Raw genomic sequence first — 72,089 nt, 5'->3', positions numbered from 1 at the left:
GTGTTTGGCACCTTTGGGATGGGCCTAGGACACCAGATGTTATCCCTCTAGCTTGTCCACACCAAGATCACTAATGGCAGTCCCTTTGTCACACCCTACCCCTCTGTAAGGCATAACATGATCCCGTAGTATACCTAATGAATTACCAACTCCGTCTACTAATAATCCATTAAATACACTACAAGGGATTTTAAAAACTTTTCTTCTTTTACAGTGGTGAGCACTATTTACAGGTGTGAAAGACTTTGGTGAACTGAAGTGAAACAACTAACTCATTTGATTTATTTGGAGTATCTGTAAAAATTTTGGCAAGGTGCCATTTGTATTTTGGACAAAACAGTTCTTGTAAAACTCAGAAAAGCACTTCAATATATTTTCAAATCTCAACTCCAACATTTTTATCAACACAACACATTTCTCAAGTCAAATCCACAGTGATTTTCAAAGACTAAGATACAAAAATATAACACAATTTTTACAAGCCAAATAACTCATAATTATTTTACAACTTTATTGTACAACTTAAATTTACAACTGCTCAAAACCAAGAACAAAATATACATACAGTGAATATACATTACAGTACAAAATGCCACATATGGTATACTCACTATACCCAAAATCTCTGTTGGCGTACTAGCGACCTAGTCTCACGCCTGCCTATCTCTCTACTGCGACAAAGAATAAAGCTATCGCTGAGACAATGTCTCAGTGGTGCACAACATTAACCAAATACAATTTTAAATCACAATTCATAAATCATATCATTAGTGGATACTTAAAACCATAGTTGATTTCAAGACAATGAATGTCATAAGGAATTTAAACTCCAATTCACAAATTATCAAAATTCATAATAACACAATTTAGTCAAATCGCTTAAGAATACCAGATTGCCAATTCATACACAATTTGATCAAATTCTTGAATAACACAATTTTTTCCAATCAATGACACAATTTGATCAAATAAGCTGAATAATATCGCTTTTGCAAATCAATAACACAATTCGATCAAATAATTGAATAATATCGCTTTTGCAAATCAATAACACCATTCGATCAAATAACTGGAGAATACAGTGTTGCCAATCAATATCACAATTTAAGTCATGACACAATTTTTCCATATATGCCGTGTTGTACACCACGACAAGACATACTCACCCCAATAATCGAAATCAATGAGGGAGGAAGCTAGCTATCTAATGAGAACTCATCCATACTCACCTCAGACTGGGAAGTCAAAGAGGGAGGAACATAATCATACTCACCCCAGACTAATAAGTCAAAGAGGGAGGAATAATCACACTCACCCCATTAATGGAGGAGGAACATATTATCAGTGTCATGCCAATTGTGAGTCAAAACAATTCCAAACATTTTATTCAAATGATCCATAAGAATCCAATAAATTTTCAAAGTTATAATTTCATTCACAAAATGGCAACACAATTCGTAATTCACTTCAATTTCCACAAAACCATTTACGTGCTTTTCAATCAATAAGTATCCATCAAATACCATTCAAACAATTTTTCACAGCTTTCAAACCATTCACAATGTTTTTCAATCAATAAGTGTCCACCAAACACATTTCCACAATTTAAAACAATGATATGCAAATAGTCAATATTTATTTCCATTGAAAATAATTCAAAAGAAACAGCTTGTTGTGCACAAACCTCGATGATTGTCCCCGATCCGACTCAGTGTTTCCTTCCCTTTTCCTGAGTCTTTGGTAACTGAGAAACACAATTTGAAGTGTTTCAGTACTAATTTAAACTGTCTCTATCGATGGTGTTTGGTAAATAATGCACTGAACTCAATTATTCACTTAATCACCTAATATACCGACCCTCGCTATGCTTTTAGGTAAATTAGGTTTTAGTATCGTTAATATGTCACATTTGATAGGGTTTTAGGTTTGGTATGTTTTACCAAAGTCATTTCCTTGCTTAGTGCATTTTAATGCAAATTCTTTGGATTCGAACATCGGTTTGACCTAACCGGACGATCTAGTTCCCTCGGTTTTCGGGTCTCGGTCGAAACTACAAACTTGTAGATCTAGGTCCTATTGCACGCGGTGCAAAATTTCAGGTCAATCCGAGTTAGGTAGACCAAGTTATGGTCATTACACTATTGCTGGTCAAGTGGTACCATTTTAGGTCAATTTTAGGTCAAATTGGTCAATTCTGGTTCGGCCAGTTTTTGGACCCGAACTTGTGCAAGCTTTTTGACTTGCTTATGGTCATTTCTGGGCTTTGGTATCTTCATAAGACTTGTAGGTATGGGTCTTAACTATTCATGGTTAAAATTTCAGGTCAATTGGACCTGTTTTGAGTGAGTTATGGCCTAAACACTCACTGCTGCCCAAATGGTCAATTTTTAGGTCTCAAGTGTACCTAATCCGAATTGGTCATTTTTCACATCACCTTGCAAGCAGAATTTTGGTATGTTCTCTCAATGAAAGTTGGCACATTTTGTGCCTAGTTTCACCTCCAATTGGTCTCATACCAATTGAGGTTACACATTTAAAGTTATAGGTCTATTTGCACACTGTCCTCTATGTGTCTTTCAAACCCCAATTCAAACACACATTTAACTTGCTCTACCTTAAATCCCCATACCCAATTCTGATGTTATACCATTCCATATTCATTTATCACTTCTTACTATGGTCAATTTGGACAGAATACAAACATTCTCAATACATCAATTACAACCCTAAACCACAAAGTCCAAATTTAGCAATATATGTACATAATTACACCTAATCATTACATATAATTTCCACTACTAATTTACATACACATTCATCAATTCTTCTATGTCAACATTCTGCCAATACTTCCATCAATACATACAATTATTCAAGGGTCCCCAAGCTGCCGAAAACCTTCTTCAACATCAAAGTGCCCTACAATTTACCAATTCCCATCCAAGTGCATAAATCACCATATATATGTGAAATAATCCTCTAGGATATTAAATCACCATGATCAACATTATTTCTCATCAATTATATGCATAAATATCTCATCAAAAACGTGACTCCATGGCTGTCCAAAATGAAAACAACAATAACTCTTCAAACTCAAAATTTTCCTTCACAAAACCAACACCCATAACATGCACACAAAACTTAACAAAGCTATCTTCAAAATTATGGACTTACCTTATGCTTGGAGCTTGTTAAACCTTGCTTAAACTTCTCAAATTTAGTATCAAACTCTTCCTTGTGATGAGTAGACAAAGTTTCATGAAGGAACCCAAGTGAATGGAGTTGAAATGGAGGGATGGATCAAGCTTGCATGAAAATGTCCATGGAGTTTCCTCTCCCTTCATTCACGGCAACTTTGGTACAATGGAGAAGATGAAGTTTCTGCCTTGGATAATGGATGTACACCTGCCCCACTATGTCTTTAGTTTATTCCTTTAGTGGCCCACTCACATTATTTAACCATATTATAAGTTTAATGTGTTATTTACACCATTTCCACTCCATTTTGGCTATTTATTTTAGGTACCACTAAACAAATTTTTCATTTCATTTTCTAAGTGTAATATTATTTATTTTTAATGGAAATTTAGGTCAAAAGACAATTCGGGATGTCAAATGACCATAATGCCCCTGTTCGGGTGGCATTCCCAATTTTTCGGTAACACCGTATTTTGTCTGTTTTTCGATTTCTCACCTTTCTTTGTACTAATTATTTAATTTTTCTTTGATCTTTCTAATGATATTTATTCTTCAATAAGGGTCTATTTAAGTCTTAAAAATGTTTTCCAGGGTTCCCCGCAGTCCAGGGCTAGTCAACGGTCCACTCCGTGACTTCCCTGTGCGGTCACCCATCGCTAGGTTTCCCGGCTCACTTATTCGGTTACATTTCTTTGCTATGATTTTTCCTTTGTTTTTCTTGTATTTTCTTTTTTTGTATTTCATTATTTATGTCTCCTCTCTCATAACAAGGTGTGGTTCTAGGCATCCTAGCTGTCCGGACAGCACTGGTCACCGGAACAGCAGAACGCACTACCGAACTTAGGGGTGTTACACCCTTGAACAGCTTCTCAACCTTTCTAATTAATTAGAAAATCAGGTTTTACCGTTTGAGAGATTAGAGATGTATACAGGACACTAGAAAAGATTTCTAGTATTTTTAATTCAAGAGATTATTGGCTAATATCTTTGAATTGATGAGAGATGAAGAAGAAGAGAGGGAGAGGCTCCTTTGGGTGGCAGCACCAAAGAAGAACAGCAACTTATGTTTTTATTTTTTCATAATAACACATTACATAGCTAGGTCACCATTTAAAACCCTTGCCACATGTCACCTTCTGATTGGCTCTAGGTTTAATTGACACAATCACATTGTGCCAAGTGTCAAATCTATATTTAATCTTGACTTTAATCATCTTACATGATTAAAAGATATATGGCAAGCTTATGTGTAGTGCCATGTGTCACCCTGTGAAATGACCAAAATACCCCTATGTCTTAATTTTGAGTTCTTAACCCAAAATAATTATTTCTTTTCTTATAATCAATTCATATCAAATATAAATTAATTAATTTTTATTAATTAATTTCCCATAATTAAATTTATATTTAAACACTTTAAATATAAATTTAACTTATACTATACATCCAATAACCTAGATTTGGTTTCAAACCATGCTAGGGACTTTACAATCTAATTACAAACCAAACCTATTTAATTAATCAATTAAACTCTTTAATTAATTAATTAAATCATATTTAATTTAGTGATTACTTGTGTATGTGTGTGACTTACTAGGCTCATCACTAATTGGCAATGAGACATGATATCAACTCTTGATATGATTAGAACTCCTTCTTACCATAAATGATTTCTCTAAATCATTTTATGCACCTCATAGACCATGGTTAACACCTAGCATAGCATGCCATGGCCATCCAATTAGTAATAAGGTTTACCTTAAATGAACCTATAATCATATGTTACCATGCACTAGAATCTCTCTATTACAAAATCCCAATTCAAGCTGGAGTCATGGTTTATGTCAAACCCCATTTGCTATGAATATTATGTTCTCTTTTAATTCCAGTGCTTGATTAAAAAGATTTTCTCATCAGAAACTCTTTTCTGAATAAATCTATCTGTCCTGGTCAGGAACTTGAAACATCAAGAACAATTAAATGAACATAGGATTTTATCCCTATTTACTTAGGGTAACAGATTTCATCTTGATCAACACCTACCTCCATATATAACTAGTAGAAGCCAACACATGCCCATATATGCATACACAGTACAAGTATGAAAGTAGTATCAAACTCAAATCACTTATATATAAGATAACTGTGCTATCTCAGGTCTAAAGATTATATGCACTGATATGATTTATGACAAAGCATTGATAAGAGTAAACTCCATGTGCTTGTCATAAATGTCACTAGTTCGACCTACTTATCATGTATAAGTACCTATCATGTTTGTTATATGGCATGAGACTCACCATTCCATCTTATTTACATCTCATATAAATAACTTGGGAACAAACGTGATTACAATCTTTCTGGATAAGTCATGTCCTTATTGTGAAGTATCCTCGATTGTGAACCAATTTATGATACTTTGTGCTAGAAATACTATCACCCATATTCTTAACAACTTAATAATAGAATTTCTAATAAAATATCAATGGACCTTTTCTATTACACATAAATATATTATATAAACAAAAAAGTGAAAATGCCTTTTATTAATAAAATATATACAAGATACATACTAAATGATATGCTCTAGGGCATACTACTAACAGTTTACATGGGTCAAATTACATGGTTCATTAAGTGTGTTGATTTCTTTTACCATTTCAAGCCTTCATGACAGAGAGTTACATGGGTAACTGGATGGTTATACAGGTAAGATTACACGGCCCGTGTACTGAGGTTTTTTTAGGGCTCCTTTAAGTATTGCCAGGTAGAAGGTTACACAAGTCTTTGGCTATGATTACACGACCCGTGTAAGGTGTATCAACAGCTTACCTTTTTTTTAAGTCCTCTCGAGCTTCCTTCTTTACTCCTATGCCTTGTATTTCCTTTAGAATACCTAAAAAAGTACAGAAAACATACATTTTAATGAAGATTAACGGAATTAATAAAAGTTAATGAAACTAACCAATATATATGCAATTATCCATCTAAATACCATGAAATATTATACAATTGTGTTTAAATATATCAATATAATACAAGTATATCAATTAAGTATGTTTATTGTATCAAGAGTGTGCTAGAGCATTAAGTTGCTCTTGTGAGAAAAGGATTTGTAAAAGAGCAAGGGTTTGGTCTTGTGGTTATTATAAGGGTTTATTCTTCACCTAGAGAAGATATATAGTGGAGTCAACTCTCAAGGAGAGCCTTGAGGAGAGGATGTAGGCTTGGGATATTCGAGCTTTTATAAATTATTGTGTTCATTTTTCTTTTCTCTCTTCTTTATGTTTATTCTCAAAAAGACTTTTTAGCCTTCAAAATTTTAATTAGTACGTAACTCATCCCACCTTCCCCTTCTTAGGTTGCTTAAGGGATAACAAGTGGTAGCAGAGCTAGTCTCCATTCAATAAAGATTTAACCATCTTGGAGCAAAGATCAAATGGTAACCCTTAATGCATAAGAAGGCTAATTGGAGGTAAGACCTTCTTTCTTCGATTGTACTGATTTTTTATTAGAAAAATATGATTATTACTTCCTCAAATCGAAAGGAGTAAACTTATGGGATGTTGTTGAAAATGGTCCATTCACCCTAACCAAAGTTATAAAAGGTGTACATTTGGAGAAACTAAAGGGTGAATGGAGTGAGCAAGAAAAGAGAAGGGTAGCTCTAAATGAAAAAGCAATCCATGTTTTGTTTTATGCTCTTAATAGAAGTGCATACAACAAAATGAGTATGAAGTCTACCACAAAAGAGATTTAGGATGCTTAACAACATAGATTCCCTAATCTATCAATATGAGCGATTCAAGATGAAATTGAATGAGACAATTTATCAAATGTACGATAGGTTTGTGGAAATCATTGGTGGAATAAAATCTCTTAGGAAGACATTCACTAATGAAGAGCTAGTAAAAAAGATACTAAGAAGTGGCTACCAAAGGTGACTTCACCTAAGGATGCCGAGGATTTGAGCAAAGTACAATTTGATGAATTATTAGAAAATCTCATTGACTATGAGATGACACTAAAAAGAGAGCAAGTTTAGGAACCAAGCAAAGCCAAGAAAAATACTGCTTTTAAGGTATCTTCCAAAAGTTCAAGTGATGAAGAAGAAGAGTTTGATGAGGCAAAGTTGGCCTTGGTAATAAGAAGAATAAGGAAGATGCTCTTCCACAACAAACAAATTCATTCCAAAGAGGTCCTATCATATGCTATGAATGCAACAATGTTTGCTGGTTTTTACAACCCCGCAAGTGCACGGATCGCTAACAAGTAATAAAGTAGTGAGTAGAGTATCGTCCCATGAGGAATTTAATTAGTAAGTACCAAACTACACAGTAATTTTGACTGTTTAGGCTATTGAATAATGAGGGAATGAAAGTTGTTTATTTTAAACACTAGAAGGATAAACTTAAAATGAAATAATATATTTTGAAACAATTTCGGAATTAAGATGTCACACTTGAATCTTACTATGGATGTTATCATGTTTATTTATTGGATTGAGAATCATTTGCCTTGATGGAAATTAATCCTAAGGTATCCTAAGTCCTCTCTCAAGGCACCTAGGGTGTATTTTAATTAACTTAAACCCAACTTTCATGACAATCAAATTAATTAAAACTCTTTAAGGTCTTTGACCAATTTTGAAATTCCACAAAGGTAATTAGCCTATGTCTAGGTCAAAATTTTTAGGTTCAAAATCTTGATTTTCTAATATTAATCTTCACCTTTCAGTCCTTCAATTAACATCTATAATTAATACTAAGTGGGTACCAACACATAGCATGCATTAAGATCACAAGAAATTAAATCAAGGAACAAATCTCAAATCCAATAAATAAAACTTAATGTTTATCCATAATAATGATTACAAGCATTACTCTCCCAATTCCAGAATATGAAAGTTAATCACTCATGGTGAGTTCAGCAAACATAATAGAAATTAAGTGAGGAGTAATAAAAATCCATTAAAGGAAATGGAATGAAAGAACCGAAGAGGGTTTGCAGCTTTGATTTTGTGGAACTTCATCTGAAAAAGCTCCTCCTTGATACTGATATTCTTCTCCTTAAGAAGGCTGAAGAGAGTGCAAAAGTGAGCACTCTTTGAAACTCCTAAAAAACTCTGTAAAAAGATTGATCCCCATTTCTTGATATTTTCTGCTTCTATTTATAATAGCTATTCTAGGATTAGATCATTTTGAGTCCAAATAGCCTCTGGAGTCTGTTTTGAATGTGTAAATAAGAGTGGGAATTCGGAATAGGAAACTGTCTGCCACATGATACATGGATTGTGTATTACTACATGGCCCTAGGCTATGTAACTTATTAGAGCGGAATGGCAGAGTCTTGCATTGGTGTAGAGACTTACACGGGTCTGCGTTGGTTACACGGGCCTGGTTACACGACTCGTATACTTTTGTTCTTAGAAAATTCTTCAAGCTTGTGCCTGGCAAAGACTTACACGGGTCCCTACAGATTACACGGGTCCAATTACATGACCCGTGTACTTTTATTCCTCCATTGGCTTTCTGGCATTCATTTGGTAAAAGGTTACACGGGTCTGTGGCTTTGCTTACACGACTCGTGTACTTTGTATCAGCAACAATTCTCAGTCTTTTGGCCTTTCCAAGTTTCCTTCTAGACTCCTATGCCCTGGGGCTTCACCCAAACACCTGAAATAATGCAGAAAACATATAATTAAGAGCTTGACAATAGAAATTACAAAAACTAATGAAATCAACTACTATGCATGAGATTACTTACCTAAATGCTATGAGATAGTATAAAAATGTGCTTAAAAACATCTATACAATTCAAGTGTATCAAATGCCCTCAAACTCAAACTTTTGCTTGTCCTCAAGCAAAACAAGACTTTGTTTTACAACGCACTTTGGGGGAAAACTCAGGAAGATAACCAACAATTCAATAAGCGCATAATTGAACTCCTCTAATCCTTCATACCATTTACCCTCTTTCAAGACATAAGGGTTCTAATAGCTGCTTGTTTGGAACTTCACCTCCTTTCCTGGTATTTCGACTAGTTATTCCTCTGTGTAAGGCTATTAATAAGTCACAAATAACTTGTTTTATCAGGATAAATTTGAGAAACACTTACTCCCCTGAATTTGCCTCTATTATGGATAATTATAGTGAGTTTAATTTAATTCCAACTCCATAGGCATATCTCGATTCTCTATCTCCACTAATGTAGCATACACTTTTCAAAAGATCAGAAGGTCTTTAAAAGGGTTGTAATGGGGCTAAAGGGATAATGACTTGGTTGTCAATGAAAGATTTTTAGGGAATGCAAATATGAGGGTAGCATGTGTGCATAAAATATTAAGTATACTAAGTTTATTCTATTAATTTTGTACGGAGAGGAAGGCCTTTTGGTTTCTTATAGTGCCAAGCGTGCTTCCATGATACTTATCTTGGGACTCTTTTTCCCTTTTGCTCTTTTTTCTCTCTTTATATATATATATATATATATATGTGTGTGTGTGTGTGTGTGTGTGTGTATATCCCTTTGTCCTCTCCCCCAAACTCATTGCTTTTGCTGGGTTAGGAAGGCAGATTTTTCTTTGGTTTTAATTTCGCACTTGCACTCTCTCATGAGTTCTTCATCCTCTCTCCATTTTCCTTTTTGCACTTAATATACTTTTTACTTATGCATTTAGCTTCCTCAAAAGGATGGGTATGTGTTTAGGCTAAGGGCTAGGTCAATAATTATGGGTAAACAAGGAAAATCATATAGGTAAAAATATTGGCTCAAGTTGGGTGCAAGAGACATATTGTGACTAAGGGTGGCTAAGGCTTAATTAGGCTCTATCAAAGAATGCCTTAATCATTTCTTTATCAAGCATATGCTAGGATTTGACCTTGATAGGTCCAAGAGATATGTTCTAAAACTAGTGAGGCATTTTTAGGTTTTTTTACATTTTAAGAAATTTCTCCTAACTTCACAAGTTCGATGTGACAAATTAATAGTCATAAAGGAGTTTAACTAGTCTAGTTCCACTAAAGAGATTAGGTTTTTCACAAAAAACATGTTATATCCCTTTTTGCCTATCCAGATACGTTCATTCCTCTATCCCGTGGAGTCCAATTATTAGCTTACTAGAAATGGGTTATAGTTCTAAGTTTCACAATTCAAAGTACAAATTTTTCTAAAATTTTTCAATATTTTTATGGAATTTTGATACACAAGCATAACATAGCTAAAATTAAGCAATGTAATGATATGCAACACATGAAATGCACTTGTACCCCCCCCCCCCCCTTTCCCCCAAACTCGAATCGGATATTGTCCTTAATGTCAACATAATATGAAAAATTAGAGAAAACCATACAAAAATAATAAGAAAGCGTATTATGTATTAAGCATGGAAAGGTTGGACAAAAAGCAAATAAAAGAGACCTATGATTGCAGTTTAGGACTAAGGTATGTAAGATTTTATAATAAAGAACCTATCCTATAGTCCTAGCTCTAAAAGGTCTCTGATGGTGATGATGGCGACGATGGCTCCTCTTCATCGAGCCTCTCCATTAGCATGTCCAGCTTGTTGTGGGCTTCCTGCAGGCTGTCCTCGATTGCTTGCATCCTGTTGTTGATGGTGGTCTCTATATGATGTAGGTATGCGAGGACCGGGTCTGTGGGTGGTGTTGGAGGCACTCGAGTGGGGGACTCATGAAATAATAGCTCTTAGGCTTCCGCCTATGGCTGTAAGGTCTTGCCAGGTCCTTCTTATGCTTTGTCTCTCCGACGGATGGTATTCCCTTCGACATCAAGCAGGCAGTAGGTGTTACCGACCTTCTTACATATCCCCATATATATGCAGATGGTTTGAACGATTCTTGATGTTTCGCTGATGGAGCGCAGCCTGTGATATCTTGGGACAAATTTGAAGTGGAGGTTGATGGTTGTGATGAGGCTACCAAGCACAATGTGCCCGGTAGGCTGATGATAGAGACAGTTGATAGTTGAGGTGGTTGCACAAAAAGAAGCCGGTGCTGCAGCACTACCCGGTGACCATACACCACAGGAAAAAGAGCTCGCTGGCAGTTACCATGCCAAGGCTGTCACCACAGCCCATGATGGTGTGGGCGGCTAACCGATGCATGTAACGCAAGGCTGGACTGGTGATACCCAAGGATTTTGACTTGTTGGAGTTATACGGCTCTGTGTTCGGGGCTATGGAACTCCAAAAGTTAATGTTATTATAGAGCATGTAGTTTCGAGGGATCTCTTGGTGGCCGGTGCTATCAAAGCTGAAGATGACATTAAACTCATCTACATTTATTATTAGGTCGACACCAAGGAGGCGAAATTCAATTCTACCTCTATCTTTCCTGTCGGTAGGCCATAAGGTGACCTTGAAACTACTAAAAAACTCTAGTGTGGTGTCCTGGTATGTGGGGAATTAGAGTTGGGCAAACCTTGTTTATCCGATGCTGTCGAGGAGTCTGTTTGTAACACCCCTATTTGCATAGCCTGGTATATGTTATTATTCTGGTGATCGGTATTGGTCCAAACAATTAAGAGGATTAGAACTGTGTTTAAGACACCTAGTTAAGAACTGAACAAAAATAATTAGTAATTGTCAATTAGTTGTATAAATAAGAAAAACAGAACATAAGAAGTTAAATGAGCCAAGAGTCACAGCGATGGGTGACCTTTCTGAAGGATCATGAGGTCGATTTAAACTCAAATTTCGAATCGTAAAATGTGACGCTGCAGTCCTTAGGACTATTGTGAACGTAATGGAAAAGTGAAAAATACGAAAAAGAATTTTTAAGAAAGTCAAATAATTAGGCCAGGGATCCAAAAGAAATATTAAATTATTTATGAACCAGATCGAACCAGTAAAGGGCAATTTGGTCAATTTACCCCTAGAGCTGACCCCTGACCTAACTGTCCAATAAAATTAGAGAAAAGAAAGTTTAGGAATCAGGAATTAAATTAAAGAAATAATAGAAAAATAAATGCAAAAGAAAAAAAAAAAAGAAAACTTTATTTATATCATGCTTAATCATTAGGTGACATCATGAACGATGTCAAAATTAAAATTATTTTACCCAAATTTTTGACTAAGTCAATTATGGCATAAATGAAGATAAAAAAAAATTAAAAGGACAAAATTTTTGCTTCTTCTTCTCAAAATTCCTGTAGCTCTCTCTATGCCATTTCTTCTCTCACCAAAAACCTCTGTTAAAGCATGCTTTAAGCTTTCTTCCAACCACTTAACCCACTTTGACCCCAAACTAGTCCGTAAGAACTTGTTAGATCAGCTTGAAGAAGCTTTAGAGGAAGAAAAGAAAGGAAGAAAAGAGAGGAAATTGAAGAGGTGGAAATCAAAGAAAGGTTAGTAATAAACTCTAATTTATTTCTTTAAATTTCATGCAAATATGCTTTAATAAACTTAGAAATTGAAACAAATCAAAGGAAAACATGGTTGAAGGACCAAACATGAATTTTGGCCAGCCTTAGTTAGGGTTTGAAATGGGTGAATTTGATGCATTTGAATGGTTGCTTAAGTTGAATTAAGTATGTAAACTATGGATAGATGTTTAGAATGCATTAGGTTTGAATTTCATGAGTTAGGGTTTTTGGCACCTAGGGTTTGGGAGGCAAAAATGTGAGAATTGGTCAAATGGTGTGTTTGACCTTGTTTGAGATGAAAAATGGTCATTTGTGACCAATTGAGATGTGTTGGAAGTGTTAGAAGTGAGTTTAAATTCGGATTGAAAATGGTCATTCTGCAGGCAGTAGGACCAAGGTCACTTTCAGGGACCAAAACTGAAAATTTAGAAGTCCAATTGGTGTTACGCAATTTGGGAATGAAAATAGACACAAAATGGAACATTTTTCATTAAGGAATCATGCCCAAAAAGTGACAAAAACCTAGTGAATAAATTGACTAAATCTGCATTTATGCAGACACACGAGAACAAAAATGACCAAATTCTAACAGCAACATGACCAATGGAATAGTGCAACATATGACACTAAAACTAAAAATTTGCAATTTTGCCTAAAAGACTTAAAATTTGAGAAAACAACCAAAACCAACAAATTAGATAATCAAAATGTGGTATTTGGGTGAAATTAGAATTCCCATACCTATTAAGCATTAGAAAGTCAACATATTAACTTGAATAGTATCATGAATAGTAATGCCGAAATACAAATTTTAAAGAACTTCAAGTTTAGCATATTAAAGCTAGGTATAAGCAGATTTGAATTTATTTTTGGAGTTATGATAAATGGTGATACTGAAACACTGTGAAACTGTGTGTTTCAGTGAAAAAGAATACTGGGAAAGAACCCGAGACATCGAGTCAAGGCCAAGAGGGGACTCGTATAAGGTTTGTGCACAACTATTTTGTTACTTTTCACTTCTAAATTGATTTGAGCAAGTTTATTTTATGATTTATAATTTTGTTGTGTTGAGGATTTTAATTTATTGAATGAAATTGTATAAATTAAATGTAAATTTTCTTATGCATTTAAGGATTTATTGCATAGTTTTGAGGATTGTAAATTTTAAGTTTGATGTGTTGCCAACCTTGAGCATGAATTTGTGATGATAAAATATGTTGATGATTTGTAAACACTTTGTAAATAGAAATTGTTTTGAATATGATTTGAAACCGCAGTTGACATGGCAAAATATGTTGTGAATTCTCATTAGCTTGTCTAGTGAGATATCTCCTCCACTAGATGGGGCGAGTTCCTTCCTCTCTGGCTTGCCTGTTGGGGAAGAGTTTGAATGAGTACTCATATATTCTAACTAGTCTTTGTTCCTCCTGAAGGAACGGAAGCGTGAAAAACACAAGATTATACCATTGAATTCAAAAATTTTCACCTAGGGTCACATGCACCATGCAAGATTTATTTTTATCTATTTGATTTCAATGATAAACAACATATTAAAACTCTTTTAATATGTTTTTGGATCTGTATTTTCCATTTAAGATTTTAAAATTAATCAGATTAATTTTAGAACCCTAGATTAAATCAAGAACGATTACACTAACCTCTTGATGTCTTTGCAGCGTCTGCGCCTTTGAGATTCGTCTTGAGGACACGGATGTTGTCCCTCTAGCTTGTCCACACCAAGAACACCTATGGCAGCCCTTGAACAGCTTCTAAAGCCTTTTCTATTAATTAGAAATTCAAGTTCTGCCTTTTAAGAGATTAGAGATGTAAACAGGACACTAGAAACAATTTCTAGTGTTCTTAATTCAAGAGATTGATGGCTAATCTCTTTGAATTGATAAGAGATGAAGAAGAAGAGATAAAAACCCTCAAAGTGGCGTGACAAAGAAGTGTGGCTACTGGTTGTGTTTTATTTTCTCATAACAACACTTAAATAGCTAGGTTAACACATTAAATCCTTGCCACATGTCACCCTTTGATTAGCTCTAGGTTTAAGTGACCCAATCACATTGTGCCAAGTGTCAAACCTATATTTAATCTTGATTTTAATCATCTTACATGATTAAAAAACATTTGGCAAGCTTATGTGTTATGCCATGTGTCACCATCTCATGGTGCCACGTGTCACACTGCAAAATGACCAAAATGCCCCTGTGTCTTAATTTTGAGTTCTCAACCCAAAATAATTATTTTCTTCTTCTAATTAATTTATATCAAATATAAATTAATTAATTAATCTCTATTAATTAATTTCTCATTAATTAAATTCATATTTAAACACTTTAAATATAAATTTAATTTATACTACACATCCAATAATCTAGATTTGGTTTCAAGTCATGCTAGGGACTTTGCAATTTAATTGCAAACCAAACCTATTTAATTAATCAATTAAACTCTTTAATTAATTAATTAAATCATATTTAAATAGGTGATAACTTGTGTATGTGTGTGACTTACTAGGCTCATCACTAATTGGCAATGAGACATGATATCAACTCTTAATATCATCAGAACTCTTTCTTACCATAAATGATTTCTCTAAATCATTTTATGAACCTCATAGACCATGGCTAACATCTAGCATAGCATGCCATGGCCACCCAATTAGTAATAAGGTTTACCTTAAATGAACCTATAATCATATGTTACCATGCACTAGAATCTCTCTGTTACAAAATCCCAACTCAAGCTGGAGTCATGGTTTATGTCAAACTCCATTTGCTATGAATATTATGTTCTCTTTTAATTCCAGTTCTTGATTAAAAGATTTTTCTCATCGAAACTCTTTTACGAATAAATCTATCTGTCCTGGCCACGATCTTGAAACATCAAGAACAATTAAATGAACATAGGATTTTATCTCTATTTACTTAGAGGAACAGATTCCTTCTTGATCAACACCTACCTCCATATATAACTAGCAGGAGCCAACACATGCCCATATACCCATACATAGTACAAGTATGAAAGCAGTATCAAACTCAAACTACCTATATACAAGATAACTGTGCTATCTCATGTCTAAAGATTATATGCACTGATATGATTTATGACAAAACATTGACAAGAGTAAACTCCATGTGCTTGTCATAAGTGTCACTGGTTCGGCCTACTTATCATTTATAAGTGCCTATCAAGTTTGTTATATGGCATGAGACTCACCATTCCATCTTATTTATATCTCATATAAATAACTTGGGAACAAACATGAATACAATCTTTCTGGATAAGTCATGTCCTTATTATGAAGTGTCCTCGATTGTGAACCTATTTATGATACTTTGTGCTAGAAATATTGTCACTCATATTCTTAACAACTTAAGAATAATATTTCTAACAAAATATCAATGGACCTTTTCTATTACACATAAATATATTATGTAAACGGAAAAGTGGAAATGCCTTTTATTAATAAAAATATATACAAGATACATACTAAATGATATGCTCTAGGGCATACTGCTAACAATCTCCCACTAGCACTAGAGCCATTCATTACAATACCTTAGACCCATCTTCTCAAGATGTCAGTCTAATTGAGCTTGTAACAAAGGCTTAGTGCATGGATCAGCTGAATTTTTTCAGCTGATGCTATTTTCTGCATGGCTACATCGCCTCGCCCAACTATTTCTCTGATAATGTGGTAGCGCCTTTCTATGTGTTTGGATTTCTGGTGAGACCTTGGTTCCTTAGCCTGTATGACTACTCCATTGTTGTCACAGTGTAATGGAACTGCTGACTCAATGGAAGGAACTACTGTAAGTTCTGTCACGAACTTCTTCATCCAAACAGCTTCTTTTGCAAAGATCGATGCAAAGAATATACTCAACCTCGAGTGAAATCTGCAGTCGTGCTCTGTTTGGAACTCTTCCAACTGACTGCACCTCCATTACAAATGAATACATATCCAGAGGTAGACTTTCTATCATCGATATCTGATTGGAAATCAGAATTAGTATAACCATCTAGTTGCAAGTCTCCACCTCCATAAATCAAGAATAAATCCTTAGTTCTTCTCAAGTACTTAAGAATATTCTTGACAGCTATCCAGTGTTCCAAACCTGGATTGGATTGATACCTGCTAGTCAAACTAACAGCATATGCGATATCCGGCCTAGTACACAACATTGCATAAATTAAACTTCCAATAGCCGAAGCATATGGAATCCTAGCCATCTTATCTCTTTCTTTAGGTGTCTTTGGAGACATCTCTTTAGAAAGGTGGATACCATGTCTCACTGGTAACAATCCTCTCTTGGAATCAAGCATGTTAAACCTCTTTAACACCTTTCCAAGTATAGACTTTGGGATAAACCAATTATTCTTTTTGCTCTATCTCTATAGATGCGAATCCCAAGAATATAGGTTGCCTCCCCTAAGTCTTTCATGGAGAATGTATTTGACAACCATACCTTTATAGTCGTCAACATACCTGTATCATTACCCATCAACAGTATGTCATCCACATATAAGACAAGGAAAGTGATAGCACTGTCACTAACCTTCTTATATACACATGGCTCATCCTCATTTTTGATAAAACCAAAGGACTTAATGGCTTCATCAAAACGGATGTTCCAACTCCTCGAAGCTTGTTTCAACCCATAAATGGATCGCTTTAGCTTGCATACCTTGGAACCATCTTGGGATTCAAATCTCTTAGGTTGTTCCATGAAAATGTTTTCTTCAATGTATCCATTGAGAAAAGCTGTTTTGATATCCATCTGCCAAATCTCATAATCATAGTATGCAGCTATTGCTAATAAAATCCTAATTGATTTAAGCATGGCAACAAAGTAGAAAGTCTATTCATATTCTATTCTTTCCTTTGGCGAAACCCTTTCTCTATTAGCCTTTCCTTATAGGTATCTACCTTTCCATCAGAACAAATTTTGTTCTTGAAAACCCATTTGTTCCCTATAGGTGGGTCAACAAGATCCCAAACTTGATTCTTATACATGGAATCAATCTCGGATTTCATAGCATCAATCCATTTTGAAGAGTCTATATCTGATATAGCTTCTTCATAGGTAAGTGGATCATCTCCATGATCTACTTCTTCATGAGTAGACAACTCTTGTTCTTCTTCATGAAGAAAACCATATCTCACCAGTGGGTGAGATACCCTGGTTGTTCTACGAGGAACAACTGTAGATGTTTCATCAATGGGTATAGGTTGACCAGATTGATCTATATCCATCTGATCTGTTGGTTGGTCAGAATTCTCCAATTCTAACTCTATTTGCCTTCCTTTGCCTCCTTCTTGAACAAACTGTTGTTCAAGAAATGTGGCATCTCTACTTATCACAACCTTTTGTGAAGTAGGCAAATAAAAATAATATCCAAAACTATATTTTGGATATCCAACAAATCGACCTCTTTCTGATCTGGTCTCCAATTTATCAGTGTTCAGCTTTTTGATATAAGCTGGACAACCCCAAATCTTAACATGCTTAAGACTTGGTTTTCTTCCATGCCATGTCTCATAAGGTGTGGAAGAAACTGATTTTGATGGAATCCTATTCAGAATATATAAAGCTGATTCTAATGCAAATCCCCAAAAGGAGATTGGCATATCAGTATAGCTCATCATACTACGTACCATATCCAATAGGGTACGATTTCTTCTTTCAGATACACCATTCAGCTGTGGCATTCCTGGAGGAGTCAGCTGAGAAACAATGCCATGCTCTCTCAAGTATTCATCAAATTCAGTACTCAAATATTCACCTCCACGATCTGATCGAAGAGCTTTAATACTTTTTCCTGTTTGATTTTCTACTTCAGATTTAAATTCCTTAAACTTTTCAAAGGATTCATGTTTGTATTTCATCAAATACAAATACCCAAACCTTGATTTATCATCAGTAAAGGTAATAAAATAATGAAAGCCCCCTCTAGCCATTTCTTTAAACGGACCACATACATCACTATGTATTAGTTCCAAAATATTTTCAGCTCTTAGCCCTTGTCCAACAAAGGGTGATCTAGTCATTTTGCCTTGAAGGCAAGATTCACAAGTTGGAGTAGGCTCAGAGCCCAATGAGGATAGAATCCCCATTTTCTCCAGTTTTGCAATCCTATCTTCTGCAACATGACATAACCTTAAGTGCCAAATATATTTTGAACTTGAGTTGGTTTTCACCGTGGCATTGCATTTTTTTAGATTGCTATACTCTAGCCAGTGGAAACACTTTCTTACTGGTAATGGAAACACTTTCCTATTGGCAGTGGAAACACTTTCCTTTGCCTTTGTCAGCTTTGGTCTTCCCTTTCTGTTGAGCTATTTTCTTGGAAGGACCAGGAATCTGAGGTTTCTTTTTCTTATTACCCTTCTTCTTGTTGGACTTTCCAGCAGAAGAAGATGCAACCAAAGCTACCTCTTTCCCTTTATTGCCTGGCATATTCTTTTGGGCAATAACCAGCATGTTGAGTAAACCAGCTAAGGTGCATTCCTGTTTAGTCATATGGAAATTTGTCACAAATTTCCCAAAAGACTCAGGAAGGGACTGAAGGATCAAATCCGTCTGTAGTTGGAAATCCATGTTGAAGTCAAGATGTTCCAACTGCTCAATCATCCGAATCATCTTGTGGACATGATCCCCAACATTCTGTCCCTCAGACATCCTCATACGGAATAGCTGTCTAGATATCTCATACCTAGCATTCTGCTTTGTGCTCACCATACAACTCTTGTAGGTGAAGGAGGATCTCACTCGCACTCTGCATGTTCTCATGTTGCTTCAGAACTCATTACTCATGGAAGCAAGCATGTAACACTTAGCTCTCATATCATGCTCCTTCCACTTGTCCAAAGTATCATGTTCCTCTTGTGTGGCCTCTGGAGGTAAGGGACCAGGAACATTTGAATCTATAACATATCCTATATGTTCAAGGTTCAGGACAAGTTTCAAATTTCTTAGCCAATCGCATGATTAGGTCCTATCAACTGTTGTGATCAAGTATGCTTGCAAGGATATTGGATGATGGTGGCTGTTCTGTGCTCATTTTTATCAGAAAATTAACTGCAGAAAAATAACCAGATTAATTAGTAAATGTATCATGTAATTAACCAAAATGATTATGGTCTTTTAATCAAATTGGTCCTCCCACTAACTTAGCGAATCCTACACTTCCAAAGTAGAAAACGGAAATCCTAGTTGGATGGATTTCTAGTGGGTGATTGAATTCTTATAATTCTATTGATCATCCTCAGGTACATCCATTATTGGAATTACAATAAACTATAAGTGAGCACTCCTTGCCCATCACATCTCATGTGAGGTTCAATCCTTTACCTAGCCCCTAATACTCAAAATCTCAGGGACATCCATTATTGACTTATCTTGCATTAGTTAAGTTGATCCCATTGAGCCAGTAATTATGCAAATAATTTTAATGTCCTCAGGTACATCCAATATTGGCCACCAAACCATTTACATATTTACAACATCTCATGCTTAACAATTATTCTTAAGAAAATCTCTTAAATTAATTGCATCTCATGCAACTATTTAAAATTTCTTAAAATAATTGCCCCAATGGAGGGCTTATGTTATAATTACTTTAATTATAGCATTTCCAACTTAATCATTTGTTTGGAAGATTTTATAGCCATCCTAATTACTATTAAGGTCTCACTTTGCACATTATCCATTTAGCATGCATATATCATATAATTGCATACATTCCCATACATCTCATGCATTCATGGATAAGCGAAATATGGTATGATCATGGACTTTCTAAGGAATTCAATTCGAGCCACCAAGAATTGAATCAGGGCATTCCTAGGTGCATTTCATTCATTCATTTTACAAGAGTTGCTGAAGGAGTACATAATCAACACTTGATATTGAATTCCTCCCACTGGTCCCACCAATGCTCTTGACCTCCTTGAACTTCTTGCAATCCAATATTACATAGTAATCCTTGGCATACCAAGGCGAATATACAAGAACTTAAATAAATGAAATTACAACCCAAAAATATTACAAACTTAATAATACATGCCCAAAATAAATTAAAATAAATTAATTAATTTACAATCCCAAAGAAACATAAAAGAAATAAATCCAATCACATTGGTCTTTTATAGTCCATGATCATCCATCATGCATATCACTATTTAACAATTAAATAAAACATACATACTTAAATTAAATTGAATATCTCATATTCAACTTAAAAATCCAGATTTGAATATGATTCAAATAAATTTAAAAATTCAGATTTGAATCTCATTCAAACAAATTTAAAAATTCAGATTTGAATCACATTCAAACAACTTCAAAAATTCAGATTTGAATCACATTCAAATATTTTTTAAAAAATCAGATTTGTATCACATTCAAACATTTTTTAAAAAATCAGATCTGAATTTTATTCAATCAATTTTAAAAAATCAGATTTAAATATGATTCAAACAACTTTAAAAATTCAGATTTGAATCACATTCAAACAACTTTTAAAATTCAGATTTGAATCACATTCAAACAATTTTTAAAATTCTGATTTGAATCATAATTTAATTGTGTGATTAAAATTCTAATTAAACAATTTAATTACACATAAAATGGATCTTAAATCATACAACAATTGCACATTCACCATCCATTTACCTTTGCACACCATTGTGATGCATCAACCATGCACACCATGGTGTTCATCATTTGTACCGCCACTTTGACTTTGCAACCAGCAATAAACTCTTGATCTCATGATCAAACACACAATTAAATCATATAAACATCAATCTAAATGGCAAATATAGTGGCTCTGATACCAATTGAAGGAACGGAAGCGTGAAAAACACAAGATTATACCATTGAATTCAAAAATTTTCACCTAGGGTCACATGCACCATGCAAGATTTATTTTTATCTATTTGATTTCAATGATAAACAACATATTAAAACTCTTTTAATATGTTTTTGGATCTGTATTTGCCATTTAAGATTTTAAAATTAATCAGATTAATTTTAGAACCCTAGATTAAATCAAGAACGATTACACTAACCTCTTGATGTGCTGCAGCGTGTCTGCGCATTTGAGATTCGTCTTCAGGACACCAGATGTTGTCCCTCTAGCTTGTCCACACCAAGAACACCTATGGCAGCCCTTGAACAGCTTCTAAAGCCTTTTCTATTAATTAGAAATTCAAGTTCTGCCTTTTAAGAGATTAGAAATGTAAACAGGACACTAGAAACAATTTCTAGTGTTTTTAATTCAAGAGATTGATGGCTAATCTCTTTGAATTGATAAGAGATGAAGAAGAAGAGATAAAAACCCTCAAAGTGGCGTGACAAAGGAGTGTGGCTGCTGGTTGTGTTTTATTTTCTCATAACAACACTTAAATAGCTAGGTTAACACATTAAACCCTTGCCACATGTCACCCTTTCATTAGCTCTAGGTTTAAGTGACCCAATCACATTGTGCCAAGTGTCAAACCTATATTTAATCTTAATTTTAATCATCTTACATGATTAAAAAAACATTTGGCAAGCTTATGTGTTATTCCATGTGTCACCATCTCATGGTGCCACGTGTCACACTGCAAAATGACCAAAATGCCCCTGTGTCTTAATTTTGAGTTCTCAACCCAAAATAATTATTTTTCTTCTTCTAATTAATTTATATCAAATATAAATTAATTAATTAATCTCTATTAATTAATTTATCATTAATTAAATTCATATTTAAACACTTTAAATATAAATTTAATTTATACTACACATCCAATAATCTAGATTTGGTTTCAAGTCATGCTAGGGACTTTGCAATTTAATTGCAAACCAAACCTATTTAATTAATCAATTAAACTCTTTAATTAGTTAATTAAATCATATTTAAATAGGTGATAACTTGTGTATGTGTGTGACTTACTAGGCTCATCACTAATTGGCAATGAGACATGATATCAACTCTTAATATCATCAGAACTCTTTCTTACCATAAATGATTTCTCTAAATCATTTTATGAACCTCATAGACCATGGTTAACACCTAGCATAGCATGCCATGGCCACCCAATTAGTAATAAGGTTTACCTTAAATGAACCTATAATCATATGTTACCATGCACTAGAATCTCTCTGTTACAAAATCCCAACTCAAGCTGGAGTCATGGTTTATGTCAAACTCCATTTGCTATGAATATTATGTTCTCTTTTAATTCCAGTTCTTGATTAAAAGATTTTTCTCATCAGAAACTCTTTTCTGAATAAATCTATCTGTCCTGGCCAGGAACTTGAAACATCAAGAACAATTAAATGAACATAGGATTTTATCTCTATTTACTTAGAAGAACAGATTCCTTCTTGATCAACACCTACCTCCATATATAACTAGCAGGAGCCAACACATGCCCATATACCCATACATAGTACAAGTATGAAAGCAGTATCAAACTCAAACTACCAATATACAAGATAACTGTGCTATCTCATGTCTAAAGATTATATGCACTGATATGATTTATGACAAAACATTGACAAGAGTAAACTCCATGTGCTTGTCATAAGTGTCACTGGTTCGACCTACTTATCATTTATAAGTGCCTATCAAGTTTGTTATATGGCATGAGACTCACCATTCCATCTTATTTATATCTCATATAAATAACTTGGGAACAAACATGAATACAATCTTTCTGGATAAGTCATGTCCTTATTATGAAGTATCCTCGATTGTGAACCTATTTATGATACTTTGTGCTAGAAATATTGTCACTCATATTCTTAACAACTTAAGAATAATATTTCTAACAAAATATCAATGGACCTTTTCTATTACACATAAATATATTATGTAAACGGAAAAGTGGAAATGCCTTTTATTAATAAAAATATATACAAGATACATACTAAATGATATGCTCTAGGGCATACTACTAACACCTCCCTTTTAGCGTCGGTTATTGGGAGAGTGTGAAATGTCATGGTGTACAACATGGCATCTATTTGAATTTTGGGTCATGGATTCAACTGTGTGAATTGTTGGCAACGCCCTTTAAATTATGCATAGTTTGATGAATTGTGGTTGAAATAAATAATTTGTCAGTGATTCAAAATATTTTCGTATTGTTCCGGGATTTAAAAGAAATGTAGATAAATTGTTACTATTTGATCAAAATGAAGGAACGGAAGCGTGAAAAACACAAGATTATACCATTGAATTCAAAAATTTCACCTAGGGTCACATGCACCATGCAAGATTTATTTTTATCTATTTAATTTCAATGATAAACAACATATTAAAACTCTTTTAATATGTTTTTGGATCTGTATTTGCCATTTAAGATTTTAAAATTAATCAGATTAATTTTAGAACCCTAGATTAAATCAAGAACGATTACACTAACCTCTTGATGTCTTTGCGTGTCTGCGCTTTGAGATTCGTCTTGAGACACCGGATGTTGTCCCTCTAGCTTGTCCACACCAAGAACACCTATGGCAGCCCTTGAACAGCTTCTAAAGCCTTTTCTATTAATTAGAAATTCAAGTTCGCTTTTAAGAGATTAGAGATGCAAACAGACACTAGAAACAATTTCTCGTGTTTTTAATTCAAGAGATTGATGGCTAATCTCTTTGAATTGATGAGAGATGAATAGAAATAGCTGGAGAGGCTCAAAGTGGCGTGACATATGAGAGGAGAGGCTGCTGGTTGTGTTTTCTTTTCATAACCCCACTTAAATAGCTAGGTTAACACATTAAACCCTAGCCACATGTCACATTTTGATTAGCTCTAAGTTTAAGTGACCCAATCACATTGTGCCAAGTGTCAAACCTATATTTAATCTTGATTTTAATCATCTTACATGATTAAAAATATTTGGCAAGCTTATGTGTTATGCCATGTGTCACCATCTCATGGTGCCACGTGTCACACTGCAAACTGACCAAAATGCCCCTGTGTCTTAATTTTGAGTTCTTAACCCAAAATAATTATTTTCTTCTTCTAATTAATTTATATCAAATATAAATTAATTAATTAATCTCTATTAATTAATTTCTCATCAATTAAATTCATATTTAAACACTTTAAATATAAATTTAATTTATACTACATCCAATAATCTAGATTTGGTTTCAAGTCATGCTAGGACTTTGCAATTTAATTGCAAACCAAATCTATTTAATTAATCAATTAAACTCTTTAATTAATTAATTAAATCATATTTAAATAGGTGATAACTTGTGTATGTGTGTGACTTACTAGGCTCATCACTAATTGGCAATGAGACATGATATCAACTCTTAATATCATCGTAACTCTTTCTTACCATAAATGATTTCTCTAAATCATTTTATGAACCTCATAGACCATGGTTAACACCTAGCATAGCATGCCATGGCCACCCAATTAGTAATAAGGTTTACCTTAAATGAACCTATAATCATATGTTACCATGCACTAGAATCTCTCATACAAAATCCCAACTCAAGCCGAGTCATGGTTTATGTCAAACTCCATTTGCTATGAATATTATGTTCTCTTTTAATTCTAGTTCTTGATTAAAAGATTTTTCTCATCGTAAACTCTTTTCGAATAAATCTATCTGTCTGGCCAGAACTTGAAACATCAAGAACAATTAAATGAACATAGGATTTTATCTCTATTTACTTAGAGGAACAGATTCCTTCTTGATCAACACCTACCTCCATATATAACTAGCAGGAGCCAACACATGCCCATATACCCATACATAGTACAAGTATGAAAGCAGATCAAACTCAAACTACCTATATACAAGATAAGCTGTGCTATCTCAGGTCTAAAGATTATATGCATCGATATGATTTATGACAAAACATTGACAAGAGTAAACTCCATGTGCTTGTCATAAGTGTCACCGGTTCGCCTACTTATCATTTATAAGTGCCTATCATATTTGTTATATGGCATGAGACTCACCATTCCATCTTATTTATATCTCATATAAATAACTTGGGAACAAATATGAATACAATCTTTCCGGATAAGTCATGTCCTTATTATGAAGTATCCTCGATTGTGAACCTATTTATGATACTTTGTACTAGAAATATTGTCACTCATATTCTTAACAACTTAAGAATAATATTTCTAACAAAATCTCAATGGACCTTTTCTATTACACATAAATATATTATGTAAACGGAAAAGTGGAAATGCCTTTATTATTAAAAATATGTACAAGATACATACTAAATGATATGCTCTAGGGCATACTACTAACAATCTCCCACTAGCACTAGAGCCATTCATTACAATATCTTAGACCTATCTTCTCAAGATGTCGGTCTAATCGAGTCGTGACATAGGCTTAGTGAATGGATCACCGGATTTTCACCGATGCTATTTTCTGCATGGCTACATCGCCTCGCCCAACTATTTCTCCGATAATGTGGTAGCGCCTTTCTATGTGTTTGGATTTCGTGAGACCTTGGTTCCTTAGCTCAGTATGATTGCTCCATTGTTGTCATAGTGTAATGGAACCGACTCAATGGAAGGAACTACTGTAAGTTACACAAGAACTTCTTCATCCAACGACTTCTTTAAAGATTCGATGCAAAGAATATACTCACCTCGAGTGGAATCTGCAATGTGCTCGCTTTGGAACTCTTCCAACCGATCGTACCTCCATTACAAATGAACACATATCCAGAGGTTGACTTTCTATCATCCATATCTGATTGGAAATCAGAATCAGTATAACCATCCAATTGCAAGTCTACACATCCATAAATCAAGAAGAAATCCTTAGTTCTTCTTATGTACTAGAGAATATTCTTGACTATCGATGTTCCAAACTGGATTGGATTGATACCGCTAGTCAAACTAACAAAGATATGCGATATCCGCCTAGTACACAACATTGCATACATTAAACTTCCAATAGCCGAAGCATATGGAATCCTGGCCATCTTATCTCTTTCTTCAGGTGTCTTTGGAGACATCTCTTTAGAAAGGTGGATACCATGTCTCACTGGTAACAATCCTCTCTTGGAATCAAGCATGTTAAACCTCTTTAACACCTTTTCCAAGTATAGACTTTGGAATAAACCAATTATTCTTTCGCTCTATCTCTATAGATGCGTATCCCAAGAATATAGGTTGCCTCCCCTAAGTCGTTCATGGAGTATGTATTTTACAACCATACCTTTATATTCAACAACATAACTGTATCATTACCCATCAACAGTATGTCATCCACATATAAGACAAGGAAAGTGATAGCACTGTCACTAACCTTCTTATATACACATGGCTCATCCTCATTTTTTATAAAACCAAAAGATTTAATGGCTTCATCAAAACGAATGTTCCAACTCCTCGAAGCTTGTTTCAACCCATAAATGGATCGCTTTAGCTTGCATACCTTGGAACCATCTTGGGATTCAAATCCCTTAGGTTGTTCCATGAAAATGTTTTCTTCAATGTATCCATTGAGAAAAGTCGTTTGACATCCATCCGCCAAATCTCATAATCATAGTATGCATTATTGCTAATAAAATCCTAATTGATTTAAGCATGGCAACAAAGTAGAAAGTCTCCTCATAGTCTATTCCTTGCCTTTGGCGAAACCCTTTCGCTACTAGCCTTGCCTTATAGGTCTCTACCTTTCCATCGTAACCAATTTTCTTCTTGAAAACCCATTTGTTTCCTATAGGTATAATACCTTGGTGGGTCAACAAGATCCCAAACTTGATTCTTATACATGGAATCAATCTGATTTCATAGCATCAATCCATTTTGAAGAGTCTATATCTGATATAGCTTCTTCATAGGTAAGTGGATCATCTCCATGATCTACTTCTTCATGAGTAGACAACTCTTGTTCTTCTTCATGAAGAAAACCATATCTCACTGGTGGGTGAGATACCCTGGTTGTTCTACGAGGAACAGCTGTAGATGTTTCATCAATGGGTATAGGTTGACTAGATGGATCTATATCCATCTGAACTGTTGGTTGGTCAGAATTCTCCAATTCTAACTCTATTTGCCTTCCTTTGCCTCCTTCTTGAACAAACTGTTGTTCAAGAAATGTGGCATCTCTACTTATCACAACCTTTTGTGAAGTAGGCAAATAAAAATAATATCCAAAACTATCTTTTGGATATCCAACAAATCGACCTTTTCGACTGGTCTCCTATTTATCAGTGTTCATCTTTTGATATAAGCTGGACAACCCCAAATCTTAACATGCTTAAGACTTGGTTTTCTTCCATGCCATATCTCATAAGGTGTGGAAGAAACTGATTTTGATGGAATCCTATTCAGAATATATAAAGCTGATTCTAATGCAAATCCCCAAAAGGAGATTGGCATATCAGTATAGCTCATCATACTACGTACCATATCCAATAGGGTACGATTTCTCCTTTTAGATACACCAGTCGTATGGCGTTCTGGAGGAGTCACCGAGAAACAATGCCATGCTCTCTCAAGTATTCATCAAATTCGATTTCAAATATTCACCTCCACGATCCGATCGAAGAGCTTTAATACTTTTTGTTTGATTTTCTACTTGATTTAAATTCCTTAAACTTTTCAAAGGATTCATGTTTGTATTTCATCAAATACAAATACCCAAACCTTGATTTATCATCAAGAAAGGTAATAAAATAATGAAAGCCCCTCTAGCCATTTCTTTAACGGACCACATACATCACTATGTATTAGTTCCAAAATATTTTCACTCTTAGCCCTTGTCCAACAAAGGGTGTTCTAGTCATTTTGCCTTGAAGGCAAGATTCACAAGTGAGTAGGCTCAGAGCCCAATGAGGATAGAATCCCCATTTTCTCCAATTTTGCAATCCTATCTTCTGCAACATGACATAACCTTAAGTGCCAAATATATTTTGAACTTGAGTTGGTTTTCACCATGGCATTGCATTCATTTAGATTACTATACTGCGCCGTGGAAACACTTTCTTCCGGCAATGGAAACACTTTTACGTTAGCAATGGAAACACTTTCCTTTGCCTTTTCACTTTAGTCTTCCTTTTCTGTTTAGCTATTTTCTTGGAAGGACCAGAATCAAGTTTCTTTTTCTTATTGCCCTTCTTCTTGTTGGACTTTCCAGTGAAGAAGATGCAACCAAAGCTACCTCTTTTCCTTTATTGCTGGCATATTCTTTTGGGCAATAACCAGCATGTTGAGTAATTCACTAAAGTGCATTCTGTTTAGTCATATGGAAATTTGTTACAAAATTCCCAAAAGACTCGTGAAGGGATCAAGGATTAAATCCGTTTGTAGTTGGAAATCCATGTTGAAGTCAAGATGTTCCAATTGCTCAATTAGCCGAATCATCTTGTGGACATGATCCCCAACATTCTGTCCCTCAGACATCCTCATACGGAATAGCTGTCTAGATATCTCATACCTAGCATTCCCTTTGTGCTCACCATACAACTCTTGTAGGTGAAGGAGGATCTCACTGCACTCTGCATGTTCTCATGTTGCTTCAGAACTCATTACTCATGGAAGCAAACATGTAACACTTAGCTCTCATATCATGCTCCTTCCACTGGTCCAAAGTTTCATGTTCCTCTTAAGTGGCCTCTGGAGGTAAGGGACCAGGAACCTTTGAATATAGAACATATCCTATATGTTCAAGGGTCAAGACCAGTTTCAAAGTTCTTAGCCAATCGCATGATTAGGTCCTGTCAACTGTTGTGATCAAGTATGCTTGCAAGGATATTGGATGGTGGTGGTTGTTTTGTGCTCATTTTTATCAAAAATTAAGCTGCAGAAAATAACCAGATTAATTAGTAAATGTATCATGTAATTAACCAAAATGATTATGGTCTTTTAATCAAATTGGTCCTCCCACTAACTTAGCGAATCCTACACTTCCAAAGTAGAAAGCGAAATCCTAGTTGGATGGATTTCTAGTGGGTGATTGAATTCTTATAATTCTATTGATCATCCTCAGGTACATCCATTATTGGAATTACAATAAACTATAAGTGAGCAACTCCTTGCCCATCACATCTCATGTGAGATTCAATCCTTTACCTAGCCCCTAATGCTCAAAATCTCGGTACATCCATTATTGACTTATCTTGCATTAGTTAAGTTGATCCCATTGAGCGATAATTATGCAAATAATTTTAATGTCCTCAGTACATCCAATATTGGCCACTAAACCATTTACATATTTACAACATCTCATGCTTAACAATTATTCTTAAGAAAATCTCTTAAATAAATTGCATCTTATGGAACTATTTAAAATTTCTTAAAATAATTGCCCCAATGGAGGGCCTATGTTATAATTACTTTAATTATAGCATTTCCAACTTAATCATTTGTTTGGAAGATTTTATGGTCCTTCTAATTACTATTAAGGTCTCACTTTGCACCTTATCCATTTCGCATGCATATATCAGATCAGTGCATCCATTCCCATACATCTCATGCATTCATGGATAAGCGATAAATATGGTATGATCATGGACTTTCTAAGGGATTCAATCGAGCCACCAAGAATTGAATCGGGCATTCCTAGGTGCATTTCATTCATTCATTTTACAAGAGTTGCTGAAGGAGTACATAATCAACACTTGATATTGAATTCCTCCACTGGTCCCACCAATGCTCTTGACCTCCTTGAACTTCTTGCAATCCAATATTACATAGTAATCCTTGGCATACCAAGCGAATTAACAAGAACTTAAATAAATGAAATTACAACCAAAAAAGAGTACAAACTTAATAATACATGCCCAAAATAAATTAAAATAAATTAATTAATTTACAATCCCAAAGAAACATAAAAGAAATAAATCCAATCACATTGGTCTTTTATAGTCCATGATCATCCATCATGCATATCACTATTTAACAATTAAATAAAACATACATTCTTAAATTAAATTGAATATCTCATATTCAACTTAAAATTCCAGATTTGAATATGATTCAAATAAATTTAAAAATTCAGATTTGAATCTCATTCAAACAAATTTAAAAATTCAGATTTGAATCACATTCAAACAACTTCAAAAATTCAGATTTGAATCACATTCAAACATTTTTTAAAAATCAGATTTGAATCACATTCAAATATTTTTAAAAAATCAGATCTGAATTTTATTGAATCAATTTTAAAAAATCAGATTTAAATATGATTCAAACAACTTTAAAAATTCAGATTTGAATCACATTCAAACAACTTTTAAAATTCAGATTTGAATCACATTCAAACAATTTTTAAAATTCTGATTTGAATCATAATTTAATTGTGTGATTAAAACAACTAATTAAACACTTTAATTAGTCAAAGAATAGGCCTTAGATCATACAACAATTGCAGAATTAAAAGCCAAACCTTGAACCACCCAAGGAACCATTGTTGCATACCAATGGTGGCTTCACCATGTGTGACGCCACATCTTATGATCCAACCAGCAATGAATCTCTTGATCTCATGATCAAACACACAATTAAATTATATAATCAACAATCTAAATGGCAAATATAGTGGCTCTGATACCAATTGAAGGCAGGCGTGAAAAACACAAGATTATACCATTGAATTCAAAAATTTTCACCTAGGGTCACAAGCACCATGCAAGATTTATTTTTATCTATTTGATTTCAATAATAAACAACATATTAAAACTCTTTTAATATGTTTTTGGATCCATGGTGCAGTTGTACCAACTCTTTTCCAATATATTTTTGGATTGTAATGAAATACAAATTATTATAAGGTTATCTTGAGATTTTATGTATTTATAAAGTTTGCACTACTAAATTTTTAATACTCCCATGAATGTAAATATTCATTTTGTTATCTTAATGAGATATTTCAATGTTTGATTTAATTTAAACTGCGTATTGAGTTGCTTGTGTTGATTTGTGAAATGAGATTGAATAATGGAGTTGTAATTGAGAAAAATATTAGGAGTGTCTTTAATTTCAAGTTTTGAAGAATTGTTTTCTCAAAATACATACAACACTCTGCTAAAATTTTTCTAAAAATTACAGAGATTTTAAATATATAAAAATTTAATTTATGTTTGGACTTTAAATAAAGGTTTTTAAAACCTGAAAAAAAAAAAATTTACCCACCAATTTAAAAATGAATGAAAATTATTTTAAAAACTCTTGTCGTATATTTAATGGGTTACCAGTAGACGAAATACGGTAATTCATTAGGTGTACTACGGGAGCATGTTACATCTTACGAGGAGTAGGGTGTGACATGTTTTAGTGGTATCAGAGAAAAGGTTTTAAAGTAAATTTTGAACTGTGAATTTGAAATATTTTTCGATAAGTGCAACTGCTTAAATGTTTCATACATATAGTACATTTACATCATAAATAGGAACTAATGGGGAGAAATCTCCTTGTGTTGGTTGTACAGGAAATAGAACAAAAAAAAATCCTGTCAATAGATATGGACAAGGGGGATAAAATGGTAGAACAGTCTGATACAGCTAACTTACAAGGAGAGGCCCCAATTTCGCAGAGCGTTGGAGGTCCAACTGCACTAGTCCCTCCTATACAAATTACTGCACAAACGGCTTAGCAGATGGCCATGTTATTTCAGCAAATGGCTGATAATCTGTCAGCCCAGGCCCAAGTACAAACCCAACCCCTCAAGAGCAGCATGAAAAAGATAAAAGTGGGAAACCCATAAGTCAAAGTTCGAGTAGTAATTTGGGAAAGAGAAAAGATTTTGAGGGACCCAGAGCTCCTAAGTATGACAGAGGCAGATCTTCAGGGCGGAAGCAATCAAGAATCATTCATCAAAGAACTAGAAGTTCCTACCCTATTTGTATCTATGACGTTTGTGGAAAATTTTATGGGGGTATTTGCCATAGGGTCACTGGAGCCTGTTTTAATTATGGTGGAATTGGACATTTCGCCCGAGATTATACTAGCGCACGTCGATTTATGCCACATACTACACTAGAGGAATCAGTTCAAGATTCTGATTTTAGAGGCTCATTAATAGTTAGTAGGGGCAGAGGTAGAAGTAGAGACAACACTTCAAGTAATCCTCGCACAATGGACCAACCCGTGCAGAGGAATACATTAGAAAGAGGAAACGCCATGCATTGAGGGGAAGAAGTAGAGACTTCAGACGTAATTGCCGATATGTTCTTAACTCATGAAAGGAATAATTATGTACTATTTGATTCCAGCTCTACTTGTTTATATGCTAATGCTAAAATTATATGTTATACTGCTATTCCCTTACATGGAGATAAATTATAATGTGTTAGTAATTAGTCTTTTAGGATAAGAATTGCGATAATAAGCATGATTGGAATTAATTTTGGAAAAGTTTCTAGTGAGAGACATCTCCTAGACTACGATAAATTATAAAGTTAATTAGTAAGCCTAATTAGGTAAGGCAAGAGGACCAAAAAGTAAGTTATAGCAATATATCTACCCTAGATGGAAGTAAAGGCACTACTGTTGATAGATGTCAGTAAGTACCATAATCAAAATAAGTTTAAGATATTAGTAGATTTGAAAGAAATATGACATAGGGAAGTTTGATCTATTGTAATGTATCATAGTAACTATGCAATATTCTTGATGTTTGTGCTGTAAACAGATTACAGTACTGACTTGAGATTTATTGTGTAGAGCTACTTATTACCCAATAGTACATAAGGATAAGAATAGTTATAAATGACTTTCACTTTGTTACAAATATACCATAATAGAGTTTTATTACTAGAACTGAGCTTGAAAATCCTAATTTGGATTTAAAACTCTATAATTAGAATATCAAAAGGTCATGGTTGCAAGGTAGTGAGAGTTAAAGACTCTGTTACCCTAGCATGAATTACAGTACATCAAGAATTGTTATGGGACCAGAGATTTTAGCATGGTAAAAATTTTAAAATAACACTTATAGGGCTAAATCATCCAGTCTCTGATATGGAGTTTATAGTTGTTTTGATATTGCAATTGATCATTTGCTCAAAATTTAGTAAGGAATAATATTCTATTTGTGTAGCAATAAGACACAAAATATAATTTTGTTCCCCTAGAAGAGACAGGATGCTATGGATGACAATTATAACTTATAAAATAGTTAAGAAATGATATTCTACTAATAACAGTAATTCGATAGGAACTAGTTGGCCAGGTATTCTTTAGGAAGAGCACAATTTTATTGTGCAGATCATAAGGATTATATTAGAATTCAAGCAAAACTTTTGAATAGCATGGGAAACAGGAGAGTTCGATAGACTCCCTTCTTAAGGTTGAAGAATTGTTTATGGTTGAAAAAAAAAAAGGTAATGATCGCAAACCAGCAGAAAATAAGCTATAGAATATTGATAGATAAAAGAGCTGTGGAAGTAAAAATTAGAATAGTTGGTGCAAATGTAATAAAGAAACGTTATGAATATTAGTTAAAGTGTTGACTAGAATAGTCAGAGGACCAAATCAAAGTAATATTGAAGTATAGTGGATTTATTAGGGATGATAAGAGGTGCTAAATCATGACTTGACAGTCAAGTTAAGGAAGAAGATAAGATTGATGAATAAAATAATTAAAGTTAAGCTGTGGAAAAAAAAAACAAAACAAATAGAACAGTAAGAAATGAGAAAAACATTAGATGAGGAATTGCCACCTAGGCAAACAACCTACTTAAGATGCGTAATGATATCCCGAACTATTTTATCAAGAAGGAAATAAGTTAAACAAAAGCAAACAAGATAGTGCAAAATGGCACATAGGCCTTGGTCATAAATGGAGATGGTAAGATAATGGTTAAGGACCTATGGCAAAGAAAGAGATAAATAGTTCATATATGACCAATAATGCCATTTAAAAAAAAAAAAGACTATAAAGGAAAATAATTGCTAAAGCAACAGTAAGAAAAGACTAAAATATTCTAAACTAAACTGAAGGTTGCATCAAATGATCAAGAGATTTGATAAGAAAAGAGTAAAACTAAGTTCTCACCAATAGGATCATACGAGGTCCTAGAAATAGTGGATCCACTAGCACACATATTTGCTTACCTCTAAAATTAAAATGAATTTGAATCTAACTTATGACAGAGGGTCATAAGAAACTTGGCACACGAGGTGAGCAATCGATGAATAAATAGTATTAGTTAAAGTGCTAAGAAACCATCATTCAGGCCAGGAAGCTACTTAGGAGCGTGAATAGGACATGAGGAGACAGCACCCACAACTGTTCAGAGACTGATACCACGTAAAATTTTGAGGATGAAATTATTTTAAGGGGAGGGGGGGGGGGAATAATTGTAACACCCCTATTTGCATAGCCTGGTATATGTTCTTGTTCGGTGATCGACGTCCGAACAATTAAGAGGATTAGAACTGTGTTTAAGACACCTAGTTAAGCCCTGAACACAAATAATTAGTAATTTTCAATTAGTTAAGTATAAATAAGAAAAACAAAACATAAGAAGTTAAATGAGCCGAGAGTCACAGCGATGGGTGACCTTCTCGGGAAGGACTGTGAGGTCGATTTAAACTCAAATTTCGAACCGTAAAATGTAACGTTGCGGTCCTTAGGACTATTGTAAACACAATGGAAAAGAGAAAATCACGAAAAAGAATTTTTAAGCAGGTCAAATAATTAGGTCAGGGATCCAGAAGAAATATTTTATTTGCGAATCGGATCCAACCAACGAGGGGCAATTTAGTCAATTTACCCCTAGAGCTGACTCCTGACCTAACTGTCTAATAAAATCAGAGAAAAGAAAGTTTAGAAATCAGGAATTAAATTAAAGAACTAATAGAAAAATAAATGTAAAAGAAAAAAAAAAAGAAAACTTTATTTATATCATGCTTACATCATTTGGGGACATCATTAATGATGTCAAAATTAAAATTATTTTACCCAAATTTTGTACTAATTCAATTATGGCATAAATGAAGATAAAAACAAAATTAAAAAGACAAAATTTTTTTCTTCTTCTTCTCCAAATTCCCGTAGCTCTCTCTATGCCATTTCTTCTCTCACCAAAAACCTCTATTAAAGCATGCTCTAAGCTTGCTTCCAACCACTTAACCCACTTTGACCCCAAACTAGTCCATAAGAACTTATTAGATCAACTTGAAGAAGCTTTAGAGGAAGAAAAGAAAGGAAGAAAAGAGAGGAAATTGAGGAGGTGGAAATCAAAGAATGGTTAGTAATAAACTCTAATTTATTTCTTTAAATTTCATGCAAATATGATTTAATAAACTTAGAAATTGAAACAAATCAAAGGAAAACATGGTTGAGGGACCAAACATGAATTTTGGCCAGCCGTAGTTAGGGTTTGAAATGGGTGAATTTGATGCATTTAAATGGTTTCTTAAGTCGAATTAAGTATGTAAACTATGGATAGATGTTTAGAATGCATTAGGTTTGAATTTTATGAGTTAGGGTTTTTGGCACCTAGGGTTTGGGAGGCAAAAATGTGAGAATTGGTCAAATGGTGTGTTTGACCTTGTCTGAGATGAAAAAAGGTCATTTGTGACCAATTAAGATGTGTTGGAAGTGTTAGAAGTGAGTTAAAATTCGGATTGAAAATGGTCATTCTGCAGGCAGTAGGACCAAGGTCCCTTTCAGGGACCAAAATTGAAAATTTAAAAGTCCAATTGGTGTTAGGAAAATTGGGAATGAAAATAGACACAAAATGGAACATTTTCCATTTAGGAATCATGCCTAAAAAGTGACCAAAACCTAGTGAACAAGTTGACCAAATCCAGATTTTTGCAGTCTGACCTGTACAAAAATGACCAAATGAACAGTTCATTTGGCCATAACTTGGGCTAGGTAGGTCTAAATGACCTGAAATTTTTCCAGTGGACATCTGAGATATAGACCTAAAACTTTTATGAAGAACACAAACCCAAATTATACCCTTAACCAAGTCATTTGGCCACTCAAAGTTGGTGACCTAAAACTGCCAGAACCAGTTTGGTGCCCAGAAATCTGGGTTAAGTCTAATCTGGCAGCTATGATTCAAATGGCTATAACTTGAGCTAAAAAACTCCAATTAGAGTGATTCAAAAAGGAGAATAAATTTAAGACAATAAGGAACAATTTTTATGAAGAAAACTTAGCCAAATTCTAACAGCAACATGACTAATGGAACAGTGCAACATAGGACACCAAAATTGAAAATTTGCAATTTTGCCTAAAAGACTTAAAATTTGAGAAAACAACCAAAACCAACAAATTAGGTAACCAAAATGTGGTATGTGGGTGAAATTAGAATTCCCATACCTATTAAGCATTAGAAAATCAACAAATTGACTTGAATAGTATCATGAATAGTAACCCTGAAATACAAATTTTAAAGAACGTCTAGTTTAGCATATTAAAGCTAGGTATAAGTAGATTTGAATTTATTTTTAGAGTTATGATAAATGGTGATACTAAAACACGGTAAAACTGTGTGTTTCAGTGAAAAAGAATACTGGGAAAGAACCCGAGACATCGAGTCTGTAATACCCCTTACCCGACTACAGTGTAGCCGAGCAAGGCATGCTACATTCAGTGCCGGAGCACCCTATCTTATCTTACTTTATTCCTTTAATCTTTTGATCTCGTTATATTTTAATGTCAATTATTTTTAAATGGAGAAACCAGCGGAGTTTCCCCTATTTTATTATCAGTTGACGTATTTCACTATTTATCTGCTTGAAATTTTCATTAATATTTTACAATAAAAATATCACTCATACTCATTATATTCATCTCACTTTCAATTCTTGTAATTCACGTCTCATTCATATATCTCAATTTCATATTCATTTCCATTCATGCACAATTTATATATATAAATTCTCAAGTTTCATTAATTTACATGATTTACAGAATTAATTACAGTTCCATAATCTACATTTCAACATACAATTCATAGTTTATATTACAAATAATAACTAATTATAATGTACAAAATACATAATATGATCTATATGGGCTCTATCTACATTCATTACTGAGGAGGTGACAACCTTGAACACTCTACAGATTAGAACTCCAAAATCTCTATTTGCTATTCGTTGGGCTTTAACTTCAGTACCTGCGCGAGGAAACAACAAATGTAATGGCCTGACCCACTAGTGATATTGTTCGCTCTGGGCCGAAGCCCTCATGGTTTTAAAACGCGTCTGTAACACCCTCACTGTAGCAATTCCGTACATTCAACTGTTCCGGTGACCCGTGTTGGTTCGGACAGCTAGAACGTCTAGAAAAATAATTAGACTAGAGTGAGGAGTCATAAACAATTCAAATAAGTATAAGAAAAATTAAGAAAAAATTTTAGAAATAAAATATAACAAAGTTAAATGAGCCGGTGCCCTAGGGATGGGTAACCAAGTGGGAAGTTGCGGTTTTCGCAACTAGGAGCCCTAGACCCGGGAGAAAATTCATAAAATAATTTTTAAGGCTCCAGAGAAGAGTCATTGAGGTTTCTATGACATTAGAATGCAAAAAAAAAGGTTTAGAAAAATTTTTTGATCGGTACATAATTTTGGTGCATAAGCCAAACGGAGGGCATTTTGGTCATTTTGCCTTCATAGGTGATTTTTGGCCGACTTGTCTAGTTAAGTAAATAATTATTATGATCTAAAATATAAATAAATATTGCTAAAAATTAAATTTAAAATGAGTAGAGAAGAAAAGAAAAAGAAAATGAAAGAAATTGGGAATTATGACATCACATGATGTCATTAACAATGCCTCCACCCAATCACCATTTGACAAACTAATAAAAATGGATAAAATATGAATAAATATTGATAAAAGATTAATTAAAAAAAAATAAAAAGAAAATGGATGGAAAATGGAAAAATTAGTTACATATTTTAAATAAAAATTAATTAGCAAATTTGCCTAATAAGACAAATATATTATTTAATATTTAAATTTATATAAATATCTTATAATAATGAAAGAAAACAGATTTTTCTCTTCTTCTCTACTACTTTGCCGTCCCACATTCCCATTTCTCTCTCAAAACAAAATTTCCTCCATTGAAGCTTGCTTAAGCTTCCAAACCATGCAAATTTCTTGACCAAAATTCTTAGAAATTTAAAGAAAAACCTTCATCAAGGCATGAACTCCAAGAATAAGCAAGAAAAACCAAGAAAAAGAAGGAAGAAAAAGAAGAAAGAAATTCAGTGGGCAGCCCAAGGAAGAAGATCAAAGTGTTTTGAATGAATTCAAGATTAATTGGAGTAGCTTGGAGTTGATTGAAGCTAGCACACAAAGGTTAGTGCTAGAAAGTCTCTTGGAATTTAAAATTATTGCAAGTTGATTTAGGGTTTGCTCAAATATGGAATTTGGTGTTGTGACTTGAATTTGATGATGTTGACGTTGATTATTGACAATTAGAAGTGTTATAAATGTGAATTGAAGTTTGGAAGTTGGGTGAAATTGAAAATTGGGAGTGCTTCTCTTATGCAGAAAATTCGGACCTATGAGTCCAGGGTATTGTTTGACCTATAACTGAAGTTGTGTGACTCCAATTGGTATGAGGCCAATTGGAGGTGAAACTAAACACATAATGGCACAACGTTTGTGAAGAAACCATGCCCAGAAAACCAAACCAAGTGGACCAAAAGTTTGCCCTAATCTGGGTGACCTGCAATCTGCCTGGGCAAAATGACCAAATGAACAGTATTTGGTCATTTGGCCATAACTCAATGTAGCAAGGTCCAATTGACCTGAAATTTAACCAGCAACAAGTTGAGATATAGACCAACAACTTTTATGGAGAAACCTGACCCAAATTATGACCATAACCTAGTCAAATTGCCAACCAAACTCGAGTTACCAAATCTGCCAAAAACAATTTTACCCAAAATTTTGGGTTCTGCCCAATCCGGCCAGTCATGGTTTTTAGGCCATAACTTGAGCTAAAAAACTCCAAATGGAGTGATTCAAAAAAATAAATTCAACTAGACAAAATAAGGAACAACTTTCATGTTGAACATTTTTCCAAATTCCCACTGCAAAAATGACTAATGGAACAGTAAATATAAAAGGATAATTGATGTGAATTGTGATCATATAAATGATCAAATGAATGTATGAATTATAATTGAAATTTATCATGAAATAATGAAGTCATAAAACATAATATATTAATATTTAATGATATTATGTGCCCTTGTATTGCCTAGACATGTGTGTCAGATTGGATAGTTTGGCATGCCAAAAGGGTATTGTTTTAGCAGTACTACGAAAGGCTTTATGCCGGTATTCATGGCTTTATGCCCGTATTCATGGCTTTATGCTCGCATTCATGGCTTTATGCCAACATTCATGGCTTTTATGCCTGATTATGTGTTATCATGGCTTTTTAGCCATACTGACTACATACGTGGTTGATGTTCTGCGTCCCATGGTATGACGGCCCGAGGCACCGCGGTGTCCAGTGCCAACGACCCGTTATCCAGTTTAGTCAGCCTGTCATAGGTTACTTGGGCAGTGAAATTTATGGAAATAAGTTAAGAATACTAGCAATTAAAAATATTAGAAATTAAATAAAATAAATGAGTAAGATGACCTAAAATAAATTAGAATAGTTATTTATTAGAAAGAATCGAAATGAACTGGACCGATATTAAAATTTACTTATTATGAGATAATCTGAGACAACCTAGCAAGTATAGAGAAAATGCTAAAAGATTAGCAAAGAAAATTATAACATAAATAAATATTGCAAATGTGACTTATATAATAATATAAGCATAAATTTATTATTTTTAGATCATTTTTCTTTGTACATTATTACTGTACATTGGCGAAATAAACACTTCCAAAGAAGACTAAATTACGATAAAACATATTAAATTTTAGAATCGCATGTGAAGTATAAATAAATCTTAATTATTTAAATTATGTTTTATTTCTATCTTTATTTGTATATTATTTCCTTGTTATATTATTGCACCACTAAGCAGCAATGCTTAGCGCGATGGAATTGTTTCCTCGCGTAGGTACTGAAGTTAAAGCCTAGCGAATACTAAACAGAGATTTTGGTGTTCTGATCTGCAGAGCGTTCAAGGTTGTCACCTCCTCAGCAATGCATGTAGATAGGGCTCACATTAAGCATATCATGTATTTTGTGTATCTTATTTATTTCTTATATTGTAATATAAATTAGCAAATTGTAATTAATTTGTATATCATGTAAACTAAGGATTTATTTAATTATTGCAAATGATGTAAATTAATGCAAATTTGAGAATTTTGCTATAAGAATGGAGCATGAATGAATTTGTACAAATGAGTATAGATTTGAATTACATAATGACTTTTTTTTAAATGATGATATGTGTGACACCCCTTACCCGACTACAGTGTAGCCGAGCAAGTTATGCCACTCAGTGTGCCGGAGCACTCTATTTTATCTGATTTCATTATAGTTCTTGATTTATTTATTCAAAAACTTTATTGAAGATTTAGGCTATTTTTACTTTTATCAAAATCTAACTAAATTGGAAATTTCAAAAATTTTAACGATAATCCGACAAAGTGTCGGCTGTAATATTGACTAACAGTTCTTCTGAACCTGCCAAAGACAATTTCAATATATACTCAATTTCTCAAACTTAATAGTCTCAAAAATTTTCAAACATAATGTATCTCAATACAGTATCCAGATTTCTCAAAAATCTCATTAGATTTTCAATATCTCAATATTCACAAGTATAATCTCATTATAACTCAAATTCAATTCACATACTAAAATACTTACTTTGAATAGCTTCCATAATTCATAGGTTAATTACATGAGTTTATTTTGTACAAGATATACAAATAATTTACAATGTGCTAGGAATGAACAATATATATAACATGTATAAAATGAGCCCTATCTACATGCATTGCTGAGGAGGTGACAATCTTGAACTCTTCTGACACTTCTGCAGATCTGGACTCCAAAAATCTCAGTCGATACCATGGTTTTACCTTTCAAGACTGCGCGAGGAAGCAATTCCATCGCGCTAAGCATTTTTGCTTAGTGGTGCAATAATATAACCAGAAATAATATATACAAGTAAAGAAAGAAATAAATGATAATTCAGATACTCAAGAATCAATTTAATTTGGTATGGTATTTCTAGTATCAACGATCTTATATACTAGTTTGTTCCTCTTTGGAAGTGCTTAGTTTATAACTTTTCAGTAATACTAGCAGGTATATAATTTATTCTATCTGTATTGTATTTCAAGTCCTGCATTTGCTCGCAATTTATATTTTTGTTATGTTTCTTTTGCTAATCTCTTTTGCTTATTCATTCAATACTTAATTTAATTGTATTGGATTTTCATTATACTTAACTTAACTTAGCTGCCTGAATTGAATAATACTTTAATTGACTGCCCAAGTAACCTATACTAGACGACTGGACTGGATAACGGGTCATTGGCACTGGACACCGCGGTGCCTCGGGCCGTCATACCATGGGACGCAGAACGTCAACCATGTATGCAGTCAGTATGGCTAAAAAGCCATGATATCACATAATCGGCATAAAAGCCATGAATACGGGCATAAAAAGCCATGAATACGGGCATAAAGCCATGAATACAGGCATAAAGCCTTTCGCAGTACTGCTAAAACAATACCCTATTGGCATGCTAAACTATCCAAACCAATTTTGTTAGGTATACTAGGGCATTTGATATTTTAAAATGTTAATATATTGTGCTTTATGACTTCATTTTTTTTTCATGATAAATTTCAATCATAATTCATACATTCATTTGATCATTTATATGATCACAATTCACATCAATTATTCTTTTATACCATTGTACTCAAAATACTTCTCCTCTTTACAATAATGAGAACTAATGTCTCATTCACACATTAATATGGTTTATTTATCCATTCATTATGTTATTCATATTGATCACAATTCTAAACAATGGTTCACATGTACCATTGTATTCAAAACATTTTTCCTTTCTCATTTATACATTCAAGAATCTACTTATGTAATTACAAATTTTATATTTCAAGTTTTGGTGTCACTATTCACCTCATTGGTCAACAAAAATGTTGACTTTTGCATAGACAATAGGAACATTGGTTTTAACACTCCCGATGTACCACATTTTGTATTTAAAACTTATTGGAATCAATTACCAAATCCATTTCCAAGCTTATTTCAAGTTTTCATGTCACTATTCACTTCATTAGTCAACTAAAATGTTGACTTTTGCATAGAAAATATGTACATTGACTTTGGCACTTCAAACATACTACATTTTTCATTTAAAACTTGTTGGTTTTGGTCACTTTCTCAAAGCTTAGGTCATTTTGGCAAAATTGCCAATTTTCGGTTTTGGTGCTCCGAAGTTGCACTGTTTCATTGGTCGATTTACTGTTGGAATTTGACAAAACTTCCTTCATAGAAAATGTTTCTTATTTTGTCTAGTTGAATTTTATTTTTTTTAATCACTCCATTTGGAGTTTTGTAGCTCAAGTTATGGCCAAAATAAGTTTACTGTTCACATGCAATCGCTCATGCTGAGATTTTGGGTCTGGCAGATTTTTGGTCCAACTTTGGTCAGTAATTTGATCAAGTTAAGTTCATAATTTGGTCTAACTTTCTTCTTATGAAATGTTCTACCATACCTTAGGTTTCCATCGGTTCAAGAATCGACTAAATCCGAGTTTTCTAGAGAGAGTTATAGTCCTCCAAACATTACTGCTCAAATGAAAATTCTGGAAATCTCAGTACAGTAAACTTCACTTTGCTCAATGATTTGATTTGGTTCTGGTCATAATTTGGGGTAGGTTTCTTCATGAAAGTTGTTTGTCTATGTATTAACTTGTTGCTGTAAAAATTTCAGGTCAATTTACCATATCTACAGTGAGTTATGGCCAAATGAACAGTCATTTCTGCAGGTGCTGTTGCAGGGTATCCGGATTGGGGCCAACTTTTGGTCCTCTTGCTTTGGTCTTTTGGGCATGGTTTCTTCAGCAAAAATGTGCCATTATAAGCCTAGTTTCATGTCCAATTGGACAAACACCAATTGGACCAACACAGCCAAAGATATGGCAGTCCAAGTTGACTGAAATTTCAGTCACCCTGCTCCACTCATTGGGCAGCCTTCCATTTCAGTTTTTCCATGCATTAACTCACTTCAAATTGCGATTAACTTGCCTTAAATGGTCACTAATTTACCACTAGAATGTCCATTAATCATTTAAACAGAATATCTCTAATTTTCATACTAACCCTAATAGATCAAATCTCATTCTCATACAAACTCAAAAAATTCAACTCCATTAAACTCCAATTCATATATATGCATTAATTGACATTAATATACCAACTTAATTGCAATTAAACCATCAATACCCTAATCCTCTCTTGGCTGCCACCATTCATACATACTCCTACATAAGTGTTTTATTCAATTTCTTAACAATTTCTTATTCACTTGAACTTCCTAACATGGAATAAAAAGAAAAATGTAAGAGTTAGCACTAACCTTTTTTTTTTAGCAGAATTTTCCCAAGCAATTCCTTCACTTTCTTGGCTTTTCTTGGCTGCCAAACACTCCTACAAGGTGTGGGGGTAATTTTTATTGAAGGGATCTAGGGTTTTTGGTGCAAGATAAGCAAGGTTTCCAAGCTTGGAAGCTTGAACTATGGTGGAAACCCTCTCCTCTCTTTCTCTACGTTTTGGCTGCCCAAGGATGAAGATGGGAGTGCAGATTTGGTCTTTCATTTTGTCTCTTTTTAATTAGTTTTTATCTCTTTTAATTTGGCTTGTTGGGTTGTGATTGGTGGAAGCCTTCCAAATGACATCATGTGATGTCATATTTAGGTTTTTCTTTCATTTTCTTTTCTTCTTTTCTCTACTCATTTTCACTTTAATTTTTAGTAATATTTATTCATATTTTAGATCATAATAATTATTTACTTAACTGGACAAGTCGGTCAAAAATTGTCTCTGAAGGCGAAATGACCAAAATGCCCTCCGTTTGGCTTAACGGGTCAAAATTGTCTGTACCGATTGAAAAATTTTTCTAAATATTTTCTTGGCATTCTAATGCCGTAGGAACCTCAATAACCCTTCTCTGGAGTCCCAAAAATTATTTTATAATTTTTCCCCCGGGTCTAGGGCTCCTCGTTGCGAGAACCGCAACTTCCCTCTGGTTACCCATCGCTTGGGCACCGGCTCATTTAACTCGGTTGTATTTTATTTCTAAAATTTTTACTAAATTTTTCTTATTAATATTTGAGTTAATTATGGTTCCTGACTTTAGTTTAAATATTTTTCCGGACGTTTTAGCTGTCCGGACCGACACCGATCACCGGAACAGTAGAATGTACGGAGTTACTACCGGGAGGGTGTTACAACTCTTCCCCTCTAATTTAAATTTCGTCCTCGAAATTTACCCAGGGTAAGTAGCCGAGGAGCTACTACCTCTTTATTTCTTCATCTTTCCGTGTTATCCTACTTCACTTTCTCCTTAGTCTCAATCATATCCTCAAACAGTTATATACTCATCCTTTTTCATCTTAAATACAGTCTCCTTCTCATCTCCATTCGCTATCTCATTGTCTCTTCACTCTCTTATTCCATACCTTAACTTAAAATAAACAGGAAATATAGATCTGCAATAGTGTCACCTTGACTCTTATGAATGCAATGCATGATATGCAGTCTATCTAGGTCCAGAAACGCCTAAACCGCGCTCTGATACCAATAAATGTGACACCCCTTACCCTACTACAGTGTAGCCGAGCAAGTTATGCCACTCAGTGTGCCGGAGCACTCTATTTTATCTGATTTCATTACAGTTCTTGATTTATTTATTCAAAAACTTTATTGAAGATTTAGGCTATTTTTACTTTTATCAAAATCTAACTAAATTGGAAATTTCAAAAATTTTAACGATAATCCGACAAAGTGTCATTTGTAATTTGGACTATGATTCTTCTGAACCTACCAAAGACAATTTCAATATATACTCAATTTCTCAAACTTAATAGTCTAAAAAATTTTCAAACATGATGTATCTCAATACAGTATCCAGATTTCTCAGAAATCTCATTAGATTTTCAATATCTCAATATTCACAAGTATAATCTCATTATAACTCAAATTCAATTCACATACTAAAATACTTACTTTGAATAGCTTCCATAATTCATAGGTTAATTACATGAGTTTATATAATGTGCTAGGAATGAACAATATACATAACATGTATAAAATGAGCCCTATCTACATGCATTGCTGAGGAGGTGACAATCTTGAACTCTTCTGACACTTCTGCAGATCTGGACTCCAAAAATCTCAGTCGACAGTCTACTGGTTTTACCTTCAGTACCTGCGCGAGGAAGCAATTCCATCACGCTAAGCATTTTTTCTTAGTGGTGCAATAATATAACCAGAAATAATATATACAAGTAAAGAGAGAAATAAATGATAATTCAGATACTCAAGAATCAATTTAATTTGGTATGGTATTTCTAGTATCAACGATCTTATATACTAGTTTGTTCCTCTTTGGAAGTGCTTAGTTTATAACTTTTCAGTAATACTAGTATATAATTTATTCTATCTGTATTGTATTTCAAGTCATGCAGTTACTGTAATTTATATTTTTGTTATGTTTCTTTTGCTAATCTCTTTTGCTTATTCATTCAATACTTAATTTAATTGTCTTTGGATTTTCATTATACTTAACTTAACTTAGCTGAATTGAATAATACTTTAATTGATGCCCAAGTAACCTATACTAGATGATCGGATGGATAACGGGTTGTTGTACTGACACCGCGGTGCCTCGGGCGTCATACCATGGGGCCTTGAGCGTCAACCATGTATGCAGTCAGTATGGCTAAAAATCCATGATATCACATAATCGGCATAAAAGCCATGAATACGGGCATAAAAGCCATGAATACGGGCATAAAGCCATGAATACAGGCATAAAGCCTTTCGCAGTACTGCTAAAACAATACCCTATTGGCATGCCAAACTATCCAAACCAATCTTGTTAGGTATACTAGGGCATTTGATATTTTAAAATGTTAATATATTGTGCTTTATGACTTCATTTTTTTTTCATGATAAATTTCAATCATAATTCATACATTCATTTGATCATTTATATGATCACAATTCACATCAATTATTCTTTTATACCATTGTACTCAAAATACTTCTCCTCTTTACAATAATGAGAACTAATGTCTCATTCACACATTAATATGGTTTATTTATCCATTCATTATGTTATTCATATTGATCACAATTCTAAACAATGGTTCACATGTACCATTGTATTCAAAACATTTTTCCTTTCTCATTTATACATTCAAGAATCTACTTATGTAATTACAAATTTTATATTTCAAGTTTTGGTGTCACTATTCACCTCATTGATCAACAAAAATGTTGACTTTTGCATAGACAATAGGTACATTGGTTTTAACACTCCCGATGTACCACATTTTGCATTTAAAACTTGTTGGAATCAATTACCAAATCCATTTCCAAGCTTATTTCAAGTTTTCATGTCACTATTCACTTCATTAGTCAACTAAAATGTTGACTTTTGCATAGAAAATATGTACATTGACTTTGGCACTTCAAACATACTACATTTTTCATTTAAAACTTGTTGGTTTTGGTCACTTTCTCAAAGCTTAGGTCATTTTGGCAAAATTGCCAATTTTCGGTTTTGGTGCTCCGAAGTTACACTGTTTCATTGGTCGATTTACTGTTGGAATTTGACAAAACTTCCTTCATAGAAAATGTTTCTTATTTTGTCTAGTTGAATTTTTTTTTTTTTAATCACTCCATTTGGAGTTTTGTAGCTCAAGTTATGGCCAAAATAAGTTTACTGTTCACATGCACTGTTCATGCTGAGATTTTGGGTCTGGCAGATTTTTGGTCCAACTTTGGTCAGTAATTTGATCAAGTTAAGTTCATAATTTGGTCTAACTTTCTTCTTATGAAATGTTCTACCATACCTTAGGTTTCCATCGGTTCAAGAATCGCCTAAATCCGAGTTTTCTAGAGAGAGTTATAGTCCTCCAAACATTACTGCTCAAATGAAAATTCTGGAAATCTCAGTACAGTAAACTTCACTTTGCTCAATGATTTGATTTGGTTCTGGTCATAATTTTGGGTAGGTTTCTTCATGAAAGTTGTTTTTCTATGTATTAACTTGTTGCTGTAAAAATTTCAGGTCAATTTACCATATCTACAGTGAGTTATGGCCAAATGAACAGTTACTGTTCATTTGGTCATTTCTGCAGGTGCTGTTGCAGGGTATCCGGATTGGGGCCAACTTTTGGTCCTCTTGCTTTGGTCTTTTGGGCATGGTTTCTTCAGCAAAAATGTGCCATTATAAGCCTAGTTTTATGTCCAATTGGCCAAACACCAATTGGACCAACACAGCCAAAGATATGGCAGTCCAAGTGGACTGAAATTTCAGTCACCCTGCTCCACTCATTGGGCAGCCTTCCATTTCAGTTTTGCCATGCATTAACTCACTTCAAATTATGATTAACTTGCCTTAAATGGTCACTAATTTACCACTAGAATGTCCATTAATCATTTAAACACAATGTCTCCAATTTTCATACTAACCCTAATTAATCAAATCTCATTCTCATACAAACTCAAAAAATTCAACTCCATTAAACTCCAATTCATATATATGCATTAATTGACATTAATATACCAACTTAATTGCAATTAAACCATCAATACCCTAACCCTCTCTTGGCTGCCACCATTCATACATACTCCTACATAAGTGTTTTATTCAATTTCTTAACAATTTCTTATTCACTTGAACTTCCTAACATGGAATAAAAAGAAAAATGTAAGAGTTAGCACTAACCTTTTTTTTTTTAGCAGAATTTTCCCAAGCAATTCCTTCACTTTCTTGGCTTTTCTTGGCTGCCAAAACACTCCTACAAGGTGTGGGGGTAATTTTTATTGAAGGGATCTAGGGTTTTTGGTGCAAGATAAGCAAGGTTTCCAAGCTTGGAAGCTTGAACTATGGTGGAAACCCTCTCCTCTCTTTCTCTACGTTTTGGCTGCCCAAGGATGAAGATGGGAGTGCAGATTTGGTCTTTCATTTTGTCTCTTTTTAATTAGTTTTTATCTCTTTTAATTTGGCTTGTTGGGTTGTGATTGGTGGAAGCCTTCCAAATGACATCATGTGATGTCATATTTAGGTTTTTCTTTCATTTTCTTTTCTTCTTTTCTCTACTCATTTTCACTTTAATTTTTAGTAATATTTATTCATATTTTAGATCATAATAATTATTTACTTAACTGGACAAGTCGGTCAAAAATTGTCTCTGAAGGCGAAATGACCAAAATGCCCTCCGTTTGGCTTAACGGGTCAAAATTGTCTGTACCGATTGAAAAATTTTTCTAAATATTTTCTTGGCATTCTAATGCCATAGGAACCTCAATGACCCTTCTCTGGAGTCCCAAAAATTATTTTATAATTTTTCCCCCGGGTCTAGGGCTCCTCGTTGCGAGAACTGCAACTTCCCTCTGGTTACCCATCGCTTGGGCACCGGCTCATTTAACTCGGTTGTATTTTATTTCTAAAATTTTTACTAAATTTTTCTTATTAATATTTGAGTTAATTATGGTTCCTGACTTTAGTTTAAATATTTTTCCGAACGTTCTAGCTGTCCGGACCGACACCGGTCATCGGAACAGTAGAATGTACGGAGTTACTACCGGGAGGGTGTTACAATATGAATGGATGAGATTATACTTAGAAAATATTGTGAATTTTCAAACAAGTGAATAGTAAAACACGTCAAATGAAAATAAAATAGGGGAAACTCCATTAGTTTCTCTGTTGAAAAATAATCGATATTAAATACAACGAGAACAAAATTTTTAAAGAAATAAAGTAAGATAAGTTAAGGTGCTCCGACACTGAATGTAGCACGCTTTGCTCGGCTACATTGTAGTCGGGCGAGGGGTGTTACAGCGTCAATAGGGGTTATGAACCACCAACTTATAAATCCAGCATCTCTCCCGTGTTTTGCCAATGTGAGATTTGCCTAGGGTGTTACAATCCACCCCCCTTATGGGACTCAACGTCCTCGCTGAGGTTTGCCCCACCATCGCCCAAGGTTGCATGTGGAGCAGCTCTGATACCACAAATGTAATGGCCCAACCCACTAGTGATATTGTCCTCTCTGGGCCGAAGCCCTCATGGTTTTAAAACGCGTCAATAGGGGGTTACGAACCACCAACTTATAAATCTAGCATCTCTCCTGTGTTTTGCCGATGTGGGATTTGCCTAGGGTGTTACAGAGTCAAGGCCAAAAGGCGACTCATATAAGGTTTGTGCACAACTAACTATTTTGTTACTTTTCACTTCTAAATTGATTTGAACAAGTTTATTTTATGATTTATAATTTTTTTGTGTTAAGGATTTTAATTTATTGAATGAAATTGTATAAATTAAATGTAAATTTTCTTATGCATTTAAGGATTTATTGTATAGTTTTGAGGATTGTAAATTTTAAGTTTGATGTGTTACCAACCTTGAGCATGAATTTATGATGATTAAATATGTTGATGATTTGTAAAAATTTTGTAAATAGAAATTGTTTTGAATATGATTTGAAACCACAGTTGACGTGGCAAAATATGTTGTGAATTCTCATTAGCTTGTCTAGTGAGATATCTCCTCCACTAGATGGGGCGAGTTCCTTCCTCTCTGGCTTGCCAGTTGGGGAAGAGTTTGAATGAGTACTCATATATACTAGCTAGTCTTTGTTCCTCCCTTTTAGCCTCGGTTATAGGGAGAGTGTGAAATGCCATGGTGTACAATATGGCATCTATTTGAATTTTGAGTCATGGGTTCAACTGTGTGAATTGTTGGCAACGCCCTTTAAATTATGCATAGTTTGATGAATTGTGGTTGAAATAAATAATTTGTCAGTGATTCAAAATATTTTCGTATTGTTTCGGGATTTAAAAGAAATGTAGATAAATAGTTACTATTTGATCAAAATGCTATTCAAATGAATAATTTGCATGAATGAAAATATTGATTTCTGAATGTTATGAATTTTGAAGAATTTAGAAATTTTAAATTTTTATTTGCTATGAATTTTCAAGCATAACTTGTATTAAGTTTTAAATTATTAGTTTGTGCACTACTGAGTTCACCACTCAGCGATAGCTTTGTATGTTGTCGCAGGTGAAAGTAAATATAAAGCAGCTAAGCAAGATTACTAAAAGGCATAGTGAGACTATCTTCGGGTATATCATAGGTATACCCTTGTACTTTAGATTTTGATGTAATTCTGTAATTATATGTATGAAATTTACTTTGAGCAGTTGTACCAACTCTTTTGTAATATATTTTTGAATTTTAATGAAATACAAATTATTATAAGGTTATCTTGAGATTTTATGTATTTATAAAGTTTGCACTACTAAATTTTTAATACTCCCATGAATGCAAATATTCATTTTGTTATCTTAATGAGATATTTCAATGTTTAATTTAATTTAAATTGTGTATTGACTTGCTTGTGTTGATTTGTGAAATGAGATTGAATAATGGAGTTGTGATTGAGAAAAATATTGAGAGTGTCTTTATTTTCAAGTTTTGAAGAACTGTTTTCACAAAATACAGATAGTACTCTGTCGAAATTTTTACAAAAATTACAGAGATTTTAAATATATAAAAATTTAATTTATGTTTGGACTTTAAATAAAAGTTTTTAAAATCTGAAAAAAAAAAATTACCCACCAATTTAAAAATGAACGAAAATTGTTTTAAAATCCCTTGTAGTATATTTAATGGGTTACTGGTAGATGAAATACAGTAATTCATTAGGTGTACTACAGGAGCATGTTACATCTTACGAGGAGTAGGGTGTGACACCATTGATCTCGTCTTGCAATCTGATTTGCTCCAGTAGCGTGAAATCCATGTATTTTGTGGAGCTAATTTTTCGGGTGTGAAGCTGGGTGCACATGGCCTTATGGGCATCATCACGAAATGCCCAAGGAATGGAGATTTCGGGTTGTGGAGCGGCTCATGGCTAGGGTTGTGGTGGGGCTGGTTGAGAGGGTTGTGATTGAGGAGGTGCTGGTTGAGGAGAGGCTGCCCTTGTTCTTGGGCGTTGGGGTGTCGACTGAGGGGGAGAAGGCATGGAGTCGCCTCCTTAGCCTGAGGAAGACCCCATTCTTCTTGCAGATCACTTTGCAGGAGCCATTGATCAGTTTTGGGAAAGAGAAAACTAGGGTTTAGTGAAGGGAGAAGAGATTTGAGGGGTTTTTATAGACTAGGAGGGGTGGAGATGAAGGGTTTTTGCATGGGGAGTGGTTTAAGGAAGAGAGGTGCATTTAAAGAGTCATTTTGACTTTTCGTTTTGAGCATTTCACACCCTAGGAGTCGCGTTTGCGATGAGATACATAGGTCGTGTATCACTACATGGGTCTTGACATGTAGGGCCGTGTAATTTTCTGCCCAAAATTTTATCACTTCTGCTGAGTTACACGGGCTGTGTAATTCCGTTCTGGGACCCGTGTAACTTCCTAAAATTTTGTTACTCATTCTAAGCTGCACAGCCCGTGTAAATGGACTCAAGGACCCATGTAACGTAATGTCCTCTAAGTTACCTTGTTGACGATGTTACATGGACTGTGCAATTTACCCGAGAGACCCATGTAACTTTCTGTTTACCTCAGAGTTAAAATTTGCAAGAGTTTTATGGACTTCCAAAAAGTTACACGGGGCGTGTGAAACCTATGCATTGAAGGAGTAGAAGCATGAAAAACATAAGTTTATATCATTGAATTCAAAAATTTGTCACCTAGTGTCACATGCATCATGCAAGATTTATTTTTATCTATTTGATTTCAATGATAAGCAGCATATCAAAACTCTTTTAATATGTTTTTGGATCTACATTTGCCATTTAAGATTTTAGAATTAATCAGATTAATTTTAAGAACCCTAGATTAGATCAAGAACAAGTGCACTAACCTCTTGATGCACTGCAGTGTGTTTGGCACCTTTGGGATGTGTCTTTAGGACACCACATGTTGTCCCTCTAGCTTGTCCACACCAAGATCACCTATGGCAGCCCTTCAACAGCTTTTAAAGCTTTTTCTATGAATTAGAAAATCAAGTTTTGCCTTTTGAGAGATTACAGATGTAAATAGGACACTAGAAACAATTTCTAGTAATTTTAATTCAAGAGATTGTTTGCTAATCTCTTTAAAATGATGAGAGATGAAGAAGAAGAGAAGGAAGAGGAGCCAAGGGTGGCTGCACCATTTGAGAATGAGCAGATTGTATGTTTGCTATTTCATCCTTACACTTATATAGCTAGGTCACCACTTAAAACCCTTGCCACATGTCACCTTCTGATTGGCTCTAGGTTTAATTGACCCAATCACATTGTGCCAAGTGTCAAACCTATATTTAATCTTGACTTTGATCATCTTACATGATTAAAAGACATTTAGCAAGCTTATGTGTAGTGCCATGTGTCATCATCTCATGGTGCCACATGTCACCCTGTGAAATGACCAAAATACCCCTGTGTCTTAATTTTGAGTTCTCAACCCAAAATAATAATTTCTCTTCTTCTAATCAATTTCTATCAAATATAAATTAATTAATTAATATAATTAATTAATTTCTCATTAATTAAATTAATATTTAAACACTTTAAATATAAATTTAACTTATACTATACATCCAATAACCTAGATTTGGTTTCAAGCCATGCTAGGGACTTTGCAATCTAATTGCAAACCAAACTTATTTAATTAATCAATCAAACTCTTTAATTAATTAATTAATTCATAATTAATATGATGATTACTTGTGTATGTGTGTGACTTACTAGGCTCATCACTAATTGGCAATGAGACATGATATCAACTCTTAATATCATCAAAACTCTTTCTTACTATAAATGATTTCTCTAAATCATTTTATGCATCTCATAAACCATGGTTAACACCTAGCATAGCATGCCATGGTCACCCAATCAGTAATAAGGTTTACCTTAAATGAACCTATAATCATATGTTACCATGCACTAGAATCTCTCTGTTACAAAATCCCAATTCAAGCTGGAGTCATGGTTTATATTAAACCCCATTTGCTATGAATATTATGTTCTCTTTTAACTGCAGTTCTTGATTAAAAAGATTTTCTCATCAGAAACTTTTTTCTAATTAAATCTATCTGTCCTGGCCTGGAACTTGAAACATCAAGAACAATTAAATGAACATAGGATTTTATCCCTATTTACTTAGGGTAACAAATTCCATCTTGATCAACACCTACCTCCATATATAATTAGTAGGAGCTAACACATGCCCATATACCCATACACAGTACAAGTATGAAAGCAGTATCAAACTCAAACCACCTACATTCAAAATAACTGTCCTATCTCAGGTCTAAAGATTATATGCACTAATATGATTTATGACAATACATTGACAATAGTAAATTCCATGTGCTTGTTATAAATGTCACTGGTTCGGCCTATTTATCATGTATAAGTGCCTATCACGTTTGTTATATGGCATGAGACTCACCATTCCATCTCATTTATATCTCATATAAATAACTTGGGAACAAACATGAATATAATCTTACTGGATAAGTCATGTAACACCCTCCCGGTAGCAACTCCGTACATTCTATTGTTCCGGTGACCAGTGTCAGTCCGGATAGCTATAACGTCCGGAAAAATATTTAAACTAAAGTGAGGAACCAAAATTAACTCAAATATTAATAAGAAAAATTTAGCAAAAATTTTAGAAATAAAATACAACCAAATTAAATGAGCCGGTAACTTAGCGATGGGTAACCTAGTGAAAAGTTACGGTTCTCGCAACTAGGAGCCCTAGACCCGGGGGGAAAAATTATAAAATAATTTTTGGGACTCCAGAGAAGGGTTATTGAGGTTCTTATGGCATTAGAATGCCAAGAAAATACTTAGAAAAATTTTTCAATCGGTACAGACAATTTTGGCCCGTTAAGCCAAACGAAGGGCATTTTGGTCATTTCGCCTTCAGAGGTGATTTTTGGCCTACTTGTCCAGTTAAGTAAATAATTATTATGACATAAAATGTGAATAAATATTACTAAAAATTGAATTGAAAATGAGTAGAAAAGAAAAGAAAAAAAAATGAATTAAATGGGAATTTATGACATCACATGATGTCATTAGTGTGCCTTCACCCACTCAAGTGTTGACACATGGCATAAATGTGTTTAAAAAGACAAAATGGGCTGAAAATAAACAAAAAAATCAGACGTTTCACTCCCTTTCTTCTTCCTTGCGTGAACCTTCTCCATAACTAATATTTTCAAGCTTTTTCAAAGCTTGATTTTACAAACTTCTACCAAACAAAACCCTAACCTAGCAACATAAAAATTTGTTCTTACATCCTAGTGAAGCTTTTGGGAGCAAAAAAAAGAGGAAAACAAGAATTTGATCAAGTGGGAAATTCACTCCATTAGAGGTTAGTGACCTAAACCTTGAATTTCACTTAAATTTCATGTTTAAGAACTATAAATGTGTGTAAATGACAAAGAAATTTGATGAAACACCATTGGTATGCTAACCCTAAATTTTGGCAGCCATGGTTAGGGTAATATGGTGATGATTCTTGGAGAGCTAACATGCTAATATGGCTGCCCTTAATGTGTATCTTATAAGTGAATTGATAAATGCAATGATAATACATGGTTTTGAAATGTTGAGTTAGGGTTTGGGTTGAAGAATGAGACTTTGATCTTGTGATGATGGGAGTAGGTTTTAATGGTCAATTAGTGACCATTTGGTTTGGTTTGAATAAAAAATGAAGTGAATTGGGTTGTGGGATTTGAGGTTGGAGTGGCTGCCTTGTGTGACCTGCAGGTTTGCATGTGAGTCCAGCCTGTTTGGACAGCCATAACATGAATTGTAGAGGTTCATTTGGTGTTTGCCTAGTTGGACATGAAACTAGACACAAAATAGCACAACTTTGGTGAAGAAACCATGCCCATAAGACCAAACTAAGTAGACCAAAACCTTGCTCCAATCCGGGTGACCTGCAATCTGCTTAGGCAAAATGACCAAATGAACAGTATTTGGTCATTTGGCCATAACTCAATCTGGAAAAGTCCAATTGACCTGAAATTTTACCAGCAACAAGTTGAGGCATAGACCAACAACTTTCATGAAGAAACCTGACCAAAATTATGACCATAACCTAGTCAAATTGCCAACCAATCTTGAGTTACCAAATCTAGCAGAAACAAATTTACCCAGAATTTTGGAATCTGTCCTATCCGGCCAGTTATGGTTTTTAGGCCATAACTTGAGCTACAAAACTCCAAATGGAGTGATTCAAAAAAGGAAATTCAACTAGACAAAATAAGGAACAACTTTCATGTTGATCATTTTTCCAAATTCCCAATGCAAAGGTGACTAATGGAACAGTAAACTCAAAGCTTAAAAACTGAAAATTCTGTCCAATTTACTTTAAGCTTAGAGATGGTATTAGCAACCAATACCAACAAGTTTAAATGCAAAATGTGGTATGTTGATGATATTTAAACTAATTTACCTATTGTCAATGCAAAAGTCAACATTTTGGTTGACCAATGAAATGAATAGTAAACATAAAAATTCAATTTCAAAGAATTACATAAATGAAAGTGTTAAATGCCCTAGTAGGCCTAATGTGATTGGTTTGGATAAGTTGGCATGCCAATAGGGTTACATAGCGATCGCATATGGCTTCATGCCTTTCTGTATTTCATGTCTTCCCATTACATTCTTTGTCATAATAGCCTTTGTATATGATATTGAGTTGTTATACTCGGGTTTAATCCCGATAATTATCACGACTTATTAGGCATTACATTGCCTGCCAAGGAGACACAATGTGACCGATGGTGTGATGGTCCGAGGTACTTAGTACCCGATGCAGTTTACCCGTTTATCCAGTCCAGTCAACTAGTATAGGTTACTCGGGCAGTATTAATAAATCTTACCAAACTTCAATTGAATAATATTGCAATAAACATTTGAGACTTAGTTCACCAAAAAATGTAAACATACATTCTGTACACATATTTTTATTTTATTTTATTTTATTTTATATTGTCACCACTAAGCAGAATTGCTTAGTGCGTCGCTTTTGCCACGCGCAGGTACTAGAGACATAGCTGGGGAGTCCAGCAGGCCTCATACAGGGTGAGCCTTCATATCTGCACTCAGAGTTCAGAGTCACCTCACATTGCAGTGCATTTGGTAGGACATTAGGCCATTTTGATATTTTGATATTTTGATATTTTGTATTTTGTAACATTCTGTAATGTATATTATAAATTCATGTAATTATGTTTTTGATATAAGTATCTATGGAATATGTTCAGTAATAAATTTAGCATTTTTCATTGAGTTGATTGTGTTTTGAATTGAATTGAATTTTTGAGATACTGAAGTGAATTGAGAAATTGTTGAGAATATATTGAGGGTTAATTGAGAATAATGTGATGATATTATTGGAAGTGTTTTTAACAGGTTCAGAAGAATTGTTTTTCCAATTTATAGCCGGCACTCTGCCAGATTTTCTATAAAATTTGCGAAAAAATTTAGATTTATCCAAAATTATAAATAAATGAATTAAAAAGGATTAATTGAAATTGAAACATGAATTGGTGTTCCGACACACTGAGTGGCATAACTTGCTAGGCTACACTGTAGATGGGTAAGGGATGTCGCATTTAGTGGTATCAGAGCATTGGTTTAGGCGTTTCTGGGTCTAGATAGAGTACATACCATTGCATTGTATTTGTAAGTGTTGAGGTGACACTGATGCAGATTTGTTTGTTTTCGTATTTTGAATAGGTTATGGATCCTGCTTCGCAAAGAGCAGTTGATGAAGAGGTGGAGAGTCATGCTCCACCAAGGGCTGAGTCTGGGGGTAGGGGAGAACCCACTCCACCAGCAGCTGAGGCACCTGCTCAACCTCATTTTGCTCTATTCCAGCAAATGATCGAGTTCTACCGGCAAATGATGGGGGCAATTCCACAACCACAACCACAACCACAACCTCCACCAGCACCACAGAAGTCCCATTTGGAGAAATTGCGAAAACATGGGGCTGTAGACTTCTTTGGAAAGAGGGAGGATGATCCCATGGCTGCAGAAAATTGGTTGGACAGAACCATTAAAGTACTGAAATAGCTAAACTGCACCCCCGAGTAGAACTTGGTGGGTCTTTGTGTCCCTACCGAGGATGATGCATATCGGTGGTGGGACACGAGCTGATGAGTGCAACTGAGCGGATCATGCAGAATTCTTCCTTACAGAGTTCAGGAAGAAATATATTAGTAAAGTGTATTTAGAAGAGCGAAGAAGAGAATTCATCAGTTTGAGACAGAGACAGTTGTCAGTGGCTGAGTATGAGCATGAGTTTGTTAGACTGAGCCGGTATGGGAGGGAGATAGTCCCTACCGAGGCGAGGAAGTCTGACGATTTGAGGAAGGGCTCAATGACAACATCAAAGTCATGATCACAGCACTGGAGATCACAGATTTTTCTAAACTGGTGGATGCTGCATCAAAAGTGGAAAGGGTCAGAATCAATGAACAAAATAGAAGGGAAAGACAGCAGAAGAGGGGTCCGGGTCAGTCCAGTGCATTTTCTGCTCCCAGTAAGAAGAGTAAGGGTTCTCCTGCTCGAGTTCGAGACCACCACGAGTGGTCGTGGATCTCGGGGCGGACCATAGTTTACACCTAGGAGAGGCCAATCCACACCATCAATGGGCAGCTCTCCAGGGACGGTGTTTAAGGGACCAGCCCCTGCATCTTACGCTGTCGATCTCGAGAAGTGGAATAAAGGGGAGTGTTGGAGAGTGACCGATGCATGCTTACGGTGTGGATCGACAGAACACCAGATCAAGAATTGTTCGAAAAGGACAACTCATTGCTCCAACACAAACCCAGACCTACTCCTGCACCACAAAGAGGTAGGAAGCACAGTAAACTGAGGCGGTGGTCCATCAGAGGCCTACATCCGAGTCAACTGAGAGGCCATACACTAGAATACCAGCTAGGGCTTATGCCATCAGAGCTCAAGAGGAGCAAGATGCCCCGGATGTCATCAGGGGTACATTTTCCCTTTACAACACTTCTGTACATGCATTGGTGGATCCAGGATCCACTCATTCCTACATTTGCATCAAACTACCCATAGAGAGGGGAGTTCCAGTAGAGGAGAGTGATCAAGACATTCTGGTCACAAATCCACTAGGCCACAGTGTGATAGTGAATAAGGTGTATAAAGGTTGCCCGTTGAGGATTCAGGGGTATGAATTCTTGGCAGACCTAATTGAATTTCCCTTCCATGAGTTTGACGTGATTTTGGGAATGGACTGGTTGTCACGTCATCAAGCAATAGTTGATTGTAAATTGAAGAGAATTTCTCTAAAAACTTCTGAAGGTAATGAGATCACTGTTGTGGGTGAAAGGACATATTTCCTATCCAACGTTATCTCAGCCACAATTGCAAGAAGAATGATGAGAAAAGGATGTGAAGCTTACCTAGCACACGTGGTTGATACTAGGCAAGCTAAGCCAAACCTGAATGATATACGCACAGTACGAGACTTCCCAGATGTATTTCCTGAAGAGTTGCCTGGTTTACCACCAGAAAGAGAAGTCGAGTTTGCTATTGAGGTAATGCCGGGTACAACACCCATTTCCATTGCTCCTTACAGGATGGCATCTGCTGAATTGAGGGAGTTGAAAACTCAGTTGCAAGAGTTGCTTGATAAGGGGTTCATACGCCCCAGTGTGTCACCATGGAGAGCTCCGGTATTATTTGTGAAGAAAAAGGATGGAACCTTGAGATTGTGTATTGATTACCGGAAGTTGAACAAAGTAACTGTGAAGAATAAATATCCATTGCCCATAATCGACGATCTGTTTGATCAGTTGAAAGGAGCCGGTGTATTTTCAAAAATTGATCTCAGATCAGGGTATCATCAGTTAAGGGTAAAGGATGCAGATGTGTCAAAAACTGCTTTCAGAACTCGGTATGGGCATTATGAATTTCTAGTGATGTCGTTTGGGTTAACAAATGCACCAGCAGCATTTATGGACCTTATGAACCGTATCTTCCATCCATACTTAGATCGGTTCGTAGTGGTATTTATTGATGATATTCTGGTGTATTCCAAGACCAGGGAAGAACATGATGAACATTTGAGGATTGTTCTGCAAACCCTGTAAGAAAAGAAGCTGTATGCTATGTTGTCCAAGTGTGACTTCTGGATGAGTGAAATCTCTTTACTTGGACACATAGTATCAGCAGAGGGGATTAGAGTGGATCCCAAAAAGATAGAAGCAGTGATGGAATGGAAGCCTCCCAGAAATACAACTGAGGTCAGAAGTTTCTTGGGGCTAGCTGGGTATTACAGAAGATTTGTGAAGGGGTTTTCTCTTATAGCTGCTCCAATGACCAAGTTGTTACACAAGAATGTCAGATTTAACTGGAATGACAAATGTCAGGCTAGTTTTGAGAGATTAAAGGCTATGTTGATAGAGGCACCAGTGTTAACACGATGTCGAGAAAGGACTTTGTGGTCTACAGTGATGCCTCACATAATGGGCTAGGGTGTGTATTGATGCAAGAGGGGAAAGTGGTCGCCTATGCTTCCAGGCAGTTAAGGCCACATGAACAGAACTATCTTACTCATTACCTGGAGTTAGCAGTGATTATCTTCGCACTGAAGATATGGAGGCATTATTTATATGGTGAAAAATGCTACATCTATACAGACCACAAGAGTCTAAAATATTTGCCAACCCAGAAGGAGCTCAATCTTAGACAGAGGCGATGGATTGAATTCCTAAAGGACTATGATTGTGTGATAGATTATCATCCTGGGAAGGAAAATGTAGTTACTGATGCTTTAAGCAGGAAGCCCATCACAGCTTTAAGATCACTCAATGCCTGTCTGTCCTTAGCTCAAGATGGAGCTATTTTGGCTGAGTTGCAAGTGAGGCCAACCCTACTACAGCAAATACAAGATGGGCAGAAGGCAGATGAAAAACTAATGGCAATTATGGCTAAAATTCTGAGGAAGGAAGCTGAATATGAGGTGAAAGCGGATGGGTGTCTATACTACAGAGGAAGAGTGTGTGTACGGATGATGAGGCGAAGACTAGTATTCTAAAAGAAGCACACACAGTGTTTATGCTATGCACCGGGAGCACAAAAATGTATAATGATTTGAAGCCTCATTATTGGTGGCACAGTATAAAGAGGGATATAGCTGATTATGTGACTAAGTGTTTGACATGCCAACAAGTCAAGCGAACATCAAGTTCCATCGAGTTACTCTGACCTATATGTAACACCCTCCGGTAGCAACTCGTACATTCTCTTTATTCGGTGACCGGTGTCGATCGGACGGCTAGAACGTCGAGAAAAATATTTAAACTAAAGTCGGGAACCATAATTAACTCAAATATTAATAAGAAAAATTTAGAAAAATTTTAGAAATAAAATACAACCAAGTTAAGCAGTAGGTGCCCAGCGATGGGTAACCAGAGGGAAGTTGCGGTTCTCGCAACGAGGAGCCCTAGACCCATGGGAAAATTTATAAAATAATTTTTGGGACTCCAGAGAAGGGTTATTGAGGTTCCCATGGCATTAGAGTGCCAAGAAAATACTTAGAAAATTTTTTCAATCGGTACAGACAATTTTGACCCGTTAAGCCAAACGGAGGGCATTTTGGTCATTTCGCCTTCAGAGGTGATTTTTGGCCTACTTGTCCAGTTAAGTAAATAATTATTATGACACAAAATATGAATTAATGTTGATGAAAATTTAATTTGAAGTTAGTAGAAAAGAAAAGAAAAGAAAAATCAATAAAAAAGCCAAATATGACATCATTAGGATGTCATTTAAAAACTTCTACCAATCAAAATTAAACAACCCTTTAAACTAACCAATAAAAGAGACAAACTAAGACAAAAGAATTAAAAATGCAGCTGCCTTCTTCTTCTCCAATTCCAGCCGAAACTTTGCTTGCCCTAAACCTCTATTAATCCTTCAACCAAAGCTCAAGTTCTCTCCTTATTTCACCATAAATTTTCCTACTCCATTCACTAAAACTTATCCCCACATCACAAGGTAACTCTAGGCAGCCACAAAGAGGAGGAATTCTAGAGTTTTCACAAGCTCAATAAGTTGAGCAAAGAGGTTAGTACTATACTTCCACTCTCACTCATTTAATCTTTGTTAGAGCATCACTTTAAGTTAAGAAATTGTAAAAATTTGAAGTAAATTATATATATTAGGGTATTTTCAATTTTCGGCAGCCCTAAGGAAGGATGAGTTTGATTGTTTTATTGGACTTAGAGTGAATTAGAGATCATGTTTAAAGTGTATACATATATATATACAAAGAATGAAAGAGTTAACTAAGGAAATTGTGAAAACCTTGAAATTGAGCTAGGGTTTAGGGGTGAAAATTTGACTTGGCTTATGAAATTGTTAAAGAACACTCTAATGGTCAATTAGTGACCATTTGAGATAAGTTGACCATAAATTGGATTGAAATATAGCAAGGCAAAGTGAATGAGTATGCTGCCCAACGAGTGCAGCAGGGTGGCTGAGATTTCAGTCCACTTGGACTGCCATACCTTTGGCTGTGTTGGTCCAATTGGACATGAAACTAGGCTTATAATGACATATTTTTGCTGAAGAAACCATGCCCAAAAGACCAAAGCAAGAGGACCAAAAGTTGTCCCCAATCCGGACACCCTGCAACAGCACCTGTAGAAATGACCAAATGAATAGTAACTGTTCATTTGCCATAACTCACTGTAGATATGGTCAATTGACCTGAAACTTTTACAGCAACAAGTTAAGACATAGAAAAACAACTATCATGAAGAAACCTACACCAAATTATGACCAGAACCTAACCCAAATGGCAGTCACAATCACTGTTCATGGTACTGTAGATTTAGTAATTCTGCAGTTTTTCCAATCCGGCCGGCTGTGGTTTTTGGACCATATCTGGAGCTACAAAACTCCAAATGGAGTGAATTAAAAAAGGAAATTCAACTAGACAAAATAAGGAACAACTTTCATGTTTTCCATTTCTTCAAATTCCCAATGTAACAGTGCTTAATGGAATAGTAAACTTAGCCTTCAAAAACTGAAATTTCTGCCCTCTTAGTTTTAAGTTAGAAATGGTAATGGTGACCAATTCCAACAAGTTTTAAATGCAAAATGTGGTATGTTGGGAGTGCCAAAACCAATGTACCTAATTTCTACCTAAATGTCAACATTTTAGTTGACCAAAGAGGTGAATAGTGACACCGAAACTTGAAATTCAAAGATTGAAGAATTTTAAAGTATCAAATGCCCTAGTATACCTAACAAGATTGGTTTGGATAGTTTGGCATGCCAATAGGGTTCAGTTAGCAGTACTGTACATGGCAATATGCCATTCTGTGATTTCATGGCTTTTAGTCATTCTGACCTTGCATTGAGATTTGGCCTTGTGCCTGAGATTATTCTGACTTGGTAGCTGTTGCACACACCGGAGATGCATATGTTACCGTTGGTGTGACGGCACGAGTACTAGATACCCGGTGCGGTTTACGATTATCGATCCGATCGTCTAGTATAGGTTACTTGGGCAACCGAATGAATGAAAGTGAACAAAATTAATGAATATAATGGATATACCAATACCAAACAAATAAAACATATACATTCACTACATATTCATTTTCTGCTATTTTCTTTTATTTTATTACTGCACCACTAAGCATTATTGCTTAGCGCGTTGCTTTTGCCACGCGTAGGTTCTGGAGATACAGATCGTGAGCCCAGTAGACCGTAGACTGGGTGAGTCCATCATGCAGTTCTGCACAGTGTCCGTGTCACCTCAACTTCTGCTGTGCATTGGTAGGACACTAGGTGTCATTTTGTCATTTTGTAACTAAATTTTTATTTTCTCATATGTATTTGGATTTATGTAACGTATTTTGATGTTCATGTAAATAATGAAAGTTATGGTTATGAATGCAAAATTTGAGCATTTATTTATTGTTTGTATACGAGTATTATGAGAAATGAATGTTTGAGAAAGGAAAAAGTTGTTGAGAATCATATTGAGATTTGAATATTGGAGTTTGAGATGATTGAATACAATTATTGGAAGTGTTTTTCACAGGTTCCGAAGAACTGTTTTCTCCATTCTTAGCCGGTACCCTGCCGGATTTTCTTTAAAATTTTTCGAAACCTCAAATAAATTTCAATTTCAATAAATGACTTAAATGAACCATATTTCGCAAGTTATATTCAAAACTATGAAAAAAATTAATTAAGGTATATTAGAGTGTGCCGGTACACCGTGTGACATTGCTTACTCGAGTATACTGTACACGGGTAAGGGGTGTCACATTTAGTGGTATCAGAGCACGGTTTAGGCGTTTCTGGGCCTAGATTGAGTCCATACCATGCATTGCATTTGTAAGAGTCGAGGTGACACTAATGCAGATCTGTTTGTCTTTCTTATTTTGAATAGGATATGGACCCTTTATCACAGAGAGCAGTCGAGGAGGAAGTGGAGAGTCATGCTCCACCTGCGATTGAGGCCGGGGGTAGGGGAGAACCTACTCCACCAGCTCAAGCGCGAGCACCTTTCGGCCTCCACAGGCCATGTTCGACAAATGGCCGATTTCTTTAGACAAATGGCAGGAGTAATGCAGCACCACCACTACCTCCACCTCCACGGTAAATCACACCTAGAAAGGCTAAGAAAGTTTGGAGCGGTGGACTTTTTGGTAAGAGAGAAGATGACTACATGCGTAGAGAATTGGGTGAGCAGGCAGGCGAGTTCTAAAACAACTCCACTGCACCCCAGAGCAAAACTTAGAGGCTGCCATATTCCTGTTGCAAGATGATGCCTACGCATGGTGGGATACTGTGTCCAGTGAAGTGCAGCCAGAAGCTATAACTTGGGACTTCTTTCTCTCAGAATTCAAGAAGAAATATGTAGTCTTGTATACGGAAGAGAGAAGAAGAGAGTTTATTAACTTTGAGGCGAGGCAGTGTCGGTGGCGTGAGTATGAGAAGGAATTCGTCTGATTAAGCCGCTATGGAAGGAGATAGTCCCTAATGAAGTGAAAGATGTAAGAGATTTGAAGACGGACTAAATGACAACATAAAGATTCAGCTCAACGCCTTGGGAATCACGAATTTAGCAAGTTAGTGGAAGGCTGCAATAAGGGTTGAAAAAGTGAGAATCGGTGAGCAAACCGGAAGGGATAGGCAGCGAGAAGAGGGGACCAGTCGTCTAGCTTATCCCTGCACAGAAGAAGTTTAGAGGTCCACACGAGTTTAGGTCAACCACAAGGTTAAGTCGGTCTCGAGGGGCCAGGCCACGATTTATCCCTAGGAGAGGTCGGTCCATACCATCGGTGGCGCTCTCCGAGGATGGGGTTGAGGACCAGCCCCAACATCATCTGCATGTTTGCATTGCACGAAATGGCACAAGGGAATGTTGGAGAGTAGGTGCACGCTTGAGATGTGGGTCGTGAGCATCAATTGAGAAAGCCCACGCAGAACTACTACAATTTGCTCCAACACAAGTAGACGCACTGCTCCTGCACCACGGAGGGGTAGAAAATCGGCAAATCTGAGTGTAGGACCATCACAAAGGCTGCATCGAGCCAGAGAGGCTGCAATGGACCACTGCAAGAGCTTATGCTATTAGAGCTCAAGAGGAGCAAGATGCCGGGCGTCATCGAGTGCGTTCTCCTCTATAATACACTGTGCATGCATTGGTGGATCCAGATCCACTCATTCCTACATTTGCATCAACCTACAGTAGAAAGGGGGATACTAGTAGGGAGAGTGACCAGACATTCTAGTCACAAATCCATTGGGCCACGGTGTAGTGGTGAACAAAGTGTACAAGGGTTGCCGTTAAGGATTGAGGGTATGAATTCTTGGCAGACCTAATTGAGTTGCCCTTCCACGAGTTTGACGTGATTTTGGGAATGGACTGGTTGTCACGTCATCAGGCAATAGTTGATTGCAAATTGAAGAGAATTTCTTTAAAAACTCCTGAGGGTAATGAGATTACCGTTGTGGGTGAAAGGACGGATTTCTTGTCCAATGTCATCTCAGCCACGATTGCAAGAAGAATGATGAGAAAAGGCTGTGAAGCCTACCTAGCACATGTGATGGATACTAGGCAGGCTAAGCCAAACCTGAGTGATATACCCACAGTGAGAGACTTCCCGGAGGTATTTCCTGAAGAATTGCCTGGTTTGCCACCAGAAAGGGAAGTTGAATTTGCTATTGAGACAACTGCAGGTCTGACACCCATTTCCATTGCTCCTTATAGGATGGCACCCATGGAATTGAGGAGTTGAAAACTTCGATTGCAAGAGTTGCTTGATAAGGGGTTCATACGCCCGATGTGTCACCATGGGGAGCTCGGTCTGTTTGTAAAAAGAATGATGGGACTTTGAGGCTATGCATCGATTCTGCGATTGAATAAAGTAGTATGAAGAACAAATATCCGTTGCCTAGAATTGATGATCTGTTTGATCAGTTGAAGGGAGCAGGAGTATTTTCTAAGATTGATCTCAGATCAGGGTACCATCAGTTGAGGGTGAAGGATGTAGATGTGCCCAAGACTGCATTCAGAACCCGATATGGGCATTATGAGTTTCTGGTGTTGCCCTTTGGCCTAACAAATGCACGAGCTGCATTCATGGACCTTATGAACCGTATCTTCCATCCATACCTAGATCGGTTCGTAGTGGTCTTTATTGATGATATTTTGGTGTATTCCAAGACCAGGGAAGAACATGATGAGCATTTGAGGATTGTTCTGCAAACCCTGAGAGAAAAGAAGCTGTATGCTAAGTTGTCCAAGTGTGACTTCTGGTTGAATGAGATTGCATTCCTTGGACACATAGTGTCGGTGATGGGATTAGGTGGATCCCAAGAAAATAGAAGCGATGATGGAATGGAAGCCTCCCGAAACACAAGCGAGGTCGAAGCTTCTTGGGGCTAGCTGGTATTCTGAGAAGATTTGTGAAGGGGTTTTCTTTAATCATTGCTCCAATGACCAAGTTGTTACACAAGAATGTCGATTTGGAATGACAAGTGTCGGACCAGTTTTGAGAAGTTGAAGGCTATGTTGTGAGGCACCAATGTTAACACACCAGTGTCGAGAAAGGACTTCGTGGTCTACGTGATGCTTCTCATAATGGGTTAGGGTGTGTATTGATGCAAGAGGAAGGTAGTAAACATGCTTCGGCGGTGAGGCCACATGAGCAGAATTATCCTACCCATGATCTAGAGCTTGCGGCAATTATCTTACGCCTTGAAGATATGGAGGCATTACTTGTATGGTGAAAAGTGCTATATTTACACAGACCACAAAAGCCTGAAATGTTTGCCAACCTAGAAGGAGCTCAACCTTAGACAGAGGCGATGGATTGAGTTCCTAAAGGACTATGATTGTGTAATTGACTATCATCACAGGAAGGCAAATGTAGTTCTTGATGCTTTGAGTAGAAAATCCATGTGACTTTGAGATCATTAAATGCCCGTCTATCTTTGGTTCGAGATGGAGCTATTTTGGTGAGTTGCAAGTGAGGCCAAACACACTCTGACAGATTTTAGATGGGCAAAGCGGATGGAAAGTTAATGGCCATTATGAGCAAAATCTCGGAGGGAAAAGCAGCGAATATGAGGTGAAGGCGGATGGGTGTTTGTATTACAAAGGAAGATTGTGTGTACCAGATGATGAGGAATTGAAGGCCAATATTCTGAAAGAGGCACACACCAGTGTATATGCTATGCACCCAGGGAGTACAAAGATGTCTCATGATCTGAAGCTTGATTGGTGGCACAGTATGAAGAAGGACATAGTGACTATGTGACTAAATGCTTGACATGTAAGCGACAAGTCAAGGCGAACATCAAGTTCCATCGGGTTTGCTCTGACCTATCGTATACAGAATGGAAATGGGATCGGTCGACATGGATTTTGTAAGTGGTCTACCTCTCACCCGAAAGAAACATAATGCAGCATGGGTGATAGTTGATAGATTGACAAAGTCAGCACACTTTCTGCCAGTTAGGACTGACTACTCACTGGAAAAGTTAGCAGAATTATATATCAGTGAGATAGTTAGACTGCATGGAATTCCACTTTCCATCATATCTGATCGAGACCCAAGGTTTACATCTAGATTTTGGAAGAAGTTGCATGAATCCTTGGGTACACAACTCCACTTTAGCACAGCCTTCCATCCTCAGACGGATGGGCAATCTAAAAGAGTAATCCAGGTAAACAATTGAAACAAATTAAACAAATACACATATTGAATTGAAATGATAATAATAACATGAAATATATGTCAGGTCCTTGAGGATATGCTGAGGAGTTGTGTCATTGAGTTAGAGGGAAGTTGGGATAGATACCTCCCACTAGCAGAATTTGCATACAACAATAGCTACCAAGCTAGTATCCAAATGGCCCCATATGAAGCACTGTATGGGAGAAAATGTAGAACTCGGTGTCTTTGGACTGAATTGGGCGAAGACAAACTGGTAGGGCCAGACCTGGTGAAACAGATTGAGGAGAAAGTGAAACTAATCAAAGCCAATCTGAAGGTTGCCTCAGACAGACAGAAATCTTATGCCGACCTGAAGAGAAAAGAAATAGAATATGCGGTTGGCGACAAAGTGTTCCTCAAGGTGTCACCGTGGAAGAAGGTATTGAGGTTTGGAAGGAAAGGTAAGTTAAGCCCTAGGTTCATTGGCCCATATGAAGTCATTGAACGTGTGGGTCCAGTGGCCTATAGGCTAGCTTTACCTCCAGAGTTGGATAAGATCCACAATGTGTTTCACGTATCTATGTTAAGAAGATACCGCTCAGATCCTTCACATGTCATCTCCAGGGAAGAAATTGAAATACAGCCGTATTTGAGGTATGAAGAAGAACCTCTACGGATCCTGGCTCGGGAAGTGAAAGAGTTGAGAAATAAGCAGATTCCACTGGTGAAAGTACTTTGGAGGCACCACAACACCGAGGAGGCAACATGGGAAAGTGAAGAGACGATGAGACAACAGTTTCCTCAACTGTTTGCATCAGGTAAATTTCGAGGACGAAATTTAAATTAGAGGGGAAGAGTTGTAACACCCTCCCGGTAGCAACTCCGTACATTCTACTGTTCTGGTGACCGGTGTCGGTCCGGACAGCTAGAAAGTCCAGAAAAATATTTAAACTAAAGTCATAAATCATAATTAACTCAAATATTAATAAGAAAAATTTAGGAAAAATTTTAGAAATAAAATACAACCAAGTTAAACGAGCCGGTGCCCAAGCGATGGGTAACCAGAGGGAAGTTGCGGTTCTCGCAACGAGGAGCCCTAGACCCGGGGAAAAAATTATAAAATAATATTTGTGACTCTAAAGAAGGGTTATTGAGGTTCCCATGGCATTAGAGTGCCAAGAAAATACTTCGAAAAATTTTTCAATCGGTATAGACAATTTTGACCCGTTAAGCCAAACGGAGGGCATTTTGGTCATTTCGCCTTCAGAGGTGATTTTTGACCGACTTGTCCAGTTAAGTAAATAATTATTATGACACAAAATATGAATTAATGTTGATGAAAAATTAATTTAAAGTTAGTAGAAAAGAAAAGAAAAGAAAAATCAATAAAAAAGCCAAATATGACATCATTAGGATGTCATTTAAAAACTTCTACCAATCAAAATTAAACAACCCTTTAAACTAACCAATAAAAGCTACCAAGACAAAAGAATTGAAAATGCAGCTGCCTTCTTCTTCTCCAATTCCAGCCGAAACTTTGCTTGCCCTAAACCTCCATTAATCCTTCAACCAAAGCTCAAGTTCTCTCCTTATTTCACCATAAATTTTCCTACTCCATTCACTAAAACTTATCCCCACATCACAAGGTAACTCTAGGCAGCCACAAAGAGGAGGAATTCTAGAGTTTTCACAAGCTCAATAAGTTGAATAAAGAGGTTAGTGCTATACTTCCACTCTCACTCATTTAATCTTTGTTAGAGCATCACTTTAAGTTAAGAAATTGTAAAAATTTGAAGTAAATTATATATGTTAGGGTATCTTCAATTTTCGACAGCCCTAAGGAAGGATGAGTTTGATTGTTTTATTGGACTTAGAGTGAATTAGAGATCATGTTTAAAGTGTATACATATATATACACAAAGAATGAAAGAGTTAACTAAGGAAATTGTGAAAACCTTAAAATTGAGCTAGGGTTTAGGGGTGAAAATTTGACTTGGCTTATGAAATTGTTAAAGAACACTCTAATGGTCAATTAGTGACCATTTGAGATAAGTTGACCATAAATTGGATTGAAATATAGCAAGGCAAAGTGAATGAGTATGCTGCCCAATGAGTGCAGCAGGGTGGCTGAGATTTCAGTCCACTTGGACTGCCATACCTTTGGCTGTATTGGTCCAATTGGTGTTTGGCCAATTGGACATGAAACTAGGCTTATAATGGCACATTTTTGCTAAAGAAACCATGCCCAAAAGACCAAAGCAAGAGGACCAAAAGTTGGCCCCAATCCGGATACCCTGCATGACACTGCGAAATGACCAAATGAGCGATGGCTGTTCATTTGGCCATAACTCACTGTAGATATTGTCAATTGACCTGAAACTTTTACAGCAACAAGTTAAGACATAGAAAAACAACTTCTATGAAGAAACCTACCCCAAATGATGACCAGAACCTAACCCAAATGGCAGTCACAGTCACTGTTCATGGTACTATAGATTTGGTAATTCTGCAGTTTTTCCAATCCGGCCAGCTGTGGTTTTTGGACCATATCTGGAGCTACAAAACTCCAAATGAAGTGAATCAAAAAAGGAAATTCAACTAGACACAAGGAACAACTTTCATGTTTGCCATTTCTTCAAATTCCCACTGTAACAGTGCTTAATGGAACAATAAACTTAGCCTTCAAAAACTGAAATTTTTGCCCTCTTAGTTTTAAGTTAGAAATGGTAATGGTGACCAATTCCAACAAGTTTTAAATGCAAAATGTGATATGTTGGGAGTGCCAAAACCAATGTACCTAATTTCTACCTAAAAGTCAACATTTTAGTTGACCAAAGAGGTGAATAGTGACACCGAAACTTGAAATTCAAATATTGAAGAATTTTAAAGTATCAAATGCCCTAGTATACCTAACAAGATTGGTTTGGATAGTTTGGCATGCCAATAGGGTTCAGTTAGCAGTACTGCACATGGCAATATGCCATTCTGTGATTTCATGGCTTTCAGTCATTCTGACCTTGCATTGAGATTTGGTCTTGTGCCTGAGATTATTCTGACTTGGTAGCTGTACATTGCACACCGGAGATGCATATGTGACCGATGGTGTGATGGCGAGTACTAGATACCAGTGCGGTTACCCGTTATCGATCCGATCGTCTAGTATAGGTTACTTGGGCAACCAAATGAATGAAAGTGAACAAAATTAATGAATATAATGGATATACCAATACCAAACAAATAAAACATATACATTCACTACATATTCATTTTCTGCTAATTTCTTTTATTTTATTACTGTACCACTAAACATTATTGCTTAGCGCGTTGCTTTTGCCACCCGTAGGTTCTGGAGATACAGATCGTGAGCCCAGTAGACCGCAGACTGGGTGAGTCCATTCTGCGATCGCACGCGATGTCAGTGTCACCTCAACTTCTGCTGTGCATTGGTAGGACACTAGGTGTCATTTTGTCATTTTGTAACTAAATTTTTATTTTCTCATATGTATTTGGATTTATGTAACGTATTTTGATGTTCATGTAAATAATGAAAGTTATGGTTATGAATGCAAAATTTGAGCATTTATTTATTGTTTGTATATGAGTATTATGAGAAATGAATGTTTGAGAAAGGAAAAAGTTGTTGAGAATCATATTGAGATTTGAATATTGGAGTTTGAGATGATTGAATACAATTATTGGAAGTGTTTTTCACAGGTTCCGAAGAATTGTTTTCTCCATTCTTAGCCGGTACCCTGCCGGATTTTCTTTAAAATTTTTCGGAACCTCAAATAAATTTCAATTTCAATAAATGACTTAAATGAACCATATTTCACAAGTTATATTCAAAACTATGAAAAAAATTAATTAAGGTATATTAGAGTGTGCCGGTACACCGTGTGACATTGCTTACTCGGGTATACTGTACACGGGTAAGGGGTGTCACACTATAAGCATACCTGAATGGAAATGGGACCGGGTCACTATGGATTTTGTTAGTGGTCTACCCCTCACCCAAAGGAAGCATGATGCAGCATGGGTGATAGTGGATAGATTGACGAAGTCAGCACATTTTCTGCCAGTTAGGACTGACTATTCACT

Source organism: Hevea brasiliensis, chromosome 7 (assembly GCF_030052815.1).
Source record: "Hevea brasiliensis isolate MT/VB/25A 57/8 chromosome 7, ASM3005281v1, whole genome shotgun sequence".
Taxonomy (NCBI): Eukaryota; Viridiplantae; Streptophyta; class Magnoliopsida; order Malpighiales; family Euphorbiaceae; genus Hevea; species Hevea brasiliensis.
The sequence above is the reverse complement of the archived record's forward strand: the minus strand, read 5'-3'. Positions refer to the sequence as shown.